General features: G+C 40.6%; 3 protein-coding genes across 5 annotated transcripts in view; all 3 read left to right on the top strand.

Moving 5' to 3' along the window:
- LOC146390486 (uncharacterized) overlaps positions 1 to 9,857 on the top strand; it is an 11,293-nt gene extending 1,436 nt beyond the window's left edge. Inside the window, exons 4-11 of one of the 2 annotated variants that reach the window (XM_084923535.1) lie at positions 6,431 to 6,569; positions 6,672 to 6,852; positions 6,983 to 7,124; positions 7,651 to 7,794; positions 8,241 to 8,317; positions 8,677 to 8,731; positions 8,905 to 8,926; positions 9,255 to 9,857. In XM_084923535.1, coding sequence (XP_084779661.1) covers positions 6,431 to 6,569; positions 6,672 to 6,852; positions 6,983 to 7,124; positions 7,651 to 7,794; positions 8,241 to 8,317; positions 8,677 to 8,731; positions 8,905 to 8,908 — 742 coding nt within the window. In that variant the 3' untranslated portion in view covers positions 8,909 to 8,926; positions 9,255 to 9,857. Of the gene's footprint in view, positions 1 to 6,430; positions 6,570 to 6,671; positions 6,853 to 6,982; positions 7,125 to 7,650; positions 7,795 to 8,240; positions 8,318 to 8,676; positions 8,736 to 8,904; positions 8,927 to 9,254 lie in introns of those variants that run through there. The other variant, XM_084923536.1, reaches the window with a different exon arrangement.
- Positions 9,858 to 29,096: 19,239 nt separating this feature from the next.
- LOC146390485 (uncharacterized) lies at positions 29,097 to 40,666 on the top strand. Of its 2 annotated transcripts, XM_084923532.1 has the most exons (11): positions 29,098 to 29,378; positions 29,467 to 29,654; positions 29,845 to 29,985; positions 30,921 to 31,059; positions 31,162 to 31,342; positions 31,473 to 31,614; positions 32,144 to 32,287; positions 35,878 to 35,966; positions 36,339 to 36,393; positions 36,567 to 36,588; positions 36,933 to 40,666. In XM_084923532.1, the coding sequence occupies exons 1-10, from the start codon at positions 29,235 to 29,237 to the stop codon at positions 36,568 to 36,570; spliced, it is 1,227 nt and encodes a 408-aa protein (XP_084779658.1). In that variant the 5' UTR covers positions 29,098 to 29,234; the 3' UTR covers positions 36,571 to 36,588; positions 36,933 to 40,666. The 2 variants fall into 2 exon arrangements, with proteins under 2 accessions (XP_084779659.1, XP_084779658.1); XM_084923533.1 differs by lacking the exons at positions 36,567 to 36,588; positions 36,933 to 40,666 and having other exon boundaries at positions 29,097 to 29,378; positions 36,339 to 36,397.
- Positions 40,667 to 42,235: 1,569 nt separating this feature from the next.
- On the top strand, positions 42,236 to 49,977 carry LOC146390484 (uncharacterized). The gene is made up of 9 exons (XM_084923531.1): positions 42,236 to 42,286; positions 42,461 to 42,613; positions 42,700 to 42,875; positions 43,080 to 43,247; positions 45,840 to 45,972; positions 46,063 to 46,243; positions 47,198 to 47,339; positions 47,593 to 49,811; positions 49,914 to 49,977. The coding sequence occupies exons 2-8, from the start codon at positions 42,476 to 42,478 to the stop codon at positions 47,738 to 47,740; spliced, it is 1,086 nt and encodes a 361-aa protein (XP_084779657.1). The 5' UTR covers positions 42,236 to 42,286; positions 42,461 to 42,475; the 3' UTR covers positions 47,741 to 49,811; positions 49,914 to 49,977.
- The last annotated feature ends 22,112 nt before the right edge of the window (positions 49,978 to 72,089 follow it).

Here is a 72,089-nt window from a genome sequence, read left to right as displayed (position 1 = left end):
TGTGTTTAAGGTCCACATCTTGGTGTCAGTATTTTCAGTTTCGTGTCCTCCCCGCTCAGTCACGAGTAATTGTCCTCAGCTGTGTTCCCCGTGTGTTCCCAATTCCCTCATTACCTTCTGTGTATTTATGTCAGAGTATCCCTTTGTTCCGTGTTGCGTCGTCCCTCTAGGTTGTGTGCATTCCCTCGTGTCTTCCCAGCGCCTCAGCTTTAGTTTCTCCCAGTATAGTTTTGTATGACTTCTTATGTTCCTATTAATAAAGATCTGCCTTTTGAGTTTATCCCCGCGTGTCTTGAGCCGTGCATTTGGGTCCTCTCTTGCCTTCACACAGCCGCCGCATGACAGAACGACGCAACCACGAAATGGACCCAGCAGGCTCCGCCCGAGAGGAAGATATTCTCCGTGTACAGAGTCTGGTGAAACGCATAACCCGCGCCTCGGACTCACGGACAATTTCCGTCGGACTTAACCCTTTCCTTCACCAGCTCACCTGCTATGAGGGCTTTATTGACGAACTGAGCCGAGCCAAGGAGGCGTTACAAGCTCGTGAGCTGGCAGACAGCATCTCCTCCCGGGATTCCACACCACAGCGAAAGCAGACGGAGATCTCCGCCAGGCAGCGGCCGCAGTGGCAGCGAACAAAGCTCGCCACGACGGTATCGCAGCAGCAGACGGGGCTCTCGGTATCGCAACAGCGGCTGCTACAACGAGAGGGTTTTTCGGCGCCACTGCCGCGGAGCCCTTCTCCATCCCCTCTCAGCTCTGACCGTCACTCTCCCGCTGCTTTCCTAGCAGTGATGTGGTCAGAGGATGAAGAGGAGACCGTCACCCCCGCATCATCACCGGTTTTCCCCGTCACCTCCGTTCCCTCATCCACGCCGTCGCCGGTCCTCTCCTCAGCCGGATTCCGGGACTTCTGAGCAGCCGGCTGGGGTGAGTGACAAAGACACTCTTTCTGTTCACTCTGAGGCTAGTTCTCACTACTCTGAATGCAGGAATGCAAACTCTGTGACTCTTGCCTCAGGCTCTAAAGGCTCACGATCTGTAAATGTTGAATCCGAACCCAAACTTCTTATGAACTGTTGTACTGCCCAGAGGGTCAACTCAGAGACCGTTTCTCCTACGTTTGGACTCATATTTGAGAAAGATTATCCTTTGCTAGTGTTTCCTAGGTCTGAAAACTTGAAGTCAGCATTTCCTGAGTTAGAGACACCTGTTTCTGTGCCCTTTACCTGTGTGTCTGCTGAGGATGATTGTTTTGCAGTTACACTCACCACTGGGGCTTTAAAACCTGCCTCCTTAGATGTTAAAGCAGTAAAATCCAAGACTGTAAATGTTCCTGTGATAGCTCGACCCCAGCTCGTTACTTCTGAGCCATCACCCCAGGGGAAAGTCCATTCTGACGTATTTACTGATTCGAATGTTCTTGAGTCAGGGGGCTCTACACCCACCACTGTTTTCCCTAGGTTTACTGCTTCCAGCGATCCGGAGGTAAAAGACTTTGTTTCATCTGCCTCTCCGGTGCACAGAACTATGTTTACATCGGCTATTAACCCCTCCTCTGACAGTATAAGCATGGTTAGCTCCGAAGAAAGTAGCTCTAAGACTGTTGGTGCATCAGCTGATCACATTTCTCTAGAGTCTGTAAACACTGAAGGTGGTGCTTTAGTGCCTGTAAGCTACAGCTTTAGCACACTTAACACTACGAAGTCAGAGCGCTGTTCCTCCTCCGCTCACTCAGGGCAGGGAATTAATCTCTTGCAGACTGTTCTTTCTAGGCCCGGCTCCCAGGCCCCTTGTGTTCTAGGGATAGCTGCGGCCCAGCACTCCCCTGCACCTATCTCAGTTCCCCAGGTGAGGGGGGCTGGTGCCCAGCTGGTCCCTGTTCCAGTTTCCGGGTCGGCTGAGGCTCTGCTGGTCCCTGCACCCGTATCAGCTCCTTGGGTGGGGACAGCAGCCGCCCAGTCCCTGCCGAAACCTGTGCCAACCGCTGAGGTGAGGCCTGCCAGGACCCAGCCGATCTCTGCACCTGTACCGACTCCTCAGGTGGGAGCGACTGGTGTCCAGCAGGTGCCTGCACCTTTCATCCGCATTGTAGGCTCAGGGGAACCGACACCGCCACCTGTCCTACATCCGCTCCCACAACCATCATTACACTCAGCTGCACAGAATGCTCCTCAGTCAGTCAGTCAGCCTTCTCCTCAGTGTACAGTCCAGCCTTCTCCCCAACCGCCATTACTACCACTAGCTCAGTTTGCTACCCAGTCTCCCTCATTGCAATCTGTAGCTCCGTCTCCTATGTCCCCGCTAGCTCCGTCTCCTGTGTCCCCCGCACCTCAGTCATCTACCCCACCACAAGCTCAATTTTCACCTCTACCATCACTTCAGTCATCAGTTCGGTCTGCCACTCAGTCGCCCTTAGCTCCATCATCCACACTACCACCTGCTTCTCTTCCACCACAACCGTCACGACACTCAGCCATTCAGGCTGCTGCTCAGTCAGTCATTCAACCTGTAGTCCTGCCATTAATGCACTCCTTAGCTGAACCATTAGCACAGTCACCGTTAACTCAGTTGTCCACTCCACCGCCTACTCCACTGTCACCACAACCATTACTACAGCCATCAGTTCAGTCCCCTGTAGCAGTTCAGTCTTCAGTTCGGTTCCCTGTAGCAGTTTGGTCTTCTGGTCAGTTTAACATTCAGCCAGGGGTCCCGATACCCTCTGGCTCTACATCAGCTCCTGCTGTAAGCTCAGATGAGCCCATCCAGCACTCCGCGGCTTCCACGCTGCCACCTGCCTTGTCCGCTGGGGGTTCTGGAGAGCCCAGCCAGCTTCAGCTTCAGCTTCGCCATCGCCTGGTCCAGCTTCAGCTTCGCCGTCGCCTGGTCCAGCTTCAACTTCAGCTTCAGCCTCGTCTGGTCCAGCCTCCGCATCCGCTTCAGCCTCGTCTGGTCCAGCCTCTGCCTCGTCCGGTGCTGTGGGGGCCACGCAGCCTTTAGGTCCCATACTGCTGCCTTGACATCGTTGGTCGTCTGCCAATCCACTATGGACTGCCTCCCAAACGCCACCGCTGCCTTCCGCGCGGTCCGCCCCCGGAACTGTCTGCCCGCCGTCGCCATCCGCACGGTCGGCCCGCGGAACTGTCTGCCCGCCGTCCACACGGTCGGCCCCCGGAACTGTTTCCACGCCATTGCCGCCCGCACGATCGGCCTCCTGAACTGAACTGTTTTGCACTATTGTGTTGCCATCCTCCAGGTCGAACTCCTGAACTGTTTTTGATTTGCTCCTTGTGCTCCAGTTTTTGTGGTTATCTTGTTTTTGGACTCGAAACTTTCAGTTTCGTGTCCTCCCCGCTCAGTCATGAGTAATTGTCCTCAGCTGTGTTCCCCGTGTGTTCCTACTTCCCTCATTACCTTCTGTGTATTTATGTCAGAGTATCCCTTTGTTCCGTGTTGCGTCGTCCCTCTAGGTTGTGTGCATTCCCTCGTGTCTTCCCAGCGCCTCAGCTTTAGTTTCTCCCAGTATACAGGGAGTGCAGAATTATTAGGCAAGTTGTATTTTTGAGGAATAATTGTATTATTGAACAACAACCATGTTCTCAATGAACCCAAAAACCTCATTAATATCAAAGCTGAATGTTTTTGGAAGTAGTTTTCAGTTTGTTTTTAGTTTTAGCTATTTTAGGGGGATATCTGTGTGTGCAGGTGACTATTACTGTGCATAATTATTAGGCAACTTAACAAAAAACAAATATATACCCATTTCAATTATTTATTTTTACCAGTGAAACCAATATAACATCTCCACATTCACAAATATACATTTCTGACATTCAAAAACAAAACAAAAACAAATCAGCGACCAATATAGCCACCTTTCTTTGCAAGGACACTCAAAAGCCTGCCATCCATGGATTCTGTCAGTGTTTTGATCTGTTCACCATCAACATTGCGTGCAGCAGCAACCACAGCCTCCCAGACACTGTTCAGAGAGGTGTACTGTTTTCCCTCCTTGTAAATCTCACATTTGATGATGGACCACAGGTTCTCAATGGGGTCCAGATCAGGTGAACAAGGTGCCCATGTCAGTAGTTTTTCTTCTTTTATACCCTTTCTTGCCAGCCACGCTGTGGAGTACTTGGACGCGTGTGATGGAGCATTGTCCTGCATGAAAATCACGTTTTTCTTGAAGGATGCAGACTTCTTCCTGTACCACTGCTTGAAGAAGGTGTCTTCCAGAAACTGGCAGTAGGACTGGGAGTTGAGCTTGACTCCATCCTCAACCCGAAAAGGCCCCACAAGCTCATCTTTGATGATACCAGCCCAAACCAGTACTCCACCTCCACCTTGCTGGCGTCTGAGTCGGACTGGAGCTCTCTGCCCTTTACCAATCCAGCCACGGGCCCATCCATCTGGCCCATCAAGACTCACTCTCATGTCATCAGTCCATAAAACCTTAGAAAAACCAGTCTTGAGATATTTCTTGGCCCAGTCTTGACGTTTCAGCTTGTGTGTCTTGTTCAGTGGTGGTCGTCTTTCAGCCTTTCTTACCTTGGCCATGTCTCTGAGTATTGCACACCTTGTGCTTTTGGGCACTCCAGTGATGTTGCAGCTCTGAAATATGGCCAAACTGGTGGCAAGTGGCATCTTGGCAGCTGCACGCTTGACTTTTCTCAGTTCATGGGCAGTTATTTTGCGCCTTGGTTTTTCCACACGCTTCTTGCGACCCTGTTGACTATTTTGAATGAAATGCTTGATTGTTCGATGATCACGCTTCAGAAGCTTTGCAATTTTGAGACTGTTGCATCCCTCTGCAAGATATCTCACTATTTTTGACTTTTCTGAGCCTGTCAAGTCCTTCTTTTGACCCATTTTGCCAAAGGAAAGGACGTTGCCTAATAATTATGCACACCTGATATAGGGTGTTGATGTCATTAGACCACACCCCTTCTCATTACAGAGATGCACATCACCTAATATGCTTAATTGGTAGTAGGCTTTTGAGCCTATACAGCTTGGAGTAAGACAACATGCATGAAGAGGATGAAGTGGACAAAATACTCATTTGCCTAATAATTCTGCACTCCCTGTAGTTTTGTATGACTTATGTTCCTATTAATAAAGATCTGCCTTTTGAGTTTATCCCCGCGTGTCTTGAGCCGTGCATTTGGGTCCTCTCTTGCCTTCACACAGCCGCCGCATGACAGAAGATGAGTTAACGTCTTTGTCACCAAATGACAAAAATCTCTTTTAAATTTAGCTTAACAAAGAGACTTCCTGTCAGAAACCTCCCAAAAAGAGAAGTGCAGTTAAAATGGAAACATCCCCTGAGAAACTTCAAGGAGAAAATATGCAGTTATTTTATACCTGTGGCAAGTTTAAATTTAAAAAGAGATTTTATTTGTCTGTTGTTGTTCCTTATAGAGTAATTGTAATGTTCCTGCCACGGTCTGGCTGGCAGACCATGGGGATATGGGGGAATGAGGACCCGAAACGCATGGTTCTGCGATGCAAACAGTGCACTTTATTTACAGTGAAGGCTGTAAACACAATAACTCCCCGTTGCTCCCTTGAATCCAGTGTGTGTGTGCTCCCCTCCGACGTCTGTGCTCGTGCTCCCCGCTGTTGTGTTCTCGCACACCCTGTGCGTGCTGCTGTTCTGGTCCACTCTTCCACCTGGGGGGGAAAACCACAAAAACAGCCATCAACACCAACCCTGGCGGGCATACACGAACAGCACCGTCGTACGCTGACATGCACTAACTTGGGTAGACAACTCAATGATCCCGCGCCGGTGGGAGCTCCAACACTCTCCTAAGTAGCTCCCCCGACGAGCCCTGATCACCAACAGGTGTGTGGCAGGAACTTCAGGTGTGGCCAGTCCTCCTGCAGGGCCACACCCATCAGGCCTGCATGTGGCTGTTCTCCATCCTCCAGCCACACATGTACACACCCACACCCTGCCTATACATATAACGAGTGGAACACAGACTAACACAGCATTGTGTTAGTCACACACATCACCAAATAATAACGATAATAATAATAATAACAATAATAATCATAATAATAACAACAACAACCGTCAAAACTGCTCACGGACCCCCAGTCCTCCAGAGCCGGGTCTGTGACAGTTCCTCCATGTTTGCTGTAATGTTTAAGTAGTTTAGTGATGCTTTAAATTAAATCTCGCTTAATATATAAACTATACAATTTAAAGTTTTATTTTGAGACAGTGAACTGAATATTGCTATGTTTAAAATTACCTTGTGTGGTTTTTAACCAAAAATATTTCAGTTCCAGTGATCAGGCTGTGGCTGTATTTTGCAGATTTTAAGAGTGAATGCATGGAGCTGCACATTAACTTCACACTAAAGTGAATCCTGGAAAATGAAAATTTAAGATTGTATTTGTTATTCTTTCTCAGAGTTCCTTCAAACTGTCGGAGAGATTTCAGCCTGTTGATGTTTGACCCTGATGGGGATCAGGTTAAATGCAGATATGGAAACTCCTCACTCTTTGAGTGTAACGGCTGTGAGCCACCATCTGTCCTCAGCCTCTCATCAGTGAGCATGACTGTTAATCTAGTGCTTAATGAGACAGAAGGATAGTTGTAATAATAAACACTTGCTCATTTGATCTCTTTTCCTTTTTTATTCCTCATGCAGTCCACTTGTACTCTGTCGTTCGCCCCCACTGCCGACAGTAATGTGGGCCGTTATGGAGTACAGCTGCTGATGGAGGACTTTCCCAGGAAGAACATCACCATGACTGGAGTCAATGGCACAAAAACAACACAAACACCTAACGATGCTCTCAGCAAAGTACCGATCCAGTTTGTTCTGATAGGTACAAGTCCATATTTTAATAGATGGAGTTGAACCTGTAAAGATCTGATCTAAACTTAGAAATACTGTTCTAACTTCGAACTATGAATTCCACCCCGAAAAAAACTCGTTGGTTTTCTGTCATCTTTCAGTGGATCCTCCTGTCTTGTCCTGCACAGAGGGAGACTTTTTGCCCAAATTCTTGCCTCCAACCCCAAACAACAGAGCTCGGCTCTACACGCCTGTTAATAAGACTCTGGAAATCAGCATCAGTGCAGAGGCACAAAACTCCACGTAAGTCAAAGAAAAACACATTTGACATTCTTGACATTGTAAAGTAAGGTTAACTATGTCCCACAGAACTGTTTTCAGGTTAGACAAGAAATACATTCACACATCAGTGGATTCCTGTCATGTTTCTGTTCATTGATCAAATCAAGATTTTATCCATTGTGTTCTGTTTAATCTGTGCATCAGTCCTGCACTGGCACACAAAACAGGTTTAACAAGACACGTAAGAGCGTAACACAGTCAGATATATACAAGGCTGTATGAGCTATAAAGAGTAGGTTCAACACATATTTAACCCAAAGAGAAGTCAAATCTGTTTTAAGGCTATTTTGCTTTAATGCAACATGAGTAAATAAAAACTCGTGAAATTATGTTTAAGTAAAATTAGGCTTATTAACTCAAACCCTTAAAACTAAACAGAAGTGAGTCAAAGTGATGCTCATTCACAGACAAACACTCTGCTTTGTATGTAGTTGAAGAAGCTATGAGAATTAAGTTGATTAATTTTTTGTTTTTCTCTTTGTTGAAGGATCTCTGAGCTGCTGTTCAGCGGACCATATGATGCAATTCAGAATAAAACTGGACCAGGAAAGTTCACCCTGAGATGGACACCGTCTAAATCACAAGACAATGACACCCTCCCCTTCTGCTTTGTTGTCCAGGCACTTTCCAAGTTAGTACCTTTTTACAAATTCATCCCTTAGAGCATGAGTGTTAGGCAGAAAGCACTTAAGCATAGACAAAAGAGCTTGTTTGAATGGGTGAATGAGGCGTGCTGCATAAAGCAGAAAAGCACTAAAGAAGAATCAGTCCATTTGCAATTTTGCAGCCATAAACTATATTGGTGAATGTTTAAATCTGACTTTAGTAGAAAATGATTTAGACCCCAGGCCCAGAAGGAGTCATGGCAAGAAAATTAAATTCCCCAAAAAACCAAAACCCCTTTCTCTGCTTCCAATGACCAACCAAAAAGTTATTGGTTTGTCATCTAGAACTGTTAATCAAACACACCCATATTACTTGTACATATACTTTGTGTCATTAACAGAAAAGACGATCTTAAAATATAATATAATCTCATGGAAATAATGTAATCACTGTTCTGATTTATTTCCGTAGGGAAACCAAGTATCACTCAGACCTTCGATGTGTCAGCGTGACTGTTGGAAATGGTGCCCCAGCCAGTGCTTCAGCTTGTAAGTAACAATGACAGGAAGTAAATGTTAACAAATAAATAAAGTTGCTAAACCTGTGTATTTGTAAATAATTTTTGACATTGTTGCAAAATTCATTAATTAGAAATGAAAAGCTAAAAATGAACAACTAACGCCAATGAATTTCTCTTCATATTTATCTCCTTTCTTGGAGGCAGAAATGATGCTCAGACCTTCTTTTATATTTAATTGCCATAAATGCAGAGGTGACATAAATATAGCTCTTAAAATTGGTGTCACCATTTGTCAGCCAATCATATCGACTAAATCTTTATGTGTTTTTAAATGAAAAGTCTGTTTGGTTGGTCAGAAGTTCTTTAATCATTTTCTACTTGTTTTAGTTGTCCTGGTCATGGGATCTTTCCTTTCAACTCTTATTCTTGCCTTCCCTTCCATGTAAGTATGTGTCTGCATATTTAGATCTTTTTTTGCCGAAATGTGACATGTTGTGTATTTTTTAAACGTGTTAGGCCCATAAAATTATTATTGCTATTATTAACTTTAAAACTGAAACAAAATCAACCCCTTTGATCATCATTCTGATGTTGAGTTTTTGTGTCTTATCTCAGATGAATATGGATAAAATCAGAGGTAAGTCTCTTCTATAATCAGATTTTCTACCATAGCATCAATAACTGCTCTTTACCACTAAGTACTAATAGTACAACTGGTATTGCTAAAAGTAGCAGTGTTGATGTCCAGTGATTGAGCTACAGAAAACTATGAGCACACACACAATGGCTATGGCAACCTCTGTAGGAGCATACAAATAATTAGCAAAATATGCTAACACCACACAAAGCACAACTTATTCTATGAAATATTCCAGAAATGAGTCACATCATACAATCACTAAATATCTATCAAATGTAAAAAAAAAAAAATTTCTATGAAAGCGCTGTTTCAAATTTCCTTCTAGATTGAAGATGTACCTGACTCTGGATTGATGCAACGGTATCACCCTCTACTGTTACAACATGAATGTCATCCGACTCTGCACAAATAACTTTTTTCAAGTTTCTTTAAGTTTTGTTCCAACCAATGTAATCAAATTAAATAAGTACAGTAAAAAAATATAATGTTAAGTGCAAGGTTATATATCTGAATTTATTTGATTCTGTCATTCTTTTCATTTATCAGTACTTTTAATCGGTGCTTTGGAACTGTTTTTTATTTTTATTTCACTGTGGTTTTATTGATTTTACAATCTTTTTCATTTATATTTGGAGTACTACTGTATTCAACATAAATAAACATAGTACTCATCACCCAGTAAATCATTGTCCTAGTAAAGTGGGAATTATTGTTAATATAATTACTGGTTTTGTAACCTTGCTTTTCGAGGAATGGAACAATTACAAATCTTGAAATGTTGTAAAACTAATAATAGTATGAAGAGCTGACCTAATAACACTATCACACTGATATTTATCTGGAAACAAAATCCATCAAAATATTTTTAAGCTGTTAATGAAGTATAACATAACATCCAAAATTGACTCGTGGTATTTATTTATTTGCAGAGTGCTGTGCAAGTATGACTGATCTGTGAAGTGTCACTGTTGCAAACACTGATTGGAGTCTTTACTAATTTGTCCTCATTTGTTTCAGGCGATTTACTGAATTGATGTAAATTTTATTTCTGATAGTTTAGCTTGATTTATTTTACCAAGTTATTAATCAGATCATCTGTAACACCTCCTATTAGTCCACAAACTACTGCACTTGAACCAACACCTACTAGTCAACCAAACACTACTCCTACAAGTCTTTCAAAAACGACATTCCCTGACAATACTCCAACTTGGTGAATTAACAGTGAATTAATCATGTGAAATAGTTAAAAATGTTAAACAAAAATTAATACATGTAATACATGGCAGCAATCCAGGCTGACACACGTCGAAGTTAGCTTGTTAGCTCCCTTCTCTTACTTACTTGCAGCAAGGGCAGCCACAGAGTGCTCGCACGGGAGTGAGAGCTCAGGGACTCGCGCTTTGCCACTGCCCTGGTCTTTATTTATACACCCGTAGGTGCGTTTATTCCTTACATTGGAATGTGGATGTGTATACGCGCGTGCGTGTGTGTGTGTGTGTGTGTGTGTGTGTGTGGGGGGGGGGTCAGAGTGTGACCCCATAAAGACTTCCCTAAACCTGCTGGTCTGGAAGTCCAGCAGTTCATCTAAACAAAAGGCACTTAGACTAAAACTGACATAGATACGTTTATCCTACCACAAAACAATAAGAGAAGGTACGACCTCTCCCATGCTCCCAGGATGTGGGTGTGAATGCCAGAGCACTCTGGAATGTACAATTTTCTATTTTCTATTTCTATTTCTATTTTCTATTAAGTACAATTTTCTATTGACAGCCGGAACAGGTAAGTGACACTAGAGAATGCTGTAGGTGATGTCAGATGCCGGACTCTTGGCAGAAAGAAAGCAAATGGTAGCTTAGAATTTAACAAATGTTTTTTTAAGCTTCAGTTATATTAACATTACATCTTGGAGAGAATCTAAACAAGAGGATATAGTGATGAAGAAAGCCCAGAACACAGCCTCCATGGCCAAAATTAGGATGCCATCATCGAAAAGATGTCGCCAGGCAGACTCCCCCGGCACAACATCGCCTGACTTTGCTAATGTCCTGGAGTTAATCGATATGCAAATGCCAGCTTCGATGCAAGGTTGTCCTGGTGGAGGTTTTACACCATGAATTTAAATCCGTGAGAGAATCCATGGAGTTCAACCAGCAGCAGGTGGAAACGCTGCTGAAAAAGCCACGCTATGGGAGCCGGTTAAGTCTCTTACCGAGAATGGGACCCAGCTGACCCAGTGTATTAAAAGACTGTTAATACACTGCATGCCAGTAGTACGATAGACAATCTTGTGTTTTCTGGTATCCCAGAATCTGCTGGAGAGGACACAGAAGCAACAGTGAAAAGCTTCATTAAAACCCACCTGAAGCTTCCGAGGACACCATAAAGAACAGTCACGAAAGAGTCCTTCTTATCGGAGCTAAGAGATCGGGGGCTGGGAGACCACATCCAATTGTGGCCAAATTTGGCCATTTCAAGTAGAAGGAGCAGGTGAAGTGTCGTAGCAGGTAGCTGAAAGGAACGGACTTCAACATGAACGACCAATTTCCGAAAGAGATCCTGGAACGACACAAGGCCCTATTCCCAATCAGACGCGACTTCACCCAGAAGATGCCGTGCATTTAGGAAGTCATTAAGTAGTGTTGAGAATAATAGATTGCTTGGTATACATTGGAGTTAGAGAGACTGTAGTTTGTGATTGTTTGCAACATTATAATATGGCGCAGGGGCGATTCTAGGATCAGAGCTTTGGGGGTGCTGAGCACCCAGAGAGCTGCCCAGCCAGGCCAGATAAACTTTACTTGTCACGATGAGACTTCTTCCCCGTCTCTGTCAGTCCCTGCATCCCTAAATGCCTCCAGTTGTCCCGAGTTCTCTCTGACTGTCTCCTTGGTGCATTTAAACCCCTGTTCCTCCCTGTCCTCATCGTCTGTTGTCTTCGTCTCCGTTGTCAGTCATCATAATTTTACCATCTCTGTGCAAGTTTGCAAATTTCTTTATTAAATCATAAGATTCTTAAATTCATCAAGTCTCTCTGTGCCTGGGTCCTCATCACAAAACATGATATCACTGTTTTGTACATTTTAACACAATTTAATAAGGATATGCTTCAGCCAATATCTTTTGATTAGCCTTGTCTCGTGGTTTCTTGCTTTATCTATTTATGATCTTTATTCTGTTTCCACTGAGATATTTGAATGCTAATCAATAAATCAATATTAAATTCTAAAAAAAAAAAATTCTAATTTTTTGTTTTTTTTGCAATCAATTTATTCATAAAATCAAATTGAAACAGCACATATAACAATGTAAAAAATATATTCAAATAAATACATTTCTTAATGCGTAACCCATTTTGGAACTAAACTTTCAGGAAGAGAAAACAGTTTGTCCATCCTTCCCCTGCTCTCTCCTCTCCTCAGCCTCTCTTTGCTGCCTCATGTCCTCTCTAATGAGATCAAGCAGCTCATGATCCCTGTCTATTGTCCTCTTTCTCCCTGCAGGCCCATCTCTTCCAGAATTGTCCTGATAACACACAAAAGATAAGAGAAGAGCGAAAACCATGGCAACTATTTAATCCCTAAATCCAAATGTTTTCACAGCAGAACACAAGAGGAACACCATCTGGACATTACAGGTTCTGTACAGCATGAGGGCTAATAAAACTGGGAAACAGGGTAACTATGTGAGAATGCTGTTTGTTGATTACAGTTCAGCGTTTAACACAATAGTGCCCTGCAGACTGTTCACAAAGCTCAGGGATCTGGGACTCAACAGCCGTCTGTGTGCATGGGTGTTGGACTTCCTCACTAGCAGAACTCAGGTGGTGAGGGTGGGCAGATGTGTCTCTAACAGCATCACCATCAACACAGGAGCACCTCAGGGATGTGTCCTCTCGCCACTGCTCTACTCCCTCTACATTTCAGACTGTGTGGCCACCCATGGCTCCAACACCATTGTGAAGTTTGCTGACGACACAGTGGTGTTGGGTGCCATCTCCAACAATGATGAGGCGGCCTACATGGACGAAGTGAAGAATCTGGCATCATGGTGCCAGGACAACCACCTCCAGCTGAACGTCGGCAAGACCAAGGAGCTGGTGGTGGACTTCAGAAGGAGTCAGCACAGAGACTACAAGCCCATTATCATCAATGGAGCTCCAGTGGAGAGGGTGCAGTCCTTCAAGTATCTTGGTGTCCACATCTCCTCAGACCTGACATGGTCTGCCCACATTCAGGTCCAGACCAAAAAGGCTAGGCAGCGCCTGTACCACCTACGACAACTGAGGAAGTTCAGGGTCTCTCCAAAGATCCTCAGGATTTTCTATACAGGCGCTGTGGAGAGCAACCTCACACAGACCATCTCATCGTGGTTTGGGAACAGCTGTGTTAAGGACCAAAAAGCTCTCCAGAGAGTGATCCGTAAAGCAGAACGCTGCTGCAGGATTGCTCTCCCCCCGCTTCAGGACACCTACACCAGGAGATGCTCCGGCATCTCCTGGTGTAGGTGCGCAGCGCAGATACTGAAGGACCCGTCCCATCCTGGCAACAAAACTGTTCCAACTTCTGCAATCTGGTAGAAGGTTCCGCATCATCTGGGCAAGGACAGAGAGACTCAAGAGGAGCTTCTATCCCCAGCCATCCGGGCTCTAAACACACATACACCCGCCCTCTCATATCATCTATAATTGACTGTGACAGGACTCTCTTCCAGACACTCTAAACCCAGGCACAATGTACATTTCAAATTCCTTTAATTTTAAATATGTTTATATTGTCTATTCTGTAAAATAGTCAGATTGTCTATTCTGATTAATGTACAGAATTCACCTGCTTGCTGCTACTGCTGCACATTCACCTAATGTATATACTATATATATAATGTTCTTCCTCTAACCCCCCCCCCCCCGCCCCCTCCATTTTTGCACATGTCGAGGAGCGTGTCAGGTTAAATTTCACTGTGTGTTATACTTGTATAACTATGCATGTGACAAATAAAGAACCTTGAACCTTGAACCTTAAAACTGTAATCATATGAATATGATGTGTAAATTGATATATTCTTGTACCTCCAAGAATGGCCAAATTCTTCACCCCCGTGAAGAGGTGATCATTTTCTCTTCTCATTTTAATAAATTGAGCTGTTTGCTCTTTGGTCCCTAACTAATATCACCAAAGGTTAATTCGCATAAATCAAAATTAGCTGTATGTAAGCAGCAATACATGAAATACCGCCATACAAGTTAATTTATGGGCAGTTTTTACAAAGATTATTTTAAATTTAAAAATAACCATACGCAAATGCCCAAAGCTGCCTAAAATTGTACGCTTTGTACCACCAGTTTTTTATATACTTAAGTTTAAAAGTGTATTCCTCTCCCGCATTAACTCCCGCTTCATCTGCGATTGTTATGAGAAAAATTCTCCTGTATGACACTCAGTGAATCCGGGGATATGTTGGGCCATGAACGATATACCCGACCCATCCTTCAAAACTGGGGAAAAGTAGGACATCGGGCCATGTGTAAACTTCCCTAAACCTTCCTACTTCCTGCTTCCTTCAACTTCCTGCATCCTGCATTGTTACCAGGTGTTAGAACTATTCACAAAATTACCTATTGGGGGTCCTAAAGGGAGAGCTGCACTAACACTATCAGCACAAGAGGGAAACCGCATGCATGCAAAATGCTGCAGTAAGAGTACTAACCACAGACTGTATATAAAACCCAATGTCGCCAATGTAATTCAATTCAACCTAATTTAAATCTCTTCACCGTGTTTCTCTTCCATTTGCACATAAAAGTAACTGATTTGAGATTGAGACTGTACCAGTACTTTGCAAAATTAAATAATTTCTCTTGTGCTAACTGTGTCATATTTCTCACCATTACAACTAAAAAATAAAATTAAAAACAAACGTGCCAGAGGTTTTTTGAAAATGTTTTGACAAATTAAAAACAACCTTATTTAAATATATTTAAAATAATTTAAAAAATAAATATAAGATAAGATAACCTTTATTAGTCCCACATGTGGGAAATTTGTTTTGTTACAGCAGAAAGTGGACAGTGCAATGTTATATAGCAAAAATGAGAGACCACTGGAATAGAATAAGAATAAGATACTGTACAGAATAGAATAGAATAAAATACTACATACAATAGAATACAATAAAATAAAATAATATATACAATAGGATAAAAATAGAATACAAATGCTATATACAAGTGACTAAAATTACAACTTTGTCAGAAAAACAGTATTGTGTGGTGGATTTTTGTATGATGTGTATAACTATGTAACTATATACACTATATGTGCACTGAACATATATATTTTAACTTTCATGTAGAGTCTTAAGCACAAGACATTTTGCTTCTCCGAGGTTTATTACGGTGGTACAGTAACAGGGCAGTTAATGTAAGGGGAGAGTTCTCCTGAATAATTTACTCTCCGGTAACTAACCTTCCCTAATACACACTCAACATCTTTCATGCAGCACAACCAATATGATATAATCACACACACACACACACACACACACACACACACACACACACACACACACACACACACACACACGCACATTGAACTACACTGAAGTGTTTTGACCTATGTAGCTATAAGATTATATATTATAAGATTGTGCCACTTGCTGTGTAAGATTTAGTAATTAGGATTAATGTGTGATGTTTGACCGTGTCATGACCTGTTGTGATAAGCCAGAGCAAGGGGTAGTCAGAGTCCTGACTGGCCTTTGGCCAAGACCTTGGCCACTACCTGACCCCTGCAGCTGTGTTTGAACGGGTGGGAAAGTTACCCAGCAGTAGGGGGCGGGGATACTGGTCCCTATATATTAGAGGACCAGAGGACGCCCCCAGCACTTTTTCCCCTCTGCTGTTTCTCTCTGTCCGGCTCTGTGTTGCTCTACTGTCTGTGCTTAAGGCTGTACACCCCGGGGTTTTGCTTTTCTTGCTTTCTGCTATGTAATTCTCTTGCTAAATATCTGTATGTATTTTTCCTGCTGTTCATATGATTCAGTGTATTAAACTCTGTTCCAAGAATTCTACTCTTTTCCAGAGCATCTTTTTGAGTGTCTTGATTTTAATTGGATCTAAAGAGGTTGGATCTCCACATCGTTGGTGGGAGAAGGTTATCAGGACAAGGTTATTTTTGCGGAATTTGGTCGCTTGAAAAATTTGCGACCACCTTTGGCGACGGGCGAAGGGACAAGGAATTAAGGTGATTGCTGGGAGCCTTGGGGAATGCCAAAGCCTTGCACATCAGAGAACACCAAGCAGCCGCTATAATAAGGTCAGCAGAGTTTTTTTCCTGCTCAATGTTGGTGTTGTCTGAGTGCAGAAGGGGGCTTCCCACCTTGGCTCCAAGTAGATTTCACCTAACCTTGAAAAGGACTTTAATTAAACGGTCGCTGTTATTCTAAGTGATAAAGTGTTATACTGTAAGAAATAATGCTAGTTGCAGATGCTGAAGGAGCAGAATTTAATGCTGCATCATACGTGTGTGTGTGTGTGTTTTTCCTGTAAATTGTGTGACCCGCAGGGGGAGTGTGAGTGATCGCTGTGTGTGTGTATTTGGGGTTTGTGTGTGTAAAAAGGCTGCTCTGCCCTGTACTGGAGTTAGACTCCAGGGCTGTGTTGGGGGAGTTTGGATTTATTTTTCCGCAGAAGTAAAAAGTTGAAGTGATGAAAAGTCATGAAAAGTGAAGTATATGTCGGCACCCTCAAAGTGGTTACCGCTGGAAACCTAGTTATCCATTTAGGTTGATAAGTTGACACAGGCTAACCTGTTAACTGGTTGACCTGGTTAACCCAAGTGAATTGCTAGGTAGTCAGGTCTGCCCGGGCTTTGGGGGATTTTTGGAGATAAAAAATCCGCCAAATCCCTAGCAAGTAACGCGGGGACTTGGGGCTCACAGTAGGAATCTGAGGGCCTTCGAGTCCACCGGTCTGGACAGGGGGACATATAGCTTAGCTCTCCCAAAGAATGAACCAAATAAAAAAAAGAATAAAGAAAAACAATTTAGGAGAAAATCTAAATTACCAGATATTTTGGAGGGAAAGAGGCTAAAGCCTGATCCCCTATAAAATTTTTTTTAGCAAACCTCAAATTAGAAAAATGGGACATACATTATCTTTCCTGTGTGTGGCACGGTCCAGTTGTCTGTGGATTGACATATTTAAATTACTCAAATGCATACTCTAGCAAAAACTGGATAACTAAATGACTCTATTCTAGTTCTATTCTAGTTACAGTGTGCAGAGGTAGAGTTTGAAGCATGAGGAGGGACATGCAGTCTAACCGGGCACTTGGCAACCAAAAGCAAAGAGAAGGACTTTTCAGTGGTATGGGGCAAACTGGGAAGATTACGGTAAGGCAGTGTTAATGCAGCATGATTAAACCTCTATAGGTGAGCAACTATTGACCTAGTACAATACAAATTTACAAACTGTTGAAGTAGACCTTTTACCCTGCAATTGGAACTGTTTGTTTTTCAGGAGGGCTCAGTGTTCATCATGGCCATCCAGGTGTATTGTAAACATAATACCAATTACATGTATTATTTATGGTCCAAAATTTGCTATCATTCAAGTTAAGGAAAATGGGGTGTGAAGTAATTATCTGCCTCAGAGTCCACTGCCCGGATATGTAACAGGGTACAATTAGGGAATTTATTATGATTACTGTCTATAAACAATCCATGCATGCAAATTTGTATGAATAGTCTAATACAGCTGTTTTAGCTTTTCAGTGGTGACTTTTCTGCAAGAACAAAGGCTGTCATGCTGTATAGTATTCAACTCAAGGTTGAACAGGCATAAAATTACGATGCCAGTCATCTAAAGGCACTTTATTATCTAAGGATAAACTGCAAAAATAAAACATTAAAAAACAATTATTTATCTGACCCCCTTTTAGCAAGAAATTTGGAGAAGAGGAACTCCCTTTTTAACAGGAATAAATGCCCAGTAGAACTGGGCACAGGGGGGAGTGGAAAGAGACAGGGGTGGAAATATGCTGTGGAGGAGAGCCAGAGATTGATAATAACTAATAACTAATAATAACTCCAAAGAGAAACCTAAAAACTGGAGGCCCAGCTTCTTGGAGTCATCCCAAAAATGACTCCAAGAAACCTCACAGTGTTAATGGAGACCAAGGTAATGCCATTCAGAGCATTCCTTTAGGTTGACTGACAGTTGTGTGCTGTCTGGCTTCATGGATGGATGAGAGAGAGGGTGTCATCAGCATGGCAGAGGTATGTTGTGCCTTTTGCGGTATTACATGAAGGAGGCATGTGTAATGTAGACAGGAACTGGTCCTGGTTCGGCAGCTATAGAGGTGTGGGAAGTTTGATCAGACATATAGCCAGCAACGCTAAGTCGAGGGCTAAAAGCGCTAATGATGAATTGTGAATTGGCAGCCGGTAACAGAGTTAATGTTTATCCAAATTCAGCATATAAATGTGACATGTGCTTCAAAATGTGCAACCGCAATTGCACTTAATCTTATTGCACATGTGTGTGTTTGATCAGCTGCAAAAGTCTTTTTTGTGGAGTCTGACAGCAGTGGGGAGGAAAGACCTGCAAAATCTCGCCATCCCACATCGTGGGTGCCGCAGCCTGCCACTGAAGGAGCTGCTCAGTCCTGTCAGAGTCTCCTGCATAGGGTGGGAGATGTTGTCCAACAGGGATGACAGCTTAGCCACCATTCTTCTGTCACTCACCACCTCCACTGGGTCCAGAGGGCATCCTAGAACAGAGCTGGCCCTTCTGATCAGCCTGTTCAGTCTCTTCCTGTCCCCAGCAACGATGCTGCCACCCCAGCAGACCACACCATTAAAGATGGCAGAGGCCACCACAGTCATAGAAGTCATAGAGTCATAGAAGGTCTTCATGATAAGCATATCGAGATAAATTACTGTTCATCATGTCATCCACAAGCAAGATTGGGAAAAGAAACTATACAGTCTACGCACGTAATCCCTATTATTGAATTCACTATTAAACTCTGGTGGATTATAGCGACAAAATATAGAATTATAGAAGACTGCAAACCGCTGAGTTGGCCTGCATATTCTCAAAAATTCCGAAGTGGCCAACGGGATAGTACATTTTTAAGATGAGTTAATAAAGGAATTACGGCAATGTGCACATTAATAGACGGGAAAATATTCAAATCTTTCGAGAACCTACAGAGACAGTTTGGACTGGATAAATCAGACTTATTTAGGTACTTCCAATTAAGACACTTTTACAATACAGAAATTAGGAAGAAGGCCTTGAGAGAAGGAAGCCAGATAATAGAAATAATATCAGGTGCGTATAAAAATCCTCCATCAAAAATTTTATCAAAATTATATATTGGTCTGCGAAACTTGAAAAGGAATGAAACATTATATATTAAACAAAAGTTGGAATCTGAATTACATCTTGAGTTGTCAGAGGACGATTGGCTCTCACATGTCTCTCACAGCATAATTCCACCAGCTCTAGACAACGGAGAGAATATGGCTGGAAAAATGTGATTAGGTTTTTTATTACTCCTTGCATCAAAAGCAAGCAGCTGAAAACACCTCAACAATGCTGGAGATTATGTGGTGTGAGTACAAGAAAACAATTATTAGAAGATAATGTGTTAAATTTGCTTAGATGAGAGGATCCAGCAGTAGATCAGAGGAATAGGGAGGGATTTGTCTGTGTGTTTCAGTCTGGTTTAGCTGTAGGCTTGAGAGTGTGTGTAATTGTTTAGAGGGAAAGGAATTTATGGACACCGGGGGTCTGCCTGTCATAAAAGGAGACAGGAAGCTACAGTTGGGGGATGATGATGCTTGTACCTATAATAAAAGCTCATAATTGTCATAACTTAGAAGTAGGTTTTCAGGAGACTCTCTAAATGTTTAGCTGTAAAAGTAAGACAACAAGAGGTCAATGGCCCAGTGGATGCAGAGTGGGGGGTCTGAGTGCTTGTAATCTGTTAACTATGTTTTGTAGAGGAATTTGGTGTAGCTTGGGTGAGGGGAGATGGCCCTCTTTATGACTGGCACACACCCACATCCACACGCACACTCATGTGCACTCACATAAACACACAGGTACGCGCACACACAGGCACTCGCGTGCTCGCACACAAACATGGAGTTTGCAACACACCATGTGGGTTTTACGATGGGGTTGCTTCTATAAAACTGGTTGTAACAAACAAAGAAGTAAAGATCTGCAGAGGGACACCGGCCTTGCATGTCTTCCCTCCTAGAAGATGCACGCAAATGACTACTGATCTCTGGATACCCGAGGAATAAAAAGAACCGGGGTGAAACTGCTTTACATAACAGTTTTGGTGCCGAAACCCGGGAGATTCGCTCGAGGCCCAGAGAGGATGAATTGGCAGAGCTGAGATCGTGAAAACAAGGCGAACAGAGAGCTAGCTCACATGACTAAAAGGTAAGCACGACCTTTTAGTCGAACAGTGCATATTGGATGAAGTCTAAATTATCTGTTCACTAAATTGAGTGCATCCCAGTTTAAATTCACTCAGTAGAATAAAGAGGCAGTTAGAGTCCGTCCCAGTGCGACTAAAGCAAGAGACTTTTGCTAAGAACTTCAGGTTGATGTTTAGCGTGCTCTAAGAAAATCAGGCTCAGTGCGTAAAAGCAGGAGACATTTGTTACAAATTTGTGTAGTTAGAAAGCGGGGTTTAAGGCCTCGTCACCGGCTGACGGCCGTGTGTGTTCCGGGCTTGTCTGCCCCACTCACTCTCGGACGCGAGGGTGAGACCCGTGGGACGGGAGGACTAGGCTGGTAACCTGGGGACCGGGGACTCCTAAATAACTAAAGCTAGGTGTTAGATCCTAGTCACGGTTGATAGCCTGCATGAGAGTGGGGGCAAGTTGCTTCGCTAGTGAGAGTACGAGCTGCTTTGCTTAGCCCACTAACTACAGCGTGTGTAGACTGTGTAGTGTGTGTGGAAAGCGCCGTTAGAGTCAGCGTCTCGACTGAAGTTCGGGAGTCAATTAAAGTAACAAAGGAATTTGAGTCTAAAAGTGTGTTTGTGGTGTGTAGAAATCGCGGCAGGAGATGGTTGAGGTGTAAAAGAGCGGACGGCACCCGCTCTTTGTGCTGATCAGGGCGTTGTCCTGAATCACAGAGGAGGAAGTGTCTCGCAGCGAGTTGTGAAGGGGACTGTGAGAAGTATGAGGTGTGTGTGAGCCAGCCTCGAGAGGCGGGTTCATAGGTGGAACGAAGGAGGAGTAAAATGGAGGCTGTGTGTGTGTGTGTGTGTGTGTGTGTGTGTGTGTGTGTGTGTGTGTGTGTGTGTGTGTGAGAGAGAGCGAAAGAATGGTGTGGGTGAGTGACCAGGCGGTGTGTGTGTGAGCTCGCTTGAGGAAAAAGGGGAGACAAAGTACATTAGTTGATTTTCTGTGAAATAATAATAGTCAAGAAATCATAGTGATCAAATAGGAGAAAATGAACTAAAATAAATAAAGAAAACTAAACAGTGGATTAGTGTTAAGGTAATGATAAATAAATTGATAAAATTAACAGTGACATTTAAAGGTGATCAAGTATTTAAGGATGAATGGAGAATTTGATTGTGGACTGCATGAGAGCTGTTGGGGAGAAAGGAAAATGAGGTTGGAGGAGTGAGTTAACAGGTTGATGTGTGGGTGTAAAACAATGGGTTAAAAAAAAAGAAAAAGAAAGAAAGAAAATGATGAAAACAAAGAAAATAAAAAGTGTGTAAGTGTGAGTGAGAAATTGTCTCCAACTGGGGGAAGCAGTGATACTACAGGTCACCTTCTTCCCCTGCTGAACACAAAAGAAAACATAATTTGGAGCGTTGTGGATGAAAATAATTAATAACAATATGAAGAAGATTTTTTGTGTTTGCGGTTAAGAACAAATAAAAATTTCATTTTCTGGGTTTTAAGTTAGGAGAGTTCAGGTAGGGAACGGACCTGGATCAATTTTCCACGGGCAGCAGTCGGAAGAAAATAATAGGTTAACATCATTAGAAACACCCAGCCTGAGCTTTGGCTGAATTGTTTTGCAGCTTCTCTTCCTCATCCTGAAAAAGCAAGCTCCAAGGAAGCTAACCTCTCCTTGAAGACATAGAGCAGCGGTCCCCAACCCCCGGGCCTCGGACCGGTACTGGTCCGTGAGTCGTTTGGTACCGGGCCGCGAGAGTTGAGGCTCAGGTGTGAAATGTATCGTTTTCAGGGTTTTTATTGGTTTTCAGCGTTATTTTGTTATCGTTTTTATCGTTTACTCGGTTTTCCTGGGTGACATAGAGTGCAGTTCCAGAAGCACAGGCATGAACATCAACAGTGGACAACAGTCCAAGAGACAATACCAGAGTCCTGAGCAGAGAGGTCCAGCATGGGAAAACTATGAGCAAACGGCATCAGAAAGAGAAGATGCATCATCTTGATTGGATGAATGGAGATGCGTTTCCAGCAAGCTGCAACCTCACTGTGTGTGAAGGACTTTTGAGGAGACTGTCTGAGTTTGACATTTGCCATGTTTGGAGCAAGATGGCAATGAAAGAGACAGTGGGAGAATACACGGGACAAAGCTGAAGAGAACGGACTGTCATTGGACTGCAAAGTGGGAGAGGAGAACGGAGTGAGAGGAGCAGGTGAGGACACAGAGGAATGCTGTTGTTTTAGTGTGGGGAATCAAATTGGGTTAAGGAATTCGGGGAGACGAACGACTGCCTTGAAGTGAAGGATTGACAGTGTCCAGACCACCACAAAAGGGGGAGGAAGACAAGCACTGAGGTATGCAAGTGGACTGTTAGAGAAAATTGAAAGGTGACACCACACATGCACATTATATGTACTAGAGGTAGCACAAAATCATACATAAAGTGGCACACATCCAAAGAGGGTATTTGTAGAAGGGGTTAATAATGCACAGAGTGGTTGCCTATGGTAACCTGCAAGCATTTGGGGTTTAGCTGTGCCTGACTATGACAGAGATTTTCATTTAGATGTTTCTGAAACAAAAGATGGAGTGAATGGAGTTTTGTTTCAGAAAAAAAGGGGGAAGGTACATAAAAGGACAATTGAACAATTGAGTTGAACAATCTTGACATTTAACCACTGGCTAATGTTTTCTTATGACAGGGTTACAGGCTGGGAGTAGAGTTAGTCCAAGGGAGAAGCCCTGGGAATTTTTTGAGAGAATGTGCAACTTTCTTGTGAATCTCTAATTGTGTGGAGTTGACGCATGGCGAGGTCCATGTGCCAAAAGAGGGTTTTCTGGGGAGTTTCATTTTTAAGTTACAGGTGGAGCGATGGAGTTATGGTTCTGTAAGCGGTACAGACACCAGGAGCATGCAGTGCCAGAGGAGAAGTGGGTCTGTCGGAAAGGGCTCAAGAGGAAGTGGTCGGGCCCAAGCTGGACCAGACAATTCGAGGTGATGGAAAGGATCTCACACCCAGTCCAGCTGAAAGGGAAAGTCGAGACCTGGCAACACGGGAGCCAGTGTTCTGTGGCGGAAGAGCCTAGGAGGTTTGGAAGGCTCTAGGCCAAAAAGGGGGACTCAACTAATTACCCATACATGGATCCCAGCCCAGTGGCAGAATAAATCCCCTGATCCATGTAACGAACTGAAGGGTAGTCCACCCTGAAGTTGATGAAAGCAGAGGAGCAGAGAATCACCCGACTCGGAAGATAGAAGGACAGACATTAATTCACTCCAGCAACTCTGAAATCACAGGTCAGGGTGGAGCAAACCAAAAGCAGACCCCATGATGCCACTTTTGGGAAATGGGGAGAGCCTCTATGAAGTCAGTTTGTTAACAGATTTAGAGTAGTGTTGATCTGCCATGGGGCCAGCTCCAGTATTCAGGATGCTGTGTCCATAATCTGGAAGAACACCAAATGGCCAGACATCGTGCTCCTGGGGAGCCAGCTGTGGGATGTCCAGAGGACCAGTGGGTGTCACCAATGGAAAAGATGTACTCCTCATCAATGTCTCAGGGGTTTCCCTGGCTAATAAAGTAAAATGCTGAGAGCCTAGACATAACACTCAATGATCATGACCATCCTCTAATGGCATGGAAATTCCACAATCCAAAATACTCCAAGCAATTTTGGGATGTAGGGGCCCATACTTCTGGCAACAAAAGGGCTAAAATACGGACTATGTAACGGAATGCAGAGATACTTAGTAGGACATTAGGAGTTCACATTAAATGACATATCCTGGTCAAAAATTACTCCAAGATTTCTCATAGTGTTACTGGAGGCTAAGGTAATGACATCAAGTTAGACATCGTGTTTCTACGACTGTGGAATTGATTCTACAAAGTGGAATACCTTGTTACTGCTTGTTCATGTTTCTAAAGTAGAATAACTGTGGTTATTGTTAGTAGGTCTCTTTGAACTGTTTTTTAACTTTCCTATCTCTTGTCAGCTTTATGTTCACATGTTAACACTAAAAAAAAGATTATATAGCCCCTTTTCCATTAATCTCAGATTGCATCGCCACAGTCCAACACAGTTTTTTGGGTTTTCTATTAGGTCATAGAACCTGGTACCACTAGTAAAATAACACGCTCAGCCGGTGTTCCAAGTGATCAGAGCAGGTACTAAAATATGACTCCGTCAGACAGCAGGCAAACAAATCGATGGTCAGTTGTGTCACTCAGTGTGGCATGAGGGCGTCTTGTTCATGAAAATCATCACTGTCATTTTTGAAACACAGCAATGGGGAAAATGGCTACAAAAAACACCGCCATGGTCCCCGAGTCTGACAAAAAGCCACAGCAATTATATTCTTGCTTTGATGTCTACCTGTGTTGTAGCGTTCGTGCCACAAATTAATTACATCACCAGACGCTTGGATGCATTGCTATGACAACAATAACCCACATTAGGTGGTAATGTAATGGTAAACCAGTCAATCTGAATCTATCGCTGTAGGTACTAATGGAAAAGGGGTAATTTCCTCATCAGGAAACAGTGTTTTTGTTTATCAGATGGACTGTAGCGTCAGGTTTATGTTGTTAACTTGCAATTAAGAATTAATGATAATTTAATGGAGTAAAAAGAAAAGTAATGTAACGAGCAGTGTGACAAATTGCTTTGTCCAATGAGTAATTAAATAACATACTCTATTACTTACCACATTCCAAGTTATTTTTAATACTTTCCTGCCTTTTTTAAATTAAAGACAGCAACACTGACTGCCACATTATTCCTGACCTGCAATAAAAAAAGTGCTACCACTACTTTCAATCAGAAGACAGTATTTTGTTTGACTTTATTTTAACTTCTTATTTTTTTTTAGCTTTGGGAACAAAAAAGATGGAAGTGACAGCGCGTTTGGGTTTAAATGCCGTTTCACAACATCAAACTCATCCAAATGAGATGTTCAGAGCTTTTCATTAATCATAAACAAAGTACGTGAAAAGTTAAAAGCGAGATTTCTGTCACTGTTGCTGAGAGTTCAAGGTGCCAACAAACACCTTGTGATTATCCCTGACACTCAAAAATCTCACAAAGCAGCATTAGATGGTACTCTAGGAATGATGCCACTTATTGTGTTATCAGTTCTTGCACACTAGGAGACCTTTGACAGGAAGTAATGTCAAAGATGAGAAAAATGTTGCTGTTTAAACGGGTTATGTGAACAATTTTATTTTATTTATACAGTGCCAAATCACAACAACAGTAGCCTCAAGGTGCTTTGTATTGTAAGGTAAAAAACCTAAAAAGTCTAGTTTTGTGGAGAGAGTAAAAAGAAATAAATTATATAGTGTTCGCAGATGGCTCTGAGGCCATTACCACATGAATAAGAAACATACTTAAACACATATAAACTCAAATAAGTGGCAATATAATAAACAGTGAGCAGGGCATCTACAGGGTGGGCCATTTATATGGATACACCGTAATAACATGGGAATGGTTGGTGATATTAAAGTCCTGTTTGTGGCGCATTAGTATATGTGAGGGGGCAAACTCCTCAAGATGGGTGGTGACCATGGTGGCCATTTATAAGTCGGCCATCTTGGATACAACTTTTGTTTTTCAATATGAAGAGGGCCATGTGACACATCAAACTTAGTGGTAATGTCTGGTAATGTGCCGCAAAACGGTTTGCGGCACAATTTGCATAGTACAGTTTTCTAAAAAAAAAAGAGAATAATGTATATCGTTTCAGTTTATTTTGAGAAGTCTCAACAGGATCTTTAGCTTTATTGTGAAAGGTTTATATAGAAAATAAGCAAGCAGACGGTGGAGCCACACAGTGGTTTTACCGTCGTTGTTGCTAATGAAATGAAGCATAAAAACAGTTGCTCGTCAGTCCATGGTGTGGTTATTTTAAATATAAGTGAAAGAGAGAACTTTAAGAAATTAATATAGCCACTACAGTGACCATCAAGACCATGAAAAAATATTGCTGTAAACATTTTGCGACACCACGAAACCAACAATAGCATATAATATGAAACAATAGATGTTTTAATATCTTCAGCCAATAAATATCATCATATCGAACAGCCCGAACAGTGTAATGAAATTTTTTAACATAAAACACAACTCTCTCTCCCCCCCCCTCCCCCCCTCCATGGGGAGGAGTTGTGTTTTGATTTTAAGTCCACTGTCATTTAACATAAAGTGGACAAAACAAACAAACATAACACATAATTTTCAGCAGAACTGAACAAACTGACGTGCCAAAATCATAACTGTAATCTGTATTCCCCACAGAATTACTTGCACACTTCAAATATGCCTTTACCCTCATAAAATTAAAAATTAGATTTTTTATTTCTTACTTTTCCTTAATCTGAAAGGTCTGTGAGTTGTTTACCCCAGTGACTGACATTGTGCTTTACTGTAACAACCGTAACAATCGTAGTTAGTTCACCTACTTCCTGCATTGAAAGATTGTATGGTTGTCACATCTGATGAAGATGTGAAGGGTGTCAAACCACAAAAGAATTACCCGTTAAACAACAATCCACGCAAGGCATCCAAAATTATCTGATGTCAGATAACATTCTTTCAGTTTCTGTTGATAAGTTGTCTCATTGTCTGTCTCAGTTGTAGCCTTTTTCTAAAGAACAACGCACATTCTGACACTGTGGTGTCTAGTGATGACGTGTTTGAGGAGAGATCTCAGTCCTTATCAAATTATTCACATTCTCCACCATCTAAGCATGAGCGTGCTTTAGATTTTAAAAAGAAAAAAAGTGACTGATCAGAACAGATAACAGTTCAGACTTCCCAGAACAATAAGTTAAGATTGTGTGAGCTCACATCTCATCATTTGCTGATGTAGTGATTTATGTTGCTTTGTCAGCATAAAATAATTTATCTACATGTCACTTAAATCATTATGATAATAATTAGTATTATTAAAGAACATAGAGCCTTGTTGCTGGATTGTTACCATCCCAACTAATTTCCTGTCATCTGAAGGTGACAGTTTGGGTTTTCTTCCAGACACACAGTGTGAATAACTTATACTTAGGTACATTTGTTTGAGCTGATGATCTTGAATGCATTTATTGGGGTATGAATGTTAGATAGGATGCAGTTAGTTTAAGTAAATGGGCAATAGAGACATGCATAAAAAACTTCAAGTTTTTATGCACAGAAAACACGCTATGAAAACAGTCCGTTTAGAAATGGCTTGTAAATCTACATTTCTCTGTCTAATCGCTTCACTGGCTACGTCCATACTAATGCGTTTTCATTTGAAAACGCATCGTTTTCTCTCCGTTTTGGCCTTCCGTCCACACTGACACCGTGTTTTCCCAAGGAAAAACGCATACATTTCAGAGCAGAGCTGTCCCGTCGCAGTGTGGACACTCGAAAACGCAGACTTTCTAAAACGATGACGCATTTTATTCATGTGATGCAGTCATGTGACCAATTAAACTAGGATAGCAGAGGGCATTATACAGCAGTTGTTTGGATTGCTCTCAATTTTGACAACCCTAAAAAAGATTAATATCAATTTGTACATGCTCCAGATAGCTTTTCTTCCAATTCTTTAATTCTCACTCACTTTTGCGCATGCGCAGGACTGGAATGTAAGTGTTTTCGGCGGTTTCAATATAGACGCACAACTCTGTGAAAACAACTGACAACGCTAGTGTGGACGCAGAGCGTTTTCAGACAAAAACACGAAAACAGTGTGGACGTAGCCTGAGTTCCCTGGACATCTCCATTGCTTTTTGGTCAGTGAAATGAGTGGTTCAAACAAATCATTTTCATGCTGGTAAAAACTATCAGTCATAACCTTCAGCACCACCTACATATGCTTATGAACCTGTTTGGAAAATCCTAAATGAATTCAAACTTCTACAGTCAATTCTTGTATTCTTGTTATTAAATTTCAATAAATCATTAAAAGTCCCATATTATCATGATATTCCTTCCCATGATTAGTGGATGTAAACTTCTGACTTACTGTGCTCTTAGATGATTTTCTCTATGTGAGTAACGTAAGTCAGTTTAATGATATTGTAATAGAAACTTTAAAGGTGAGACTGGGAAGTCAAGGAAGACATTCTTGTCAACAAATTGTATTGAACAAACTATCATCTAGCTAGTTGGACAGTGGATTTGGTCTGTTGCAATAATATCTGTCTTTTACTATAGAAATTGTACATCAGCAGTTTGCAGCTGGAGGTCCTCTGCCTTGGCCAAGGTTGTTGTGTGTTTTGCCCTTTTTCTGGCATGAATAGGGAAAATAGATGCGGAAGTGATAAAATAACAATGAGATCAAATTCTAAATAGCAGTGCTTTAAAAATAAAATTAATACACACATTAAAATGCTTTATTACATTTGGTTGAAGCAGCAATTAAAACATTTCTATTTTTAGTTTTGAAACAAATCTAATTTACTAACAGTTGGTTGACCCAGGACACGTTGGAGAGATTATATCTCTCGGCTGGCCTGGGAACGCCTTGGTGTTCCCCCGGATAAGCTGGAGGAGGTGGCTGGGGAGAGGGAGGTCTGGGCTTCTCTGCTTAGGCTGCTGCCCCCGTGACCCGGCCCCAGATAAAGCGGAAGAAGATGGATGGAAACTAATCTCATTTACTGACAGTTGGTTGAGACATTTGCTTTCACTGTTCATTATTATTTATCAGGTACCATCTCAAACTCATGAGCATGAAACATTTCCTCATACCAGAACAGTTTACTACACATTGTACAGGATGCGGGAAAACAGCAAATAGATAAGGAGGAGAGTCAGAGAGAGGCTTTATTTGACCTACAAGTGTCTTTGTGAAGACAGACTAACAGATTGACCATGTCGCTCTCCGCAGTGCTGCTGCTGCTGCATCTGACGGTCTGCAACTCGCAGAATATTGATTTCTTCCTTAGCAATTTAAATGGCTTTGTTGGCGCAATCAACTTCTATACAAAAGAGAAGTTTGTAAATAATTCTTCTTCGGTATGTACAGGTTTTTTTTTCTAAAATGTGTTTATATTTTGAAATGTAGGTTTTCTTTACTAAATTCCTATTCACTGTGACTCCACAGCTGACCATTCGCCTAATGGGGAACAATCTCAACTGCACTCACAATTTCTCATTTGATTGCCAAAATAGCAACTGTGGGTATGTGAGCGCTTTGGTACACAAGGTCGACCAAGAAGGCAGCGGAGAGTGGTGTCAGAATGAACTTAGGTCTGTTCAGCCATCTCCCATTAATGTGGTTGATTCACTCAGGTGAGTGTACCTCGAAAATATATAAAACGAACTTATTACTCATATTGTTATCATTCTTACACACACACACACACACACACACACACACACACACACACACACACACACACACATATATATTAGTCCATGTGTTTTGCTATATACAGTGTAACACGCTGAAAACTGACTCTCCCACTATTTTCTATTGAAGTGTCCCTGGTGTTGATTGGGTGAGTGGCATCAAAAATAACATTGGATCATGGACAACTGCAGTAGCATTCGACCTGAGGAACCGCTCTGACATCAACAAAGAAAACTCCTCACCCCAGTCTACCGTGATCCCATTTGTGAGGTGAGCCAACTCACTGTTTGTGTCTCTGCTAAAAAAGCAACAGCAGTAGCAGGACAAGAGTGACTGTGGCATTACTGCAAACTTCAAATCTGATATTGTTTCCATGTAGAAGACAAAACTGCTCACAGTATAAGGGCAAAGTCTAAAAATATAGAAAAAAAATTATTAATATTTAACTTGCTGCATGGTCAACTTTAACAGCCATTGCAACCACTGCCTCCGTAATAGAGTGGTAATAAACTAATTAAATGAACAAAAATAATTTACCAAAAATAGTTTCCACACTAAAGCTTTTGCATTTAAAGGTTTTAATTGTAATCCTATAACTCTTTCCTTAAAGAGCTTCTCTTACAGTACCCCCAGGCTCCAAATGAGAATAAAACAGAAAATGAGGATGAGTATGAAGATGAGTTAACGTCTTTGTCACCAAATGAGAAAAATCTCTTTTAAGTTTAGTTTAACAGACTTCCTGTTAGAAACCTCCCAAAAAGAGAAGTGCAGTTAAAATGGAAACATCCCCTGAGAAACTTCAAAGAGAAAATATGCAGTTATTTTATACCTGTGGCAAGTTTAAATTTAAAAAGATATTTTATTTGTCTGTTGTTGTTCCTTATGGCAGCAAATTATAGAGTAATTTTAATGTTCCTCCATGTTTGCTGTAATGTTTAAGTAGTTTAGTGATGCTTTAAATTAAATCTCGCTTAATATATAAACTATACAATTTAAAGTTTTATTTTGAGACAGTGAACTGAATATTGCTATGTTTAAAATTACCTTGTGTGGTTTTTAACCAAAAATATTTCAGTTCCAGTGATCAGGCTGTGGCTGTATTTTGCAGATTTTAAGAATGAATGCATGGAGCTGCACATTAACTTCACACTGAAGTGAATCCTGGAAAATGAAAATTTAAGATTGTATTTGTTATTCTTTCTCAGAGTTCCTTCAAACTGTCGGAGAGATTTCAGCCTGTTGATGTTTGACCCTGATGGGGATCAGGTTAAATGCAGATATGGAAACTCCTCACTCTTTGAGTGTGACGGCTGTGAGCCACCATCTGTCCTCAGCCTCTCATCAGTGAGCATGACTGTTAATCTAGTGTTTAATGAGACAGAAGGATAGTTGTAATAATAAACATTTGCTCATTTGATCTCTTTTCCTTTTTTATTCCTCATGCAGTCCACTTGTACTCTGTTGTTCGGCCCCACTGCCGACAGTAATGTGGGCCGTTATGGAGTACAGCTGCTGATGGAGGACTTTCCCAGGAAGAACATCACCATGACTGGAGTCAATGGCACAAAAACAACACAAACACCTAACGATGCTCTCAGCAAAGTACCGATCCAGTTTGTTCTGATAGGTACAAGTCCATATTTTAATAGATGGAGTTGAACCTGTAAAGATCTGATCTAAACTTAGAAATACTGTTCTAACTTCGAACTATGAATTCCACCCCAAAAAAAACTCGTTGGTTTTCTGTCATCTTTCAGTGGATCCCCAGGTCTCATCCTGCACAGAGGGAGACTTTTTGCCCAAATTCTTGCCTCCAACCCCAAACAACAGAGCTCGGCTCTACACGCCTGTTGATAAGACTCTGGAAATCAGCATCAGTGCAGAGGCACAAAACTCCACGTAAGTCAAAGAAAAACACATTTGACATTCTTGACATTGTAAAGTAAGGTTAACTATGTCCCACAGAACTGTTTTCAGGTTAGACAAGAAATACATTCACACATCAGTGGATTCCTGTCATGTTTCTGTTCATTGATGTTCATCTGTTCATTTTATCCATTGTGTTCTGTTTAATCTGTGCATCAGTCCTGCACTGGCACACAAAACAGGTTTAACAAGACACGTAAGAGCGTAACACAGTCAGATATATACAAGGCTGTATGAGCTATAAAGAGTAGGTTCAACACATATTTAACCCAAAGAGAAATCAAATCTGTTTTAAGGCTATTTTGCTTTAATGCAACATGAGTAAATAAAAACTCGTGAAATTATGTTTAAGTAAAATTAGGCTTATTAACTCAAACCCTTAAAACCAAACAGAAGTGAGTCAAAGTGATGCTCATTCACAGACAAACACTTTGCTTTGTATGTAGTTGAAGAAGCTATGAGAATTAAGTTGATTCATTTTTTGTTTTTCTCTTTGTTGAAGGATCTCTGAGCTGCTGTTCAGCGGACCATATGATGCAATTCAGAATAAAACTGGACCAGGAAAGTTCACCCTGAGATGGACGCCGTCTAAATCACAAGACAATGACACCCTCCCCTTCTGCTTTGTTGTCCAGGCACTTTCCAAGTCAGTACCTTTTTACAAATTCATCCCTTAGAGCATGAGTGTTAGGCAGAAAGCACTTAAGCATAGACAAAAGAGCTTGTTTGAATGGGTGAATGAGGCGTGCTGCATAAAGCAGAAAAGCACTAAAGAAGAATCAGTCCATTTGCAATTTTGCAAACTATATTGGTGAATTTTTAAATTTGACTTTATTAGAAAATGATTTAGACCCCAGGCCCAGAAGGAGTCATGGCAAGAAAATTAAATCCCCCCAAAAAGCCAAAACCCTTTCCTCTGCTTCCAATGACCAACCAAAAAGTTATTGGTTTGTCATAAACAAAGTTTGTTTATGTTAAACTACATCCTAGATAATAAATTGGAGTTTTGCTGTTGAAGCTATGATGTGATGCTTTTATGCTTTTGTCATATATGGTTACATTTTAACATCGTGACATTTGGAGCGGGTGTGAAATTACAGATGAGCCCAAACATGTTTTTCAGCCCTGAAAATTTCATGTGAACATCTTCTGTACTTACCAAGATGTACAGGCTGTAAAATACAACAGAAATTCAAAAATAATAAATATCAGCCAACAAAAACAGATAACTCTGTGGGTAACAGAGATAACACAAACTGATTTTTCATTGAATCCGTCTACGCTACCGGCATTTGAAATTATAATTAGTAAAATGAAAAAGGTGAACTCAAGGACAAATTTGAAGTCACTTATATGCTTTATTTTGCAGATTTTACACAAAGACCCACTTTAACCCTTAGATGCACACGTGGGGTCAAAAATGACCCCATGGGTTGTTTTTCTTCAAAATCTTCAAAATGCAAAGTTGTAATATATTCATATTCCAGGTATTCCTCATAAAATATGTTTGTAACATGAGGCCATTTGCATTTTTATTTATTTTTTCATTAATTTAAAAAAAAATGCAGTTTTTGTATCACTACCCCACTCTTCCACAAGTGGGGTCAAAAATGACCCCAAGCAGTTCCTGTGGAATCTTCTATGAAACTTTCATTCTTAGCAACTCTGACTGACCCACTTACACTTCTGATGGATCAAGAATTCATTTTTACACAGTAACATACATGATTTATAGTCAGGGCTGCACATAAGTGGTCTGCAGGTGTGCATTCGCTGTCAAAAGGAACACCAAAGTAATTGCTTACGGAGCTTGCTTCTTCGACATCTTTAAGAGTTCTGAACAAATGTCTGTCCTCCTCCAGAACATCTAATGTACGCAAACGAGCGTTCCAACTTCTTATCTGGTACGCGTCTATTATTTTGACAGCGAATGCGCACCTGAGGACCATTTATGTGCAGCCCTGTTTATAGTTTCCTGTGCATTTCAAACATTGTCCTTTCTGATTTTTTTTAATATTTAACATGGCTGCTATGAGGCCAGCTAGGATCACTGTGGCCCTACAAATGATCCAGGGCGGATGGGATGAAGAGCCCATCGGAGGCACTGACTCAGAATCTGACATCTAAGATATAGAGGACCCAGACTATTGTCCCCCCACTGAACAAGGCCAGTCAGATACAGAGGAGTCCTCTGATGAGTCCTCTGAAGAGGAAATGGATATTGAGTCTAACAGAATGAGCCCCTCTTACTGCTCTGGCCACAATATTCTGAATTAGTCGGCCAGGGCTTGCACCTGGGTTTAGTACTTTCTCCCCAGTAAATGCATGGAATATGTTCATGTCTGATAATTTAATAAAAGAGGTTCTGACATGCAGGCATGGAGAGTAGCCACAGACAGGGGAAAAGAGTGGAAAAATGTAATCAAACATAAGCTCCTGGCCTTCATTTGATTGACCATTCTTGCAGGAAGTGAGAAGAACTGGGATGTACCAGTTGGTGTGTTTTTTGGGAGTCCTCTCCATAACCCATGGTACAAGGCCACTATGTCAATTCAAAGATTTAAAGATATTCGCCGTTTCTTGCACTTTGAGGACAAGAGGACCAGAGCCTACCGACTGAAAACAAACCACATGGCAGCTTTCCGCTACATATGGGGCCTGTTCCTGGTCAACTGCAGGCAGAAATTCATCCTCAGTGATTGTGTTACAGTGGATGAACAACTTGTGCCTTTCAGAGGGAAGACCCAGCTTCTGCAGTATAGAGCAAGCATACAAAAGTGATACAACTGATACAAAAACTGCAATTTCTTAAAATTAATGAAAAAATAAATAAAAATGCAAAGGGCCTCATGTCACAAACATGTTTTATGAGGAATACCTCAAATATGAGAATGTTACAACTCTTTGTTTTAAAGATTTTGAAGAATGACAACCAAGTTTATAGCAAAATGCATTGTTTCTATTTGGGGTCATTTTTGACCCCACTCGTGGAAGAGTGTAGGTATTGGTAGGTTGTGCATCCAAGGGTTAATGTTGACTCGAAACAATAACTTATTACGCATTACTCATTCCTTTTGTTAAAAGAGATAATGTTCCTTAATTACCTACTTATTTAGAACAGTAACATATATTATGCTGTTAGTTAAAAATATAATCAGATTACAATAACACATTAGTTTGAAATGTGTTGCGCCCAAAACTGGTGATTGACAGGTTTAGCTGTCCTAGAAATTTTTTTATTGTTTTGTTTTGTTTTATCTGAAGAGATTACAAGATTATGTGAAAAACAAGAAACGATCTAAAACAGGAAAAATAGCGTATCTGTTAGAAGGGGAAGTTGCAGTGCAGGAAATGCTTTAATCAGGCAGATCTGTGTATGAGTCTACTTACTGCCAACAAACCAAGGCTACGTCCACAACTACATGGGTATTTTTTAGTTTTTTCCAAAAATCCCGTGCACGTGTACAGTTTTGAAAAAATACTTCTGTCCACAATAAAACACCAAAAACGCATTCAAACTCTGTCAAGAACATGCCAAATCCTAATCATGTAGAAATGTTGGCCAATCAACATTTGGCCAAGTGTAGAAGCCTGGGAGGGAAAGAAAAGTTGGAAAGGCAGCTAATTATGTGCCACTGTTCAAGTGGCTTTATAATTTTGAATGTTAATAACCAAAGACAGTATTTTGGCTGGTGTAGAGTAGCAACCTAGGAAAGAAAAATGCATAAATTTATTCAAAACCATGGTAACGGATTTGGGTTGTGAGAGCGTCTGTGTTGAATGGAGAAGTTCACTCTGACTCCTCCGTCCTTTTAAAATGGAGGGACAGTAACTGTGTGTGTATATGTAAGTGCGTAAAAACTGCACATAGTAAGATTAACAGCAACAGTATTTTGTCTATATCCACCACTGCAAAAATTCATCTCATGTAAATAATAACGTGGCACACAGCGTGACGCCAAAAACGTTGTGAGTAAATCTCAGTTTTCCTCATCCACAGCTAAACGCAAAATGCAGTTTACATGTGAACGAAAGGCCCACATGCATATAAAAACCTGCGTTTTCAAAAATACCTGTGTACGTGTGGACATAGGCTAAGGGTCATCTAGAACTGTTAATCAAACACACCCATATTACTTGTACATATACTTTGTGTCATTAACAGAAAAGACGATCTTAAAATATAATATAATCTCATGGAAATAATGTAATCACTGTTCTGATTTATTTCCATAGGGAAACCAAGTATCACTCAGACCTTCGATGTGTCAGCGTGACTGTTGGAAATAGTCCTGTTAGTAGTGCCCCAGCCAGTGCTTCAGCTTGTAAGTAACTGTTAACAAATATATAAAGTTGCTAAATGTTTCTAAATCTGCGTATTTGTAAATAATTTTTGACATTGTTGCAAAACTCATTCATTAGAAATGAAAAGCTAAAACAGGATAAATCCCTGTAGATTATTACATTTACATTTATTTTAAGTCAGCTTTATAGCCGTTTACCTGCTCATGAAACGATTTGTATTGCCGGGGCAGTGCTCAGACCTTATTTTATCTTTAAAAGCCATATATAGATATAGTTTTTAAACTTTGTGACAGCATTTGTCAGCCAATCAGCCAAATCTTGTGTGTGTGTTTCTAAATGAAAAGTCTATTTGGTTGGTCAGAAGTTCTTTAATCATTTTCTACCGGTTTTAGTTGTCCTGGTCATGGGATCTTTCCTTTCAACTCTTATTCTTGCCTTCCCTTCCATGTAAGTATGTGTCTGCTTATTAAGATCTTTTTAAGTCAACATTTGACATTTTGTGTATTTTTTAAACGTGTTAGGCCCATAAAATTATTATTACTATTGTTAACTTTTAAAATGAAACAAAATCAACCCCTTTGATCATCATTCTGATGTTGAGTTTTTGTCTCTTGTCTCAGATGAATATGGATAAAATCAGAGGTAAGTCTCTTCTATAATCAGATTTTCTACCATAGCATCAGATACCTGCTGTTTACCACTAAGTACTAATGGTACCACTGGTATTGCTAAAAGTAGTAGTGTTGATGTCCAGTGATTGAACTACAGAAAACTATGAACACACACAATGGCTATGGCAACCCCTGTAGGAGCATACAAATAATTAGCAAAATATGCTAACACCACACAAAGCACAATTTATTCTATGAAATATTCAAGAAATGAATCACATCATCCAATCACTAAATAACATATCAATCTGAGGATTATCTCAAATGTAAAGAAAAAAAAATTCTATGAATTCACTGTTTCTAATTTCCTTCTAGATTGAAGATTGACTCTGGATTGATGCAACAGTATCACCCTCTACTGTTACAACATGAATGTCATCTGACTCTGCACAAATAACTTTTTTCAAGTTTCTTTAAGTTTTATTCCAACATGTAATCCAAGCACTAATTGGAGTTTTTACTCACTTGTCCTCGCTTGTTCCAGGCGATTTATTGAATTGATGTAAATTTCATTTCTGATAGTTTACCTTGATTTATTTTATCAAGTTATTAATCACATCATCTGTAACAACACCTCCTATTAGTCCACAAACTACTGCACTTTAACCAACACTTTCTAGTCAACTAAACACTACTTTTATAAACCTTTCAAAAACAACATTCCCAGGCAATACTCCTGTTTATGAGTATGAATTACAGATAGTAACTGTTACCAAACACTAAAGCTTCATAGACATGTTGCATCAAGAGCAAAAACTAAACTTGCATGCTTTAATGACCATTAAAATCTAAACAGCAATTTTTTGTATCAGTTTTACTTGATAGAAATCCTCATCATTCTCTGATGGCAGTGCTGATCTTTGAGAGGAAAAACAGAGAGACACTGGCTTGGATTGGATGTGTGTGATGATGTTGTTATTGTCATGTTAGCATTGAATTGTAGGCGTGGCAGGGAAGGTTGGAACAGATAAATGGATGTAACATCACTTTTACTCAGATCATGTGATCAGTTCCATGGATGCCAACTTCCACCCCGACCTTGTATAAATGATTTGTTAAAAGGCAAACAAACAACGATTCCTATGATGACTTTCTTTTTAACTGAGTATGTCTGACTGAGGCAAGTGCTTTTTTGCACTGATGAACACCAAGAAGATTTTTAAAAGTTGGTAAAATACAGATTTTGTGTTGCAACTTACCCCATTTGGGTACTGGGATGTAACAGTGAATTAATCTTGTGAAATATTTAAAGAGGTTAAAAGAGATCGCTACTTGCTGTAGACAAATAAGGATATCTCAAAATTTAAGAATACTAGCACATGTATTCTGTGAGTTGTAGGTAGGTGATAACATAAAAAGTGTAAATTTGACAAACTATTATATAGGAGTGACAAAACTATAGAGGCTCTGGTGCCTTGCTAGCAGGTTAGCCAGTGGACTAACGCTTGATGATTATTTGAAGGTCTAGTTAGATAAACAGCCAAAGTTGCTTTTCTTTGATTGTGCAAAGTCAGTTTAAAATGTCACCAACTTTCTAGAGCAAGTGCTTTTGCAGAGCTCAATTTTGCAGCACCACATTGTAGTATTACCAAGTTATTATGTTACAACCAGCTTAGAAAAGCTCACATATCATACATGGCAGCAGTCCAGGCTGACAAACGTGGAAGTTAGACAGTTTGTTAAAAGCACCATTACCTTTTACTCCATGATGCATTGTTATATCAGGGCGACTCTCCAAAACATTCAGAGATTCATTATGCAACAGGAATATGCATGGCAAAAGCGAGGGAGTTAGACCTAGTGTTATGGCCCGTCTAGGCGTGGCCAGACCATAACATAAGGGTGATCCATCCCTGTCCAACCCCATGCAGCACATCACACAAATAATACTTTTTGGCAGTGATTTATTTACAATGAGTGAATTTAGAAACAAAGGAAGGGAGCGAGTTATAACTTGGGGGTGAGCCCAAGGCCAAAAAAACAAATAAAAGGGATCTCCGGGGTAAATCAAACTTACCTATTCAAAAGAATTAAACCAAATGACAATGACTTACCTCCCTACCTAACAAAAACAGGAGAAAACTGTATTCAAACAAAAAGGCGGTCCACCCCTACATGCTCCTACATTAAACAAACATTGCTAAACAGTGAACACAGTCTGCCGGTTGGGTTGGGCCGAGGATGAATCCCCTGGCAGTCCATGGCGGTCTCTTCTTATGTGCTGCCTCCCGGTCATTAGCCAACCGGTATGATCCGTCCACTCTGGATGCACCAATCATGGAGAAGCACCTGCACACTCAGATTTACATATTAAAATTACAACAACAGTCGTAACACCTAGATTCACATTTTTGTAACTAGACAGTATCTATAGAAATACTCACAAGAGCTGAAATTTTCAGTAGACCCACCAATCGTGTGGGAGCCCAGATATTCTCCCAATATGTATGCATCATTAACAGTATAAGAGATGCCCTTTACTTGCCACTCACATAAGCCTGACACAAGCTTACTGAAAACCTTATCCACAACAGAGCCATGCCAACTGTATTTGGTCAACAGCTGATTGGTGGTGTGGACAAACTATGGCTTGAAGTCTGAAATGATCTGACCAAACTCAAACTTCATACGGGATAATATGGGATTAATGCCAAACAGAGCAAGCTTAATTTAAGATAAAATATCATGGACTTGACATCAGATTTAAAAAAAGTAATTGCAGTTCGCTGCTGTAAAGTTAGTTCAAGTTTGAGTCACAGAACTGTCTGCCAGAAGAATGCTGTCTTGGTTTTGTTTTTCATTCCTGGTTGGATTATGTTTGCTACACACTGGTCGTTAAAAAGTAATGCACATGTGCCTGCATGTTGATATTAAGAGTACCTAATTGGCTGAACATTCTCAAACCCAGTGAAACCCAGTGAAACCCTATCGTTACACAAAAAATCCCAGAGCGCAAAGATATCTTTACCAACATCTGTCTGTGATGCCACAACTTTCGCAAAACACCAGCGCTTGACTCGTTGGGAACTAACAATAAAATCATGTCTTTATTGTGTTTGGTTTATGAAAAAAGCTCAATTTCTAATTAATTTTAAACATGCTCTTGGGCACACAAAGTCTTGATGACTGGAATGTAAAGAATTACACATTACAGGTCCATCTACACATACAAATGCATTGCTTTTCAGTGATTATTTCAATGTTGGCGATGGGACTGGAATGACATTTACAGTCAGGGGTCATGATATTAGCTTGGCATCAAGTAATACTGTGAGGAATCTTGGAGTCATTGTTGACCAGGATATGTCCTTCAGTGTGTACATTATACAAAAGTTGTTTAACTGCTTTCTTGCTTTTGGCATGTCCAAAAATCGTCCTGAAAAGTACTTGATCCAGAAAGAGAGAGCAGATTTCTTCCACACTGGCTGTTCTTCATTGGCTCCCTGTTAAATGAAGAATTTAACATTTAAAAAATTTTAAATTTAAAATCCTTCTCCTCAAATACAAGGTATTGAATAATCAGGTGCCATCTTATCTTAATAACCTTATAGCAGATCATTACATGAAGGAACCTTTTAATACAAGCGCGCTCATGTTCACAGGTGTACACACGGGTGCTCACACAAACTACACCCTTTTTGGCTCCTACCTCAAAGCACACTGTGCGCTGTCGATCTTACGTGCTGCACAATAATGTTTAATATTTAGTATTTACTGTTACATTCCCATATATCATCGTAATGTTGTTTATTATGTTGCTCTTTTTTTTCTTCTGCTTGTTTTCTCTTTTTTTCTTTCTCAACAGGTGATCCAGGTGATTGATATATGTATTTTTTATCTGCTTATTTTGTTGGTTTTTGTTTTTTGCCCCGTCCCTCTTCCCCGCTGTTTTTCTTTCCCTCTTTCTTTCTCCCCTTTCTTTTCCCCAGTCAGGTCTGTCCCGTATTTAACAAGTGAAAATAAAATAAAATAAACAATAAAAGGTGAATCAAGTAGACCATTACGGCAAGGCTGGGATGGTCCATTTGGTAAAGTAAATCCGTTGGGCGTCTTCCCCTGCCTTCCTCCCCTCACCTTCAACCAGTGACAGCAGGTAGCTGCCGCTCCCTGAGAGTGATTTCTGTTTTTCTTTCTTTTTAAAGCCCAAAGACATAAAGGTTGAGGAGCTCATTTACCTTCAAATTACTTAGAAATTCGAATTCAGCCACTGACAAAACCACAAGCAGAACAAAATGATGAAAAACTTGGGGGCAGATGTGCGCTCAAGTCAGTTTACCTTTGGAAACGTCTGATCTCATTGAGTAATGAGCAATGAGTGAATCTGATCTGTGAACAAGTTTCAGTATCTTCACTCAAAAAATAAGTAAATAAAACTATACCATCTTCAAATCCTTAAATGTGACACATGTTCCCAGTATTATTATTTGGGACTGATAATAAAACCACATTAATAATTAATTATAAAACTGTTCATGTTCATAACTACAAAAAATATAGAATTAACATCATTTATGAGGAATCAGTGTCAGATAGGTAGCTCAAATGCAGCAGGAGGGGAGGACTCAGAGTGTATTGAAGAAAACCTTCAGCGAGCAGCTTAAATTCACAGAGTCCGTAACCATGGTTTCTGGCTCAAGTTAACATCTCTTTCTTTTATATAAAAGCAGGAATTTCTCTAAACTCTGGTTCAAGAAACTGCAATAGGGCGCCTGGAGAGAGCCATGTGTGCCCTCTTTACCAGCTTTGTGTTTTAGTTTCGCTTTTCACACTAAACTCACTGTGTGAGTTTGTTTAGGAAACAGTGAAGCTCTAGGTTAAAAACCTGTATGCATAAAGTGTTGATGTATGTCGACAATGTGGGTACCAAGTGCGTTGAAGGGTGCTGATCAAGCATTTCATGGTGTCGCTGGTGTCACTTTGTCAAGGACAAAAGACATAAAGACCCCTTTACCGAAGTCTCGCTGTCTTATCTAAAGAAACACACACAAAATACTATTTAACATAACTGAATAAACACCTTATTGCATTAGGTGTTTTCACATGCTGTATTTACCTCTCAATAAGACCCACCTTATTGAGAGGTAACAATATTCTGCTAACAGTTTGGAGTGAAATAATTAAAGTCAATTTGTAAGTAAGTATAGTGCCACATTTATGCAGGATAAATATTGAAACATACACAGCGGCTGCAAATCAGGAAATTATATCAGTGTTTAAAACCTAAATTATTCTCACTGATCACAAATCTGCACAGAAATTATCACAGAAATTCACATTAATTCACTGAACAGCCACAAAAGACATGCAGGTAATGCAGTTGTTTGAAAAATGACTGAAAAGATTAAAATACAGACATTTGACCAATCAAATCAATTGTTAGGCAAAAGAAAACATTTGACAAACATATTACGTACAAATAAAACTCATTTCTGCCGCCTGTATGAGGCAATCACAGCACATTAGTATTTGTCATTGCTGACCTCAGACCTGCAGGCTAGTTATGGAAATTCTCACTGATGTGGAATAAAATCTTGTATACTGTAAACTAAATCACATGCCATGTTAAAAATACATGAGTCAGTCAGAAAGAGGCTGTCTTTGTAGTTACAAATGAATGACTTCAGTTGCTTATTTTGCTTAGCGAGGTTTTACTCAAGTGGTTTAGTGAGGTATTTTTTTTCTATTTTCACCTCTTTTGTAATTTTTGTATTTCATCCCCTTTTTAACCTCTTTGAGCTATTTTGAGCTGTAATATTTTATATATTTCATTGATTTTGATATTTTGGCTGTTGTAACAGTAATTTCTCAGCTTAGGATAAAAGTGCATCTTATCTTATCCACAGACAAACAGACTCACTATGTCGCGCTCTGTGCTGCCGCTGCTCTTCTTTGTGGTTTGCAGCACACAGGCTTTTGACTTCTTGAGAAACCAGCATCCTGGATTTTATGGCACAGCTACATACTACACAAAAGACACTGATAATGGATCTGCTCTGGTATGTGTGCTTTCTTTTGTAAAATGTGCTTACTTTTTTAAATTTTCTTGTCCTTTAGTAAAAGCATACTGGCTGTTATTCCACAGCTGACTGTTCGTTATACACTGAACAACCGCTACTGCTACAATGCTTCCTCGTATAACTGCCAAAATAACAGCTGTGAAAATGTGCTAAACAAAATCAGTGAAATCAGTGGAGAGTGGTGCCAGATGGAGGAAATCTATTATGGTGAGGTTCCTGACAAAGATGTGCACCTGGTTATGTGAGTACATCTTAGGAATAACCTTCTCTTAAACTTTAATATTTCAACTAAACATGAGCTTTATTAAAAGAAAAGTAAGCGATTGACTCTGATGATATAATAACACATTTTATATTAGGTTTGATTGTCCTAGTGTATAGTACATATCTAATATACACCATGCAACATAGTGAAAACTCAATCTCCAACAAATTTCTACTGAAGGCTGCATGGTGGTAATTGGATGTATGCCAGTAACTTGACTTCTGGTGCTAACGAGACGAATGGAGTCATGAGCAACATTACAACTGAAGCACTGATAGACCTGAGGACCCTCTCCGACACTGGCAAAGAAAATTCATCTCCACAGACCACCATCCTGCCAGTTATGATGTAAGTTTGCTGACTGTTTGAGTCACTGTTTTACAGCTGAAAGCTTTAAACCGTTGTGTGTGTGTGTGTTTTAGATTTGGCCCTCTCTGTGCTTTTATATAGTGCAATTTATCCTAAAATTAAATTACAACATTTCACATTTCTCTGGGCTGTACTGACATCTGCATCTGTTTTATTCGCAACACAACTAGAATATCTTGTTTTGGAGGTAGTCCACCTTCTTCTATCCACTTTGTGCAATATACCAGGAAGCAAAACAATTCCAGAGTATGATGCTACAACCTAGGAGTGTTCTTAAGTTTGAAAGCCTTACCTTTACTCCTCCACACATACCGCTTTTCATTGAAGCCAAATAGCTCAGTCTTTGCGTCATCTGACTCTAAAACTCTTCTCCAGAAGGCATTTGGTTCGTCAGTGAGGTTGTCTTGGAACTTGAAGTTGTGGATTTTAGACCAGGGGCTTCATTCATGGTAAACACTTTGTCAATTCATGTCAGGCTTGAACCTAGGTGGTTACTGGGTCATTCCTGTACATCCTAACCACTTTCTTCCGATCTGAGGGTGACCATTTGGGTCTTCCTCCAAATCTTTATAAAATGGTGAAATATCCAAATAACTTGCACATACATGCTGTTGTTTGAATTGATCATATTGTGTTGCCTTTATAGCATTTGTCAAAAATATCATAGCATCCACTTATGCTTTGCGAACTACTGCTCCAAACATTTTATTAACATCATTATTAGTGATGTGTCGGTCGCGAACGAAATGGCTCTTAGAGCCGGATCTTTGAAGTGAACAACGCGAGCCGGCTCCTTATTGGGAGCCGTGGGGGGGTTTTTTGTTTGTTTGTTTTTTCTCTCACCCTCTCTCTCACACTTTTTTCCCGCTTCACTCCACACGCGAGCCCTGTGCTTTGTGCTGGGAAGAGGGGGGAGGGGCAGTAGTTACACTCGCAGTAGCACAGGAACAGAGCGGGAGAGAGAGAGAAAGAGAGCCAGGGACAACAACGTCACATTAGAAAGGTATAGTAATCATCCACAACTATTTTCAGTTGCGGATGATAAAGGATTCAGAAAGTTTATTCATGCAGGCCCATATGACAGAGAATATGCATCTTCTTTTTGTTTTCATATTTTAATTTATATTTAATTGTGTTGTGGTTTGCAGTGTTTTGTGTTGTTTCACTTTAAATTTGTTTAAAAGGAAAAAGCTGAAAATTTAAATAGTTAAAAGTTGAACTGTGAATAGTTGGTTTTTGTATTATATGATTTATTTATTACATTTTATGTGGAGTGAATAAATAAAAGTATATTTACGGTGGCCCCTAGAGACAAAGCACGTACAAACCGCAAAGCACGTACAAAACACAACAGAAGTGCTCCAGGATGCTAGGCGCACTGTTGAGCTTTTGTTACCTAGTGGCTACACAAGCCAGCAAGTACCAACGACCGGATTTGGTGTGTGGTAGTAACAGGTAAATGAACATTTTTTTAAAATTATTTGAATATATATGAGTGCTTGTGTATAAATACACAAACAATACACATATGCTTTCAATTGTGTTATTTAAGTGATCTAGGTAGGTCTGTTTTGGAAGCTCAGTTAATGCTAGAAATGTGTTTTGGAGTTTGTACGTGCTTTGTCTTTAGGGGCCACCGTAAATATTTATATATAAACATATATAAATAAAAACACTCTTTTTTTTACATTAGTAATTCCTTGTGCATAATTTTATATTATTGTTAATAATAAATTAATTAAAGCAACAAAACAACCTGAAGAGCCGGTTCGGAGCTGAAAGAGCCGGCTCTTTTTAGTGTGCCGAGCCAAAAGAGCCGGTTCTCTAAAACAGCGGTCCCCAACCCCCGGGCCTCGGACCGGTACCGGTCCGTGAGTCGTTTGGTACCGGGCCGCGAGAGTTGAGGCTCAGGTGTGAAATGTATAGTTTTCAAGGTTTTTATCGTTATTTTGTTATCGTTTTTATCGTTTACTCGGTTTTCCTTGGTCTTTTCACGTGTGTTATGAATAAATTAGATTTTTTTCGGTACCGGTACTAGTTTTATTTTGTTGTATTTATCCGCGACACCTTAAAGGCCGGTCCATGAAAATATTGTCGGGCATAAACCCGAGCGGTTGGGGACCGCTGCTCTAAAAGGAGACGGAAATCCCATCACTAATCATTATGCAACATCACAGACCAGTCTTCTTTTATGTGCTCCCCGAGGCATTCATGAGCTTTCTTAAATACAGTGCCCCCTGCTGGTAAACCCAATCATTACATCAACATCTACATATCAACACAGATATTGGAATCTGTATTTTTTCGAAATGCTTCCACGTAACCTTCCCAATGTACAATTCTTCTTCTTAGAGCTTCTCTGAGTGCTTTGTACTTTTCCAGTGTTTCAAGCATTGGTCAATCCAATGACTGCTGACTAACAAACCTTTTTGACACCAAAGAGAAACTACTAACTTCATGTTTAGTGGCCATGAATAAGCTCAGTAAAAACTTACTGCTCTTCAATAAAGTTGCTAACCAAAAACTGTTCCAGTTGAGCTGCTTAATTAAGTGGATATTTATAATTCACAGAGTTCCTTCAAACTGTCAGATGAATTTCACCTTGTTGATGTTTGATCCTGATGGAGACGAGGTTAAATGCAGATTTGGAAACACATCAGAGTGTCAGCCGTGCAATTTGTCATCTTTCCTCACCATTTTACCAGTGAGTATGGCTTTCATTTAGAGGATAGTTGGCCCAAAACTAACTTATTAGGCTACTTTGACCACATGTCCTTTTTCTGTCCTCTTGCAGTCATCTTGTACTCTGTCATTCAGCCCCACCAACAGCACTACTGAAGGCGTGTATGTAGTACAGCTGATGATGGAGGACTTTCCCATAAAGAACATCACACTGACTCAAACTAATGGGACAGAGACAAAAATAACGACCAATGATGCTATCAGCAAAGTGCCAGTCCAATTTATTTTGAGAGGTATATGTCTATATTATAATGTTTTCATATTTTATAAATATTTAAATATTTGGCAACATCAGTGATATGCACTGAATTTAAAATATTGTATATATTTGGGCTGATCTTCACAGGGAGTGAAAACATTGTCTGTCCAAGGTTGCATCACTAGCTTAAACTGTGTCACTTAATAACTTAAGACAGACACTGACAAAAAGAATTCAAGCCTCTACAGTTTCATTAAAAACACAAAGCTGGGAGTTGACTGTAAGGGGATGGTTTACATCATACATATTAAATTCTGATAATAACAACTCTTGCTGTAATGAATTGCTTGCACCTTTAATTTGTGTAACTCAGTGAGCGATTGCAAGCATAAATCATAGGATACTGTTTGTATCATGAAATTTGCAGAAAATATGTGGATGCCACTGGGTTTAATTAGCTAAGGTCACCATGCTGCACAAGCCTCCTCAAATCACTGACTTCCTGTCTAGTGATGACATTATTTCCTGTTACAGACTACACTGATTTAAAGGGGCCAAGTAAAGTCATTTTAAAATGACTTTAGGGGAGAAGTCCAGACTCACCCCAGTCACCTACCCATACCCGGACCATCACAAGATGCTGCTTTCAATAGGAAGATTAAAGGCTGTACTCCCCTAAAGTAGAGCCCAGCCCCCCTTTGAAGAAAACTAATTTCTAACCGCTTATATCTGCAGTCTAGCTGAGGGTAGTAAAATAGATTCACTGGTAAACTGACAGCTTCACATTCATGCTCAGCTCTCTTCACCACAACACATTGGTGTACCCAAAACCTGTCAGTCTATATGCTCCACTAGGTCCTCACTCATGAGCAAGACCTCTTATACTCCACCACCTGGGTAGTAACGCATCCCTGACCTGAAGTGGGCAGTTTATTTCAGTATAAAAATGTCAGTATGACTTACAAATTTGTTTTATGTATTGTTTCAGTGACTACTGCTGTGACATCCTGTGCAGAAGGAGCGTTTTTGCCCAAGTTCCTGTCTCCAACACCAGCCAACGGTGCTCAGCTCTACAACAATGCCAGTCAGACTCTGGAAATTAACATCACTGCAGAGGCAACAAACTCTACGTAAGTGAAAGGGAAAGGTTAATAAGATCTTCAGGGCTGAACTTGTTAGAGAACTGAACTTGATATATATATATCTCTACAAATCATCTGTGGAAGTTGGTAAGGATTTTCCAGGTGATTAGTTGAGCAATCTGATTTCACAAGGCAGCGAAGAATGTGACAAAGGAATGATATTATTTGTCTCTATTACATCTAATATTGAATTCATAATACATCTTTGTAAAGAGGTGTTTTGCTTTTCTGTTTGCTGAAGGATCTCTGAGCTGCTGTTCACCGGTCCATCTAATGTAACTGTGATTAAAACGGGACCAGGGCAGTTCAGTCTGAGATGGATGCCGTCTGTAAGAGAATATGGTGGAAGCCATCCATTCTGCTTTGTTATACAGGCAGACTCCAAGTAAGTAACTTGATTTATACAGTACTGTGCAAAAGTCCTGACTAGCTCTTATTTCATATTTTGCTTGTAAGGAGGTTTCGAATAGAAGGGCTTTCTTATTTTCTAAGTAAGTGTTCTCCAGGTTTTCTGGAGGTCTTTTAAAGTTTTCTTAACACATTGGCTGGTTTTTCACAAATTTTCAGTTTAGCCCTTGTACCTGACCATTTCCAGAGAAATGACCTATGAATTATCAAAGCATTATGGGTACATCCCAACTCAAGGAAGCAGTAAGTATCTAGCCGTACTCCCCTATAGCGAGTTTTCAATTGTATCTTTAGGCTCTTTGCTATACTAGCATCCTGTTTCAAAAACACATAATTTTTTTCTATTTCTTCAATTGATTCCATAAAAAATGCCAACGATAACATAGTTTGACAGAAATAAAATAGTATTTTTGCACCAACAAGACGATTCTCAGATAGCTATGAGACTCAAACTTTGAATGTCTAAGCTTGATGTGTGGTGCACCCTTAATTATTTTACAGGCTTAAAAATCTATCGAAAGTACATGAATATTATTTGAAAATCATGTTTTGCATCTAGCCATTCAGTTGAGCTTTCTACTCAAAACACAGACAAAAGGGCTGATGTATACCAAACTGCAAAAGAACTGCACTAAAAAGCAGTTATTAATCCAAATTTGATGGAGGTGGTCAGGAGAGAGGTACAACAGTGGTACCTATGGCTATTTGCAAAAATACTGACATCTCTATTATGGTTTGGCACCACATGTGTGGTCAAAAGTGAAGGAGTTAAGAATACAGAAAAGTATCAGCAGATTTTGCTCAACAAAACAAAGCCATTTGAAAAGTGTCTGGTTAACAACATATTCATTTTTGAGTACAACAATAATCCCAAACACATTGCAGTAAAAAACGCACCAAGGAAAACTGTCAGTCATCAATTTGCGCCCCAGAGCCCAGGCCTCGACATTACAGAAGCAGTGTGGGATCACCTTGACAGAGAATGGATCAGAAGGTAGCCGACATTCAAAAAAGAGCTTTGACTGTCCTTCAAGAAGCCCGGAGAACTATTCCTTGAGACTGCTTAAAGAAAGTATAAGAAAGCTTGGCTGTGTTGAAGTGTAAACTTTTTTAAGAGTGAACTTCTTGCAGATTTTATAAAATGACCTGTTTTGATGTTGGTCTTTATATGAAATCTACACTGTCTAGAAGTGTTTGCTTGTTTACTTGATTATTTTTAACATGTATTTTCACATTTGAAATTTTGCACGAATCTGACTTTTTTTCCAGTAAACTTTTTCATCTTTTGAGGTTACAGTTGGAGCCAGAAGATGACATGAAGTCCTGGAAATGTCTACAATACTTAAAAAATTTATTAGACCAGCTATCATAAAAACAAACAAAAGAAAAACCATAAATATTTTAGAAACCTGCCAAAAACATCTATAAACAATTATTATATTAGTATTTATTAGGCAAATAAAGTGCATGTTTTGGGCCACACTTAAATTCAGACAACCCCCTATGTTGAGCAAAAAACCAAGGGTCCAGGTGCACCTTGCCTAGGACAGGATTACCAGGGTCCTACCCTGGAGCCAGGTTTGGGGAAGAGACTCCAGGGTGAGTATCTGGTGGCTAGGCCTTAGCCCACGAGACCTAGGTGAGCTCAGTCTGAAGAAGCTACAGGCAAAAGATGGATGGACAGACTCATTCTGCTGTTGGCCAATGCAAGAAAATGACTATAACTTGGCATCTTAATAAGAAAGAAATAGAAAATTATACGACAGCTGTGCCATAAAGATTACATTAGGTGGTGATTTAATAAATCTATTAAGCACTGTGTGACTAAAATTCTTTGAGCTCTGCTAAACTGTACAGCACCATATTTTTAAATCTGATAAACCATTAATTATTTACAAGCTTAAGAATGAAAGTGAATACTTTGGGAACCAAAATAATTGAAAAAAATTACAATTTGTAACACAAATAATGATGTATCTACATTAATTTATAGACACAGTGGAACCAAGTACTACTCAGAGCTTCGATGCGTCATTGTGAGCGTTGGAAACAGTGAGCAAAGCCGTTACCCTTTTCTCCCAAGTCTTACATTTTGCTACTGATGTACCCAATTCATGTGTTTTATTTAACATCTCTACTGAACTTGATTCACAGAGACAGAAATAATTATAACAACAACCACTGCAGCAACTCTTACCAGTGAAGCAACTACTACAACTGGAGCAATTAAAACAAGTGGAGAAGCTCCTACAACTGGAGCAATTCAAACAAGTGGAGAAACTACTACAACTGGAGCAATTCAAACAAGTGTAGAAGCTCCTACAACTGGAGCAACTCACACCAATAAAGCAACTACTACAACTGGAGCAATTCAAACAAGTGGAGAAACTACTACAACTGGAGCAATTCAAACAAGTGGAGAAGCTCCTACAACTGGAGCAATTCAAACAAGTGGAGAAGCTCCTACAACTGGAGCAACTAATACCAATAAAGCAACTACTACAACTGGAGCAATTCAAACAAGTGGAGAAACTACTACAACTGGAGCAATTCAAACAAGTGGAGAAGCTCCTACAACTGGAGCAACTAATACCAATAAAGCAACTACTACAACTGGAGCAATTCAAACAAGTGGAGAAGCTCCTACAACTGGAGCAACTCATACCAATAAAGCAACTACTACAACTGGAGCAATTCAAACAAGTGGAGAAACTACTACAACTGGAGCAATTCAAACAAGTGGAGAAGCTCCTACAACTGGAGCAACTAATACCAATAAAGCAACTACTACAACTGGAGCAATTCAAACAAGTGGAGAAACTACTACAACTGGAGCAACTAATACCAATAAAGCAACTACTACAACTGGAGCAATTCTAACAAGTGGAGAAACTACTACAACTGGAGCAATTCCAACAAGTGTAGAAGCTCCTACAACTGGAGCAACTCATACCAATAAAGCAACTACTACAACTGGAGCAATTCAAACAAGTGGAGAAACTACTACAACTGGAGCAATTCAAACAAGTGGAGAAGCTCCTACAACTGGAGCAATTCAAACAAGTGGAGAAGCTCCTACAACTGGAGCAACTAATACCAATAAAGCAACTACTACAACTGGAGCAATTCAAACAAGTGGAGAAGCTCCTACAACTGGAGCAACTAATACCAATAAAGCAACTACTACAACTGGAGCAATTCAAACAAGTGGAGAAACTACTACAACTGGAGCAATTCAAACAAGTGGAGAAGCTCCTACAACTGGAGCAACTAATACCAATAAAGCAACTACTACAACTGGAGCAATTCAAACAAGTGGAGAAACTACTACAACTGGAGCAATTCAAACAAGTGGAGAAGCTCCTACAACTGGAGCAACTAATACCAATAAAGCAACTACTACAACTGGAGCAATTCAAACAAGTGTAGAAGCTCCTACAACTGGAGCAACTCATACCAATAAAGCAACTACTACAACTGGAGCAATTCAAACAAGTGGAGAAACTACTACAACTGGAGCAATTCAAACAAGTGTAGAAGCTCCTACAACTGGAGCAACTCACACCAATAAAGCAACTACTACAACTGGAGCAATTCAAACAAGTGGAGAAACTACTACAACTGGAGCAATTCAAACAAGTGGAGAAGCTCCTACAACTGGAGCAACTAATACCAATAAAGCAACTACTACAACTGGAGCAATTCAAACAAGTGTAGAAGCTCCTACAACTGGAGCAACTCATACCAATAAAGCAACTACTACAACTGGAGCAATTCAAACAAGTGGAGAAACTACTACAACTGGAGCAATTCAAACAAGTGTAGAAGCTCCTACAACTGGAGCAACTCACACCAATAAAGCAACTACTACAACTGGAGCAATTCAAACAAGTGGAGAAACTACTACAACTGGAGCAATTCAAACAAGTGGAGAAGCTCCTACAACTGGAGCAACTCATACCAATAAAGCAACTACTACAACTGGAGCAATTCAAACAAGTGGAGAAACTACTACAACTGGAGCAATTCAAACAAGTGGAGAAGCTCCTACAACTGGAGCAACTCACACCAATAAAGCAACTACTACAACTGGAGCAATTCAAACAAGTGGAGAAACTACTACAACTGGAGCAATTCAAACAAGTGGAGAAGCTCCTACAACTGGAGCAACTAATACCAATAAAGCAACTACTACAACTGGAGCAATTCAAACAAGTGTAGAAGCTCCTACAACTGGAGCAACTCATACCAATAAAGCAACTACTACAACTGGAGCAATTCAAACAAGTGGAGAAACTACTACAACTGGAGCAATTCAAACAAGTGTAGAAGCTCCTACAACTGGAGCAACTCACACCAATAAAGCAACTACTACAACTGGAGCAATTAAAACAAGTGGAGAAACTACTACAACTGGAGCAATTCAAACAAGTGGAGAAACTACTACAACTGGAGCAATTCAAACAAGTGTAGAAGCTCCTACAACTGGAGCAACTAATACCAATAAAGCAACTACTACAACTGGAGCAATTCAAACAAGTGGAGAAACTACTACAACTGGAGCAATTCAAACAAGTGGAGAAGCTCCTACAACTGGAGCAACTCATACCAATAAAGCAACTACTACAACTGGAGCAATTCAAACAAGTGGAGAAACTACTACAACTGGAGCAATTCAAACAAGTGGAGAAGCTCCTACAACTGGAGCAACTCATACCAATAAAGCAACTACTACAACTGGAGCAATTCAAACAAGTGGAGAAACTACTACAACTGGAGCAATTCAAACAAGTGGAGAAGCTCCTACAACTGGAGCAACTCATACCAATAAAGCAACTACTACAACTGGAGCAATTCAAACAAGTGGAGAAACTACTACAACTGGAGCAATTCAAACAAGTGGAGAAGCTCCTACAACTGGAGCAACTCATACCAATAAAGCAACTACTACAACTGGAGCAATTCAAACAAGTGGAGAAACTACTACAACTGGAGCAATTCAAACAAGTGGAGAAGCTCCTACAACTGGAGCAACTAATACCAATAAAGCAACTACTACAACTGGAGCAATTCAAACAAGTGGAGAAACTACTACAACTGGAGCAACTAATACCAATAAAGCAACTACTACAACTGGAGCAATTCTAACAAGTGGAGAAGCTCCTACAACTGGAGCAACTAATACCAATAAAGCAACTACTACAACTGGAGCAATTCAAACAAGTGGAGAAACTACTACAACTGGAGCAACTAATACCAATAAAGCAACTACTACAACTGGAGCAATTCTAACAAGTGGAGAAACTACTACAACTGGAGCAATTCCAACAAGTGTAGAAGCTCCTACAACTGGAGCAACTCATACCAATAAAGCAACTACTACAACTGGAGCAATTCAAACAAGTGGAGAAACTACTACAACTGGAGCAATTCAAACAAGTGGAGAAGCTCCTACAACTGGAGCAATTCAAACAAGTGGAGAAGCTCCTACAACTGGAGCAACTAATACCAATAAAGCAACTACTACAACTGGAGCAATTCAAACAAGTGGAGAAGCTCCTACAACTGGAGCAACTAATACCAATAAAGCAACTACTACAACTGGAGCAATTCAAACAAGTGGAGAAACTACTACAACTGGAGCAATTCAAACAAGTGGAGAAGCTCCTACAACTGGAGCAACTAATACCAATAAAGCAACTACTACAACTGGAGCAATTCAAACAAGTGGAGAAACTACTACAACTGGAGCAATTCAAACAAGTGGAGAAGCTCCTACAACTGGAGCAACTAATACCAATAAAGCAACTACTACAACTGGAGCAATTCAAACAAGTGTAGAAGCTCCTACAACTGGAGCAACTCATACCAATAAAGCAACTACTACAACTGGAGCAATTCAAACAAGTGGAGAAACTACTACAACTGGAGCAATTCAAACAAGTGTAGAAGCTCCTACAACTGGAGCAACTCACACCAATAAAGCAACTACTACAACTGGAGCAATTCAAACAAGTGGAGAAACTACTACAACTGGAGCAATTCAAACAAGTGGAGAAGCTCCTACAACTGGAGCAACTCATACCAATAAAGCAACTACTACAACTGGAGCAATTCAAACAAGTGGAGAAACTACTACAACTGGAGCAATTCAAACAAGTGGAGAAGCTCCTACAACTGGAGCAACTCACACCAATAAAGCAACTACTACAACTGGAGCAATTCAAACAAGTGGAGAAACTACTACAACTGGAGCAATTCAAACAAGTGGAGAAGCTCCTACAACTGGAGCAACTCATACCAATAAAGCAACTACTACAACTGGAGCAATTCAAACAAGTGGAGAAACTACTACAACTGGAGCAATTCAAACAAGTGGAGAAGCTCCTACAACTGGAGCAACTCATACCAATAAAGCAACTACTACAACTGGAGCAATTCAAACAAGTGGAGAAACTACTACAACTGGAGCAATTCAAACAAGTGGAGAAGCTCCTACAACTGGAGCAACTAATACCAATAAAGCAACTACTACAACTGGAGCAATTCAAACAAGTGGAGAAACTACTACAACTGGAGCAACTAATACCAATAAAGCAACTACTACAACTGGAGCAATTCTAACAAGTGGAGAAACTACTACAACTGGAGCAATTCCAACAAGTGTAGAAGCTCCTACAACTGGAGCAACTCATACCAATAAAGCAACTACTACAACTGGAGCAATTCAAACAAGTGGAGAAACTACTACAACTGGAGCAATTCAAACAAGTGGAGAAGCTCCTACAACTGGAGCAATTCAAACAAGTGGAGAAGCTCCTACAACTGGAGCAACTAATACCAATAAAGCAACTACTACAACTGGAGCAATTCAAACAAGTGGAGAAGCTCCTACAACTGGAGCAACTAATACCAATAAAGCAACTACTACAACTGGAGCAATTCAAACAAGTGGAGAAACTACTACAACTGGAGCAATTCAAACAAGTGGAGAAGCTCCTACAACTGGAGCAACTAATACCAATAAAGCAACTACTACAACTGGAGCAATTCAAACAAGTGGAGAAACTACTACAACTGGAGCAATTCAAACAAGTGGAGAAGCTCCTACAACTGGAGCAACTAATACCAATAAAGCAACTACTACAACTGGAGCAATTCAAACAAGTGTAGAAGCTCCTACAACTGGAGCAACTCATACCAATAAAGCAACTACTACAACTGGAGCAATTCAAACAAGTGGAGAAACTACTACAACTGGAGCAATTCAAACAAGTGTAGAAGCTCCTACAACTGGAGCAACTCACACCAATAAAGCAACTACTACAACTGGAGCAATTCAAACAAGTGGAGAAACTACTACAACTGGAGCAATTCAAACAAGTGGAGAAGCTCCTACAACTGGAGCAACTAATACCAATAAAGCAACTACTACAACTGGAGCAATTCAAACAAGTGTAGAAGCTCCTACAACTGGAGCAACTCATACCAATAAAGCAACTACTACAACTGGAGCAATTCAAACAAGTGGAGAAACTACTACAACTGGAGCAATTCAAACAAGTGTAGAAGCTCCTACAACTGGAGCAACTCACACCAATAAAGCAACTACTACAACTGGAGCAATTCAAACAAGTGGAGAAACTACTACAACTGGAGCAATTCAAACAAGTGGAGAAGCTCCTACAACTGGAGCAACTCATACCAATAAAGCAACTACTACAACTGGAGCAATTCAAACAAGTGGAGAAACTACTACAACTGGAGCAATTCAAACAAGTGGAGAAGCTCCTACAACTGGAGCAACTCACACCAATAAAGCAACTACTACAACTGGAGCAATTCAAACAAGTGGAGAAACTACTACAACTGGAGCAATTCAAACAAGTGGAGAAGCTCCTACAACTGGAGCAACTAATACCAATAAAGCAACTACTACAACTGGAGCAATTCAAACAAGTGTAGAAGCTCCTACAACTGGAGCAACTCATACCAATAAAGCAACTACTACAACTGGAGCAATTCAAACAAGTGGAGAAACTACTACAACTGGAGCAATTCAAACAAGTGTAGAAGCTCCTACAACTGGAGCAACTCACACCAATAAAGCAACTACTACAACTGGAGCAATTAAAACAAGTGGAGAAACTACTACAACTGGAGCAATTCAAACAAGTGGAGAAACTACTACAACTGGAGCAATTCAAACAAGTGTAGAAGCTCCTACAACTGGAGCAACTAATACCAATAAAGCAACTACTACAACTGGAGCAATTCAAACAAGTGGAGAAACTACTACAACTGGAGCAATTCAAACAAGTGGAGAAGCTCCTACAACTGGAGCAACTCATACCAATAAAGCAACTACTACAACTGGAGCAATTCAAACAAGTGGAGAAACTACTACAACTGGAGCAATTCAAACAAGTGGAGAAGCTCCTACAACTGGAGCAACTCATACCAATAAAGCAACTACTACAACTGGAGCAATTCAAACAAGTGGAGAAACTACTACAACTGGAGCAATTCAAACAAGTGGAGAAGCTCCTACAACTGGAGCAACTCATACCAATAAAGCAACTACTACAACTGGAGCAATTCAAACAAGTGGAGAAACTACTACAACTGGAGCAATTCAAACAAGTGGAGAAGCTCCTACAACTGGAGCAACTCATACCAATAAAGCAACTACTACAACTGGAGCAATTCAAACAAGTGGAGAAACTACTACAACTGGAGCAATTCAAACAAGTGGAGAAGCTCCTACAACTGGAGCAACTAATACCAATAAAGCAACTACTACAACTGGAGCAATTCAAACAAGTGGAGAAACTACTACAACTGGAGCAACTAATACCAATAAAGCAACTACTACAACTGGAGCAATTCTAACAAGTGGAGAAACTACTACAACTGGAGCAATTCCAACAAGTGTAGAAGCTCCTACAACTGGAGCAACTCATACCAATAAAGCAACTACTACAACTGGAGCAATTCAAACAAGTGGAGAAACTACTACAACTGGAGCAATTCAAACAAGTGGAGAAGCTCCTACAACTGGAGCAATTCAAACAAGTGGAGAAGCTCCTACAACTGGAGCAACTAATACCAATAAAGCAACTACTACAACTGGAGCAATTCAAACAAGTGGAGAAGCTCCTACAACTGGAGCAACTCATACCAATAAAGCAACTACTACAACTGGAGCAATTCAAACAAGTGGAGAAACTACTACAACTGGAGCAATTCAAACAAGTGGAGAAGCTCCTACAACTGGAGCAACTAATACCAATAAAGCAACTACTACAACTGGAGCAATTCAAACAAGTGGAGAAACTACTACAACTGGAGCAATTCAAACAAGTGGAGAAGCTCCTACAACTGGAGCAACTAATACCAATAAAGCAACTACTACAACTGGAGCAATTCAAACAAGTGTAGAAGCTCCTACAACTGGAGCAACTCATACCAATAAAGCAACTACTACAACTGGAGCAATTCAAACAAGTGGAGAAACTACTACAACTGGAGCAATTCAAACAAGTGTAGAAGCTCCTACAACTGGAGCAACTCACACCAATAAAGCAACTACTACAACTGGAGCAATTCAAACAAGTGGAGAAACTACTACAACTGGAGCAATTCAAACAAGTGGAGAAGCTCCTACAACTGGAGCAACTAATACCAATAAAGCAACTACTACAACTGGAGCAATTCAAACAAGTGGAGAAACTACTACAACTGGAGCAATTCAAACAAGTGGAGAAGCTCCTACAACTGGAGCAACTCATACCAATAAAGCAACTACTACAACTGGAGCAATTCAAACAAGTGGAGAAACTACTACAACTGGAGCAATTCAAACAAGTGGAGAAGCTCCTACAACTGGAGCAACTCATACCAATAAAGCAACTACTACAACTGGAGCAATTCAAACAAGTGGAGAAACTACTACAACTGGAGCAACTAATACCAATAAAGCAACTACTACAACTGGAGCAATTCTAACAAGTGGAGAAACTACTACAACTGGAGCAATTCCAACAAGTGTAGAAGCTCCTACAACTGGAGCAACTCATACCAATAAAGCAACTACTACAACTGGAGCAATTCAAACAAGTGGAGAAACTACTACAACTGGAGCAATTCAAACAAGTGGAGAAGCTCCTACAACTGGAGCAATTCAAACAAGTGGAGAAGCTCCTACAACTGGAGCAACTAATACCAATAAAGCAACTACTACAACTGGAGCAATTCAAACAAGTGGAGAAGCTCCTACAACTGGAGCAACTAATACCAATAAAGCAACTACTACAACTGGAGCAATTCAAACAAGTGGAGAAACTACTACAACTGGAGCAATTCAAACAAGTGGAGAAGCTCCTACAACTGGAGCAACTAATACCAATAAAGCAACTACTACAACTGGAGCAATTCAAACAAGTGGAGAAACTACTACAACTGGAGCAATTCAAACAAGTGGAGAAGCTCCTACAACTGGAGCAACTAATACCAATAAAGCAACTACTACAACTGGAGCAATTCAAACAAGTGTAGAAGCTCCTACAACTGGAGCAACTCATACCAATAAAGCAACTACTACAACTGGAGCAATTCAAACAAGTGGAGAAACTACTACAACTGGAGCAATTCAAACAAGTGTAGAAGCTCCTACAACTGGAGCAACTCACACCAATAAAGCAACTACTACAACTGGAGCAATTCAAACAAGTGGAGAAACTACTACAACTGGAGCAATTCAAACAAGTGGAGAAGCTCCTACAACTGGAGCAACTAATACCAATAAAGCAACTACTACAACTGGAGCAATTCAAACAAGTGTAGAAGCTCCTACAACTGGAGCAACTCATACCAATAAAGCAACTACTACAACTGGAGCAATTCAAACAAGTGGAGAAACTACTACAACTGGAGCAATTCAAACAAGTGTAGAAGCTCCTACAACTGGAGCAACTCACACCAATAAAGCAACTACTACAACTGGAGCAATTCAAACAAGTGGAGAAACTACTACAACTGGAGCAATTCAAACAAGTGGAGAAGCTCCTACAACTGGAGCAACTCATACCAATAAAGCAACTACTACAACTGGAGCAATTCAAACAAGTGGAGAAACTACTACAACTGGAGCAATTCAAACAAGTGGAGAAGCTCCTACAACTGGAGCAACTCACACCAATAAAGCAACTACTACAACTGGAGCAATTCAAACAAGTGGAGAAACTACTACAACTGGAGCAATTCAAACAAGTGGAGAAGCTCCTACAACTGGAGCAACTAATACCAATAAAGCAACTACTACAACTGGAGCAATTCAAACAAGTGTAGAAGCTCCTACAACTGGAGCAACTCATACCAATAAAGCAACTACTACAACTGGAGCAATTCAAACAAGTGGAGAAACTACTACAACTGGAGCAATTCAAACAAGTGTAGAAGCTCCTACAACTGGAGCAACTCACACCAATAAAGCAACTACTACAACTGGAGCAATTAAAACAAGTGGAGAAACTACTACAACTGGAGCAATTCAAACAAGTGGAGAAACTACTACAACTGGAGCAATTCAAACAAGTGTAGAAGCTCCTACAACTGGAGCAACTAATACCAATAAAGCAACTACTACAACTGGAGCAATTCAAACAAGTGGAGAAACTACTACAACTGGAGCAATTCAAACAAGTGGAGAAGCTCCTACAACTGGAGCAACTCATACCAATAAAGCAACTACTACAACTGGAGCAATTCAAACAAGTGGAGAAACTACTACAACTGGAGCAATTCAAACAAGTGGAGAAGCTCCTACAACTGGAGCAACTCATACCAATAAAGCAACTACTACAACTGGAGCAATTCAAACAAGTGGAGAAACTACTACAACTGGAGCAATTCAAACAAGTGGAGAAGCTCCTACAACTGGAGCAACTCATACCAATAAAGCAACTACTACAACTGGAGCAATTCAAACAAGTGGAGAAACTACTACAACTGGAGCAATTCAAACAAGTGGAGAAGCTCCTACAACTGGAGCAACTCATACCAATAAAGCAACTACTACAACTGGAGCAATTCAAACAAGTGGAGAAACTACTACAACTGGAGCAATTCAAACAAGTGGAGAAGCTCCTACAACTGGAGCAACTAATACCAATAAAGCAACTACTACAACTGGAGCAATTCAAACAAGTGGAGAAACTACTACAACTGGAGCAACTAATACCAATAAAGCAACTACTACAACTGGAGCAATTCTAACAAGTGGAGAAACTACTACAACTGGAGCAATTCCAACAAGTGTAGAAGCTCCTACAACTGGAGCAACTCATACCAATAAAGCAACTACTACAACTGGAGCAATTCAAACAAGTGGAGAAACTACTACAACTGGAGCAATTCAAACAAGTGGAGAAGCTCCTACAACTGGAGCAATTCAAACAAGTGGAGAAGCTCCTACAACTGGAGCAACTAATACCAATAAAGCAACTACTACAACTGGAGCAATTCAAACAAGTGGAGAAGCTCCTACAACTGGAGCAACTCATACCAATAAAGCAACTACTACAACTGGAGCAATTCAAACAAGTGGAGAAACTACTACAACTGGAGCAATTCAAACAAGTGGAGAAGCTCCTACAACTGGAGCAACTAATACCAATAAAGCAACTACTACAACTGGAGCAATTCAAACAAGTGGAGAAACTACTACAACTGGAGCAATTCAAACAAGTGGAGAAGCTCCTACAACTGGAGCAACTAATACCAATAAAGCAACTACTACAACTGGAGCAATTCAAACAAGTGTAGAAGCTCCTACAACTGGAGCAACTCATACCAATAAAGCAACTACTACAACTGGAGCAATTCAAACAAGTGGAGAAACTACTACAACTGGAGCAATTCAAACAAGTGTAGAAGCTCCTACAACTGGAGCAACTCACACCAATAAAGCAACTACTACAACTGGAGCAATTCAAACAAGTGGAGAAACTACTACAACTGGAGCAATTCAAACAAGTGGAGAAGCTCCTACAACTGGAGCAACTAATACCAATAAAGCAACTACTACAACTGGAGCAATTCAAACAAGTGGAGAAACTACTACAACTGGAGCAATTCAAACAAGTGGAGAAGCTCCTACAACTGGAGCAACTCATACCAATAAAGCAACTACTACAACTGGAGCAATTCAAACAAGTGGAGAAACTACTACAACTGGAGCAATTCAAACAAGTGGAGAAGCTCCTACAACTGGAGCAACTCATACCAATAAAGCAACTACTACAACTGGAGCAATTCAAACAAGTGGAGAAACTACTACAACTGGAGCAATTCAAACAAGTGGAGAAGCTCCTACAACTGGAGCAACTAATACCAATAAAGCAACTACTACAACTGGAGCAATTCAAACAAGTGGAGAAACTACTACAACTGGAGCAACTAATACCAATAAAGCAACTACTACAACTGGAGCAATTCTAACAAGTGGAGAAACTACTACAACTGGAGCAATTCCAACAAGTGTAGAAGCTCCTACAACTGGAGCAACTCATACCAATAAAGCAACTACTACAACTGGAGCAATTCAAACAAGTGGAGAAACTACTACAACTGGAGCAATTCAAACAAGTGGAGAAGCTCCTACAACTGGAGCAATTCAAACAAGTGGAGAAGCTCCTACAACTGGAGCAACTAATACCAATAAAGCAACTACTACAACTGGAGCAATTCAAACAAGTGGAGAAGCTCCTACAACTGGAGCAACTAATACCAATAAAGCAACTACTACAACTGGAGCAATTCAAACAAGTGGAGAAACTACTACAACTGGAGCAATTCAAACAAGTGGAGAAGCTCCTACAACTGGAGCAACTAATACCAATAAAGCAACTACTACAACTGGAGCAATTCAAACAAGTGGAGAAACTACTACAACTGGAGCAATTCAAACAAGTGGAGAAGCTCCTACAACTGGAGCAACTAATACCAATAAAGCAACTACTACAACCGGAGCAATTCAAACAAGTGGAGAAACTACTACAACTGGAGCAATTCAAACAAGTGGAGAAGCTCCTACAACTGGAGCAACTAATACCAATAAAGCAACTACTACAACTGGAGCAATTCAAACAAGTGGAGAAGCTCCTACAACTGGAGCAACTCATACCAATAAAGCAACTACTACAACTGGAGCAATTCAAACAAGTGGAGAAGCTCCTACAACTGGAGCAACTAATACCAATAAAGCAACTACTACAACTGGAGCAATTCAAACAAGTGGAGAAACTACTACAACTGGAGCAACTAATACCAATAAAGCAACTACTACAACTGGAGCAATTCCAACAAGTGTAGAAACTACTACAACTGGAGCAATTCAAACAAGTGTAGAAGCTCCTACAACTGGAGCAACTAATACCAATAAAGCAACTACTACAAATGGAGCAATTCCAACAAGTGTAGAAGCTCCTACAACTGGAGCAACTCATACCAATAAAGCAACTACTACAACTGGAGCAATTCAAACAAGTGGAGAAACTACTACAACTGGAGCAACTCACACCAATAAAGCAACTACTACAACTGGAGCAACTCTTCCCAGTAAAGCAACTACTGCAAATGCAGCAACTCACGCCAGTAAAGCAACTACAACTTTTTCATTTACCCCTCCAGCTAGTACACCAGTTTTGAAGTGTCACGCAAGCCATTGTTGATAAACATGTTTAATCAAGATTAGCACTTTTAACTTTCAATGTTTTTTTGTTTTCTATTTCTTTCAGTTATTCTGATCATGGGACCTTTACTTTCAACTCTTATCCTTAATAAGTAAGTATCTATGCGTCTATGTGTATATACAGTAACAGTCAACTCTTCTTGCTATCAATATAATTGTGAGTCTTTGTTTCTGTCTCAGGTGAATGTGGACACATTGCTACCTGAGGTTGGTCTATTCTTATAAAGCCACAGAACCTCTCACAGTATCACATAATTTCTTTTTACAACTCAGGGAAAGTTTGCATTAGTAGTCATGATTAATGACAGTAACACCTGAAGCTCACTGTTCCTTTTTATCCATGTGCTGACAGGACCAGAAGATACCGCAGCAGACCTCAAAAGCAGCCAGTGCAGATGAGTGTGACACCACCTAATTTTAAAACACGAACATCTACCTGCAGGAAACTCTTGAATTCTATCTGTTTATTAAGTTTATTTACTCATTCATTTTTGTTCTTCTTTAATATTGAATGAAATTGAATGAAGTCTATTATTGTTGATCATTTATTTCACATTTTAATTTTTTATGTAATGGTTGTTAAATGACTGTCCTCTTTCTTTCATGTTATACCTTCTCTAATCAGTTGTTGCTATTAGAAATACAGTGACTAAAATAAGTAATGAATAACAACACTACAGATGACAACAGAGCTGCTATTGACATGAAATTCTCACCAGATATTGGTAACATTCCATCCAATCCACACATGCAAAGAAATGAAACCACAGTTGTCCATGAGAAATAACACAGGGGAAAAATGTTGAACACGTGAAAAATGGTCCGTGCAAAAGGGTATGGAAAGTCATAAAAACAGCTAAAATATATCATCATCTTTTATTTATATAGCACTTTAAAAATACACCTGGCAGACCAAAGTGCTGTTCAATACAAACATAAATATAGTAATAAAATAGCAAAAACCAGACATAGCAATAAAATTAATAAAAATGTTAGTTACCCACAGAGTTAAAAGCCAGGGAATAGAAATAGGTTTTTAATGTGGACTTAAAAACTAGCACTGATGTAGCTTGTCTAATATGGAGAGCAAGGTTATTCCAAAGCATCGGAGCCGCAACAGAGAACGCTCGGTCTCCTTTAAGTTTCAGCCATGACTTAGGGACTAAAAGCCACAGCTGCTCAGCTGACTGAAGTGAACGAATGGGGACATGGGGCTTCAACAAATCAGACAAATAAACAGGTGCCAGACCATTTAGAGATTTAAAAAACAATAAAAGGACTTTAAAATGGATCCAAAATTCAATTGGAAGCCAATGTAGAGAGGCAAAAACAGGAGTGATGTGGTCGAATATCCTTCTGCCAGTTAAAAATAGGGATGGGTACCGGTATCCGGTGCCATTATGGCACCGGTTCTGACATAAACGGTAGTAACCAGACCGAAAAGCAGTGCATATTTTGGTGCTTTATTTCGGTGCTTTTTTTTTCCTGAGATGTCATACACTTTGGATTCCAGCCAATCATTTTACCATTGCAAGCGTAGTAGGCGGGCCCAGGTACGTTCTTTTAGAGCAGAGCTACTGATTAAAAATGCCCAAGGCAAAGCGGTCAAAGTCTGGCTGTACTTCACAGCAAAAGATGCAAACTCAGCAGCCTGCAACAAGTGCTTTAAGCTGATACTGTGCAAAGGAGGTAACACCTCGAATCTGATGAAACACCTGGCGACGCATAGCGTTTTTTAAAAGCCGAGAAATGCACCGTATTTGATAGCTTGCTGCAAGACCTCACACCGAGCACATCTACTGCGGGTGTGGTGCCTGTTATCTGACCCGGAGTTAGCAACATCCCCCAAGAACCTGAAGAGTAGAGTCCTGGCCCCTAGCCCTGCCAGTGTAGCAGGAATGATGACGGATGATGATGGCAGCAGCAGCCGTTCTTCTCTGCGTGAGTAGCTTAATGTTGTTCGTGTGTAATTTACGTTGAGTAGGCTAACCACGTTATTAAATTAATGCATGTAAGGTGAACTAGCAAACACCGTCGTAGTTACATGCGGCTGTCTTCTTGTTTGATGGCAGATACTCCCTTCACCCTGGCCAAAAAAGCTAAAATGACCAAAGAAAAAGTGGGAAACAGCTAAACATGAGAGGTTTTTGGACAAAGTTGGTGGGCTTTTTTCCCCATTGTTTAAACACTGCTTCCAGCCAAGAGTAATGCCATAAATCCCCTATAGCTGCAGAAAATGCTAACATTGTTATCTTTTTACAAAAAAAAAACAGCTAAACATGAGAGGTTTTTGGACAAAGTTTGTGTTTTTCATTCTTTAAGCACCGGTTCGAGCACCGTTTAAGCACCGGCACCATTTCAAAAGTACCGGTTTGGTACTGGTATCGGATAAAACCTGAACGATACCCATCCCTAGTGAAAAATCGTTTTGCACTAGTTGTAAACGTGGCAAAGTGCCCAGTTTAGTTAATCTTTGGTTCTACTCCTGCCACCTCCTTTGCTGTTGTACCTTCACTGACACAATAAAGCTCACTCTCATCAGCCAGTGCTTGCATCTTGGGTCCTACTTCCAACCTCCACTCGTCTGCCACTGTGGAAGTGACATAAAGGCATGAATAACACTTTAAAAGTCACACTTGTAAAGAAAGGGCTTAACCTTCGATAAATGTCTGAGGTGATAGAATGCTGATTTTACCATATATATCAGTAATTAGAAAGCAGTCCTGCCACTTAGAGCAAATTGATATCAGCTGTTTCAGTTCAAACTATAAAAGATGTCTCATTAAAATAAACATCCCATGATTTAAAACAGTGAGCTATCTGAAGACCTATGCAACCTTATTTTTGCAATCACAAACTTGCAACAACCAGGTGCTCCCTGCAAGATTTTAGAGAAAAGAGTGAAAATTGATTTTTATTGATTAAATGATTGATAATTTTTATTGATTGTGATTGAATAAATAATTATAAATACTTTGACCAACTGAGTTGTGTCCTGTCTGTCCAGTAAAAGAATAAAAGAATGAGATTTAATACTGTAAATGGAGGTTTTGAATATACAAGAAAATAACTCATAATAACTCGTAGTCATTTTACATGAAAACTGATATCATATCAACTGGTTGTCCTGAAATTAATTCTTATCTTTCATAGATATTACTAGGATCCATCCATTGATCATTAGTGTCCCATATACACCAGCATGGTGTTGTTGTCTTGTAGAATGAATTAGAACCGCATTTCCACCAAATTCAAAGCAAAATTGCTAAATAAGTATATCTTTACACTTGTTCAGTAGAAATGTCACTGTTTGTGGGTAATTTTTCCAACAATCTCATTTGTTAGCATGAGGTGAACAGAGTTTAACAAAAAACTTGATTGAGGTGATGCAGACCATGGGGAGAAAAAGAAACAAAGTTCAAGAGAGAAATAATTAATCTCACTATTGGGCTTGGAAACAGTGTAAAGAAAACAGGAACAGAATGACACTAGGGAACCAGGTACTCTAACAGGACACTCTAACAACCACAGAAAAGAAGACACCTATAAATAAACAGAGGGGCAGAGATACTCTGACAGTCTATGGCCTATTTTGACAAGAATGTGGCAAATGGTTGATAGAAACTGGACAATTTGATGATTTGTGTTGTCTTGCTATTCTGTGTAGTGTGACATTCTTTTTTGCTTTCTATATGATTCTGTTCAATAAACTCTGTTTAAATAACTCTGTTTTTCCAGAGAATTTCTCTGAGTTGTTTAATTTTATTTTGATCTAAAAACCTGAATCTACAAGTTATTGGCTGGATAAAGTTCATCACTCAAAGTTCAAAATTGTGACCTGACAAAAGCTACTACAATGTTTGTTCTCATTGTGTTTGCTCTTGTTGTGATTACACAACTTATTTTGTGTAATCCTGATTTCGATTTGAAAGCTGATACTTGGAGTTGGTGCATTGTTTTTTCTTCTAGGTCAAGTCTCAAGCTTTTACACTCAAAACAGGTTTAACAAGACAGGTACAATGGCTGTATGACTTTATTTGCAACAAAAAGTACATGAGTAACTTAAAACCAGACACAAACTCCCTTAAGTGGAAAAAATGTAATTAAGAAGGGAATGAGATGCCAAATGGAAAATAAAAACAATCTGGGTTCATAGTTGCTGAAACATTACAAATATGTCATTACAAAAACATGTTCCTTTGTTTGTAGGTGAAGAGGCATTGAAGTTCTCTAGCATATCGAGACTATCTCTCCACACCGTTACATATTCCATATGTACGGGGTATGACCCCCCTTGGTCGTGGCACATGGATACTTCTTTAAGACACTCCGGCTTGCCCGGCCACACCCCAGAGTTCACGTATAATACAGCTGTGCAGACGTGACACCGGTGATTGTTTGATCTCAACTTGTGCGTGTGAGTGACTTTTCTTCGAGAGTGCTGTGTGTGTGTGCACGTCCGTCTGGAGCCTGTTTCGGCAGCCTCCCTGGACGCTAGCCTCTCCCCAGTCATTTCCCTTAGCTTGGGTCCCCTTAGTTTTCTCTCGGCCCCAGTCTCCCCTAGTTGGTCTCCCGTTGCCCGGCTCCTTTGCCGATTGAGCTGGCATCTGTGTGTGTGGTGATCGGCCTGTGTTCTCTCAGCGTCTTGCCCTTGTCCCTTCAGCTCTAAATTGCAGCATGCTGGGTATGTGAACTAGCCCTTCCTGAGGTCCCAGTAGAGTCTAGTAGAGCGGACCTCAAGGTTGATGATGTCACGCAACCTCAGCGGCTCCTATCAGCGGCATGCCCTCACAGGGGCGTGAGGGTTACTGATGCCCTGCTGGCATCCAGTTGTCACTCCCTCTATAAGGATGAAGCTTGACACATCAGCTGCAAGCAGGCTGGGGATACGAAGAGTCCTCCCCCATTTTGTGCCTCTCGGGCTAACATGGGGATGATGGCTGCAGTGTTCCCTCATATGGCCCCACCTCTGTGAGGCCTGGGCCGGTGAAGGTTGATTATCATGAGGTGGAGGTTGAAGAAGCTTCCATCCCCTCTGGCTGCCACTGGAGTGGTGCCTGGACAGGTGGACCCATGTCTGGGTCGCCTGATTTCTGGGTGATAGCCAGTTGCTGAGCTCAGGTGGCTTGGTAGGCTTTGCTCCCCTGGCGTATTGCCTGCGTTAGCCGGCTTACACACCAGTCATACCTCGCTGCGACGAGTGAGAATTCTCTAGCCTAGTTTAGCCAGTTTTCTGTCTGGCGTGTTACCCACAGTGTGCAGCTCACACGACCAGCGGAGTTCCTGTCATAGCTCAACAATTCACGGTTATTGCAGATAGACAAGGAGTCACTATGGCGCTCTCTGTGTGGCTCCTCCTGCTGATGGTCTGCAGAACACAGGCTTCTGTTGTCTTCAACGTCCAACAGGCTTATTCTTATGGCACAGGCACCTACTATACAAAATTCACTGAAGCTCTGCCATCAAGGGTGATCATTGGTTAATGGTAATGTGACTGATGCAAATCCTTTTAGCAAAACTGTCATTAATAGTTAAATATTTTAGTTCATGACACGATCCAAGATACAAGCTGGAGAAGACCACCCCTTCTGTTTTGTTATTCAAGTAATTTCCAAGTTAGTACCTACATTATACCATTTGTAAATGGTCAAACCAACCCATCCATATAGATACAGTGGCTTGGAAAAGTATTCGGCCTCCTTGTACTTTTCCACATTTTTTCACATTACAGCCACAAACATGAATCAATTTCAGTGGAATTCCACGTGAAAGACCAATACAAAGTGGTGTACACGTGAGAAGTGGAACGAAAATCATACATGATTCCAAACATTTTTTACAAATAAATAACTGAAAAGTGGGGTGTGTGTAATTATTCAGCCCCCTGAGTCAATACTTTGTAGAACCACCTTTTGCTGCAATTACAACTGCCAGTCTTTTAGGGTATGTCTCTACCAGCTTTGCACATCTAGAGACTGAAATTCTTGCCTCCTTTGCAAAACAGCTCCAGCTCAGTCAGATTAGATGGGCAGCATTTGTGAACAGCAGTTTTCAGATCTTGCCACAGATTCTCGATTGGATTTAGATCTGGATTTTGACTGGGCCATTCTAACACATGGATATGTTTTGTTTTAAACCATTTCATTGTTGCCCTGGCTTTATGTTTAGGGTCATTGTCCTGCTGGAAGGTGAACCTCCGCCCCAGTCTCAAGTCTTTTGCAGACTCGAAGAGGTTTTCTTCCAAGACTGCCCTGTATTTGGCTCCATCCATCTTCCCATCAACTCTGACCAGCTTCCCTGTCCCTGCTGAAGAGAAGCACCCCCAGAGCATGATGCTGCCACCACCATATTTGACAGTGGGGATGGTGTGTTCAGAGTGATGTGCAGTGTTAGTTTTCCACCACACAGTCTTTTGCATTTTGGCCAAAAAGTTCCATTTTGGTCTCATCTGACCAGAGCACCTTCTTCCACATGTTTGCTGTGTCCCCCCACATGGCTTGTGGCAAACTGCAAACAGGACTTCTTATGGTTTGCTGTTAACAATGGCTTTCTTCTTGCCACTCTTCCATAAAGGCCAACTTTGTGCAGTGCACGACTAATAGTTGTCCTATGGACAGATTCCCCCACCTGAGCTGTAGATCTCTGCAGCTCGTCCAGAGTCACCATGGGCCTCTTGGCTGCATTTCTGATCAGCGCTCTCCTTGTTTGGCCAGTGAGTTTAGGTGGACGGCCTTGTCTTGGTAGGTTTACAGTTGTGCCATACTCCTTCCATTTCTGAATGATTGCTTGAACAGTGCTCCGTGGGATGTTCAAGGCTTGGGAAATCTTTTTGTAGCCTAAGCCTGCTTTAAATTTCTCAATAACTTTATCCCCGACCTGTCTGGTGTGTTCTTTGGACTTCATGGTGTTGTTGCTCCCAATATTCTCTTAGACAACCTCTGAGGTGTCACAGAGCAGCTGTATTTGTACTGACATTAGATCACACACAGGCAATGTTCCCTCTAAACTGAGCGCGTGAGCAATCGCTCACTGCTGACATGGTCTCCCCACACAGAAAATCTGCTCTGCGCACACAAAAAAATCCAGCCTCAACTGGAATTAAAGTAAATACATGCATTTATTTTATTTCGCTGATTTTCTGTGCGCAGAGACTGTGTGCAGTGTGCAATTGCTCATGCGCTCAGGTTAGAGGGAACAGTACACACAGGTGCACTCTGTTTAGTCATTAGCATTCATCAGGCAATGTCTATGGGCAACTGACTGCACTCAGACCAAAGGGGGCTGAATAATTACGCACACCCCACTTTGCAGTTATTTATTTGTAAAAAATGTTTGGAATCATGTATGATTTTCGTTCCACTTCTCACGTGTACACCACTTTGTATTGGTCTTTCACGTGGAATTCCACTAAAATTGATTCATGTTTGTGGCTGTAATGTGACAAAATGTGGAAAAGTTCAAGGGGGCCAAATACTTTTGCAAGCCACTGTATTTATATGGATGGGTTGGTTTGACCATGTTTGGACCATGAGTAGTTTTCTATAGTATATGTCTCTTTTCACTTAAAAAACAAATGTCTACAGTTTTCTTATATTCATTTATGGGTGTTACGCCCCTAGTCTAGGCGTGTAGAGACGCACATAAAGGTTGGAGGAGAGAGAGACAAGTACCCGCCCTGATTCCCAAGCCAAACATCCAAAGCCAGTTGAGTAAAAAAAAGGTGATTTCATTGAAGGACAGGAAGCATAGCTCCAAGGTGAACCCAGGCCAAAATAATAAACAAAAACCACCTAAGTCCCACCAGAGAAAACTAACTAAACCCTAAGGAAGAAACAGAACAAACAAATGACAATACTAACCCTCACTCCCTAACCCGGAAAACAGGAGAAAACTGTTCAAAAGAAAAAGGTGGCTCCCTCCCTCCGCTTCAGCCTAAGGGTGCCTAAGCACTAAGTTAATACACCAGGAGCGGCTCTCACAGAGCACGCTCACACAAATACACAGCAAAAGTATAGGCTGGAAACCAGGGCCGGGACCGCGTCGGCTGTCAAACTACTCGCTCGCTCCTCTCTCTCTCCGGCGGGAGCTGTCAGAGCGGCTTTTTGAATGCAGTCACGTGTTCTACGGTCCAATCAGCTGCTCACTACTCTTCATTAGGGGAGGGACCTGCAAAGAGTCTTAAGCACAGTAAAGAGACACAGAACAAAACAGCCCACACAGTGTTCTTATGGCCACAGCCGTAACAATGGGTCGTACTTGTCAGGAGTGTCATGTGTGGAGACGAGGAAGAGATGATCCAAACGCTGACTCACGATGCAGGATAATGATGTTTTATTGTAGGCTGGATGAACAGAACATGAACTGAAATGACTGACTAGATGACTGAATTAACTGGCTGACTGGACTGGACCGGCTGGCTGGCTGATTGACTGGATTGACTGGACATGCGGGAAAGACGACATCAACATCAATGACGTGACGATGAACAGAAGGAAACTGAGGACTTAAATACTCTGACAGATGAGGATGATAATGAGAGACCGGTGAGCACACAGCTGAACATGATCTGGCTAAGGACGCAAGAGACGAGCTGACACAGGAAAAACAGGAAGCGAGAACAACATTGATGTGGCAACATAAACTAAACGTGACAGAGCTAAAAGCAAAGGGTCAGCGACCCAGGAACCCTGACAATACTTTTGCAAACCACTGTACTATCACAGCTCGGGAGTGTATGACTGCTTCTGGTACATGCTCAAACTTCTTTGATACCTATTTAACACATAGCCAGTCTCATTGGCTGCCCACACACCCAATACTTTTATTACTGTCAGAGGTTGGACGGTCTTAAATGGAAATCTGTATTTGACAATTCAGTCTCCATGTGTGAACCTCACTGCAGGCTGAGGGAAAACTGCTGTCTTTGCATGGGCCCATTTTCAATTCGAGAAAGTAGATACTGCATGATAATGACTTCAACCAGTGTAAGCTAGATAAGATACAAGTGCTAACAATAATAATATCTTCTTTAAAGAGTCTGCAGCGTACTATTAAACATTTCCAGTTAAGATATTGTTAACTGCTGCATATCTGGAAAGGCTGAAGGTCACTTTCTACTTGTATTTCAATCATGAACTCAAATGTGAAAAACAAAACAAAACATTAGATTTCCATGAACTATTATAAACTTTGAATGATATTGTCTGTATTCAATGTTCTTTCTTTGCTTATCTTCAAAAATGTAAAGAATAAGCTGATTTATTTCCACAGTGGAACCAAGTATCACTTTGAGCTTTGATGCGTAGTTGTGAGTGTTGATGTCAGTGAGTACAACTTTTCTTTGTTTTAATGTCAACAGTTATTTACTGGATTAATATTGTTCACTAATAAGCTTTTATTTTGACTTTGTCTAGAGGGTTATCAACTACACCAACACCTACAACAGCCAACACACCAGTTTGTGAGTAACTAATGACAGAGTTAGCCTACCTTGATAGACTTTGGGCAACTTGGAGAATCCCAAAAAAATGGGAGCCCAGGCCTTTGAGTTCCAGTTTTCCACTTAGGCTGTGCTCACT

The sequence above is a fragment of the Perissodus microlepis genome, chromosome 3 (assembly GCF_051167445.1).
Source record: "Perissodus microlepis isolate ML-2025 ecotype Zambia chromosome 3, ASM5116744v1, whole genome shotgun sequence".
In the NCBI taxonomy this organism is placed as follows: Eukaryota; Metazoa; Chordata; class Actinopteri; order Cichliformes; family Cichlidae; genus Perissodus; species Perissodus microlepis.
This window is presented reverse-complemented; position numbering and strand designations above follow the sequence as displayed.

Excerpts from the sequence above, each read along its gene's own strand:
- LOC146390485 (XM_084923532.1), top strand. The coding sequence starts at position 29,235 with ATGTCGCTCTCCGCAGTGCTGCTGCTGCTGCATCTGACGGTCTGCAAC. Across the intron at positions 29,379-29,466 it reads TTGTAAATAATTCTTCTTCG|CTGACCATTCGCCTAATGGG; the intron begins GTATGTACAGGT and ends GTGACTCCACAG. Across the intron at positions 31,615-32,143 it reads GCAGAGGCACAAAACTCCAC|GATCTCTGAGCTGCTGTTCA; the intron begins GTAAGTCAAAGA and ends TCTTTGTTGAAG.
- LOC146390484 (XM_084923531.1), top strand. The coding sequence starts at position 42,476 with ATGTCGCGCTCTGTGCTGCCGCTGCTCTTCTTTGTGGTTTGCAGCACA. Across the intron at positions 42,614-42,699 it reads CTGATAATGGATCTGCTCTG|CTGACTGTTCGTTATACACT; the intron begins GTATGTGTGCTT and ends GTTATTCCACAG. Across the intron at positions 43,248-45,839 it reads ACCATCCTGCCAGTTATGAT|AGTTCCTTCAAACTGTCAGA; the intron begins GTAAGTTTGCTG and ends TATAATTCACAG.